This window comes from Vicia villosa, linkage group LG3 (genome assembly GCF_029867415.1).
Source record: "Vicia villosa cultivar HV-30 ecotype Madison, WI linkage group LG3, Vvil1.0, whole genome shotgun sequence".
Lineage (NCBI taxonomy): Eukaryota > Viridiplantae > Streptophyta > Magnoliopsida > Fabales > Fabaceae > Vicia > Vicia villosa.
In genome coordinates, this window is record NC_081182.1 from 36,479,818 (window position 1) to 36,551,906 (window position 72,089).

The following is a 72,089-nucleotide window of genomic DNA, read 5'->3' on the forward strand; positions in this document are numbered from 1 at the left end:
ATCTCATCCTGAACCAGGGTATCCCCAGATTGAACCTCTTTTGCCTTTTCTTGTTTATCTAGTAGGGCCTTCATGAGTCCTAGCATCTGAGTCATACCTCCTTTAACCTCTTCCACACTGACCTTGAGTTGATCCACCTCCTCACGAAGGGCGGCTTGATTCTGTTCTAGCTAATCCATTGATTTCTTTTGCTGAAATCTTGTCTGATAAGACGGTCGGGATGTTAGATTATCCTTCCCAATGGTCTCTTGCTCTGAAGGCAAAAGAGAAATCTTCCTTCAATGCCATGAAAATGATATGCATGCCATGAATGATATGTTTTATGCGTGTTTATGTCTTATCCACATCCATTGATGTAATAACTCCTCTTTTTTTTATCACCTTTTTTTGGATAAGACCTGATGCAAGAATGCACATGATGTATGATGAATGCCGCAATTATATGAGATATATAAAAAATAGTGAAAGCGTATAGTTAAACACATAAGCATATAAGCCCTAGGTTCATAGGTTCGACGTAACGGCTCAGGGGCCTACCCTTCCCACAGGAATGTTCTAGAAGGTCTCATGGGATTGTTCGTAGCCGCCGAGACTTTTTGTCTCTTTGGATTTTGGAACAACTCATTGGTCCATGAGGTTCGAGTTTTAGGGGTTGGTTCCCAGAGAGATCAGCTAAATACCCAGTCCAGCCCTCAACAAGGTCGAGCCTCGTATCAGACCTTTCCGAATATTTAACCCACTCTGAGTGGAATTATAATAAGACTTTTAGAGTCGCCACCTATTCTGAAGGGCGAATAGGAAACCCTACGCAGTTTAGAGATTCGGGGTAAGTTATTATAATCAGGTCGAGGGAAGGTGTTAGGCACCCTCAACCCTTTCCTATGGCTTTGAATCTAAGGTAACAGTTTATGGCTAAAATACTTAGGTTTTATAGCTAAGGAAATGAATATGGGGAAAAATTGAAATTTAGGGTGGGGGACTCGCCTTGGTTATCCAAGTGCCTACGTATCTCCTTAGGGAGAATCAGAGTCAACGTAGTTCGGGCACAAGGTTGTACGCCTTAGAATTTGATATGAATGTATTTGAAGTTGTTTTGAAGGTATTTTAAGTTACCTGGTCATAGATTTAAAAATCGCAGTATTTGCAGGGATGAAAATCCGTAGTGTCGTGGTTTAGTGTTTTAATGTTTTGGGCGTACAACCCTAATTTGATATGACAACGTTAGATGCGATGACCAATAGATTTGGTCAGTATAGCTAACGGATTAAGGGGCATTGCTGGTTACTCAGATCGATAGATTGATCGTCGCGGGCAGCAAATTAAATGTGTTTTGGATTTTATGTATTTTTTATCTCTCGTCTAAAGCGACTAATAGATTTAGTCGGGTCGAGGAAAGAATTAAATAAAGGGTTAATGTTTTATTGTTTTATCTCTCGTCTAATGCGACTAATAGATTTAGTCGGGTCGAGGAGAGAATTACTCGAGAGTTGTTTGAATTATCAATAAACAAGTTAATTAAATAAAAATTATTTCTCGTCTACTTGCGACTAATAGGTATAGTCGGTTCGAGGAGAAAATTAAATTAAATTATTATTAAACAAATTAATTTAATAAAAAAATATTTCTCGTCTACTTGCGACTAATAGGTATAGTCGGTTCGAGGAGAAAATTAAATGAACGAGACAATCAAACAATTTATTAAAATCGTGAGATTAAGTAATTAAATTTATTTATTTGTTTGAAGGGGGGTGTACATTGCTTTTTAAATAAAAATCAGAGGGGTGCTAACAGCATGGGCTTAGGCCCAGTCATGTTCTAGGTTCGTTTGGATCGGGTATGACGCAAGGGATAGCTACGATGTACCCTCCTGCGTGATGGACGGCCAAGATTTGTTTGAGTTTTTATCAATGGTTTGCACGTGTGGGTCTAGAGGATACATGATAAGTGATATATGGAGAATCATCACTTGGTGAACCAATCACGTGGCCGATAAGTGGCCACGTGTCACGCAACGATTGGGTGTAAAGAGATAGGATTATCTCCACTTTTATTTTTTTCCAAAAAAAAAACCTTCCCACCACCTCACTACTCGGTCCCTTCACTCTCTTCAATTCTACTTTCCATTTTTCCTTATCTTTTTCTTTCTCTTATCGCTTCACTCCTAAACAAACAATATATCAACAATGCAAACCCAGAAAATGAACAGCAAGATGAAGATCTTATGATCTTCATCCCCTTCCTCTCCCCCATTCGCGAAATTTCCAGAGAAGAAAAAAAACAAGAACATAAACACCAGTCCCTACCCCAAACATCATGAAACCCAAACCAATATTTTTCAGAAATCAACATTCAAAGATCCAAAATCAAGATATGCAAGCGCGTAGATCTAAAGCTAAGCACCAAAGACATTACCTTTTACCTTATCTTTTTGGTTCGTATGAACTCTTCTCCGTACTAATCTCCTTCTTTCTTTGACTGTAGATTCGAGGTTGACGAAGGTGTGCTCGTGTTCGCGGCGTTCGTTCAAGCGTCCCCGGCAGCCAAAAGAAAAGGAACCCCCTTCTTCTGATTTCTTTTAGGTGTTAGGGTTTCAATTTCAATTAGGAAATTAGGGATTGTTAGAATTAGTTTTAGGATTTTGATCCCGAATCTGTTGTAATTGATTTTATTTAAATGAAAAAATTATGTTTGATTTGTTAAGTTTTGATTAAGATTTGATTGTATTGTCTTTGCGATTTGTTCTGGATCTGGGCCTTGGTTCGTTTGCAGATTAGGGTTGGGGTGTTGGCTGCGGCGGTGTAGAGATGGCTAGGGTTTGCGTGAGGTTGATGGAGGGTGAACAGGGATCTGGGTTGGGTTTGACCCGATCCCAACCTGACCCATATTCGGTTCTGGCCCAATTCGTGGTTTATCTTGGCCCATCTTGCTGTTGATTCTTTTTTTTTTGCCCAATGCTTCCATTAGCTCGTTTTCTCTTTTTTTTCACAGCAAAAACAAAAGAAACAAATGAAACCAATGATTTCAAATAAATCATTTAATTAATTAATTAATCAATAATTTAATTAACTAATGATATACTCTTAATCATAAACTAATTAATACTACTCTAATAATAATGATTAACACCACTTAATTAGTACTAATAATAATGTTTGATTAATCTTAATAACCTCAATATTATTTTTAGAACTAATAATAGGAATTAATATTTGCATAATTAGTAGTAATATAAACATGGAATGGCTAATTGGAATAAATGGGTCAAAATAAATTGGACCTCAAATATTTGACATTCACACCCCCACTAATTTATACGGGCATTTCATAAGAGAGCGAGTTTAATAATAGGTATATTAAACCCTATGGCTCTTAATTTTTAACACTCTTAATAAATTAAAACGGGAATTGCACCGGGTAAATTTTAGGGTATGACACCAGGCTAACCAATAACCTATGAGATTTTAATATCGGGTTAATCTCAAACCTTATCCAAGCTTTTAATACAAGAATGAGCTTTAACCTGATCTTGGTTTTATACCAAGTTGACCAAGAACTAATGACATTTTAATACCGGGTTGATATCAATCCTAAAGAGAAACTCAATCACACAATCCCACACACGAAAACTTTGATAGGTTTAGCTTTTAACCCAAACAAAAATCTCTAAATGGATATAATGTTCAAACAAGGTGTATACAAAAGTTCCTTGGTGAAATTACTATTCTACTCTTCCTGAATTACAACGTCACTCATAAAAAGAACTTTCTCACAAAAGCACTTTGGATAAAATCTTAATAAGAGAAAGTAAACAAAAGTTTAGGGAGAGAGGGGGAGAAAGTGAGAGGGGGAGAGAGCGAGTTGTGTCAAAATACGATTTTGGATGAAATGAAATTACGGAAGAGACATTTATTTATAGGCCAGAGATTGCCCCAAAAATGTATTTCAAATAAATTTTTTTGTGACAATCTAATCAATTAGCACATGGTTCCAATCGATTAGATGCTAAAAATATATTTGGTTGTAAGATCAAAATAGGAAGGAAAAGATATCTGGTCACGGCACATTATTAAGGCGTTGTCCTAATCGTTTGGGACATGATTTTGAATTGAGCTAATCGATTAGATAAAAGTGTTAATCAATTAGATAATTTAAAAAATTTCCTAGAACTATTTTGGCAGCTCCCAATTTATCTGACACAATTTTAAGATATTTTCTTGCCAAAAATCAGTTTGAAAAATGCTTTTAGTGTGTGTGCGCTTTAGCCACGTACTTTCACGAGAATACCCTTTATGCGTTACATAGTATTCACTCATACTAATTTAGGTAGGGCTTTCTTGCGCTTCAAGACTCTATCAGATACTCTTATGTAGACATTTTCTTGAGATTACTTGAGATGAGATTTGAGTTATATTCACTTGATTGCCATAATTGGATAGTCAAGTCCATCAAACCCTAATACTTAAGTTTGCATCTTTATCCGCTTAACCGTTTGTACTTGACTTGTCAGTAGACATTAGTTGTTATCATCAAAAATTGATGTCCTTATTAAAAGCATGTCATCTGCAAAACAAGATTCCACAAAGTAAAGCCTTTTAATCTTGACTTGTTAAACCTATTTTATTTAGACATCTCTCTACACTCACTTCCCTTCCTTAAGACATTCAAGCCTTCACTGTTACCATCAATATTCAAAATTTTCACCTTTAAAAATTTCTTAGATCTCACAACTGCTTAGACTTCGTCCAAAATGATAGTACATTACTTACCGTAAATATGGGAATCCTTAAAGTACTCCAAGAATATGGGTAGTGAACTTAACAAGAATGAAACCTCGTTCTTATCAATATTGATCACCACGACATTCCCCAGACCATTAATGGTCATGTGAAATTTTGTCAATTACTCCATTATGGATTTGTTTTCTACCATTCTGAATGACTGGAGTTATTGTTATAGACACAACCTAAAATATAAAGACTTGGTTATATACACTGATTCGAGTTTTCCCATATTGAAGTTGCAGTCTTCTCCCTGGAGACTTCCTTTAGAATTTTATATTTGAAGCACGAGATAATGACACATATGATTTTATCCATCATCTGAGTTTGTTTGCATGTGTTAGGTGTACAAGCATCAATGTATCACCCTTCAATGCTCCAATACACTTTTCTTGAGTTAAGGTTGTATGCATCTTCACTTTCCATAACCCAAAATCATTCTCTTTGGAAAACTTCTTGATCTGCAATTCAGATCCCATTGTGCTCACTTGTAAAAGAATCCATTTGCCCTACGGTAGGCGCCACTCATTATAAAAAATGGTAGAATAATTCAAGGCACTTGGTAGAATTATTCAAAGTTCAAACACACCAACAAATTTGATGTGTATGAACATATAACAATGAAAACAAAAATAAATGACTTTAAACATTAAAGTAAATCATCAAGAGTGAAGACAAACACACAAAAAGATAGAAGATAAAAGATAAAAGACAAGAAACAAGATAATTTGGCTACCCAGTTCAATCAAAAGAACTACTCTAGGGGAGAAACCAACTATTTGATTCACTTTTCTTTCAAAATTTGTTACAAGAGATTACAAAAGAGTTATAAGAAAATAATCACTCAAATTTTCAAGAATAAACCATATTTATTTCCAAGTGTTTTTCAATCTCTCCAAAAATCTATATATGAATCACACAAAAATAAAATTTTTGGAAGTTTTTTTAAATTCCCTTAAATAGTTTTAAAAGTTTCCCAAATTTCAAAAACACAACTATAGGAATTACTACCATTGTCTCTTTAAATTTCCTTTAGGATTGCCACATCGTACCTTTGTCTTATAGACTACATTCTAAAGGTTTTTCATGACAAAAATAATAAATAATATTTATAGCTTCTAAAAGCCAACAAAACCTTAATATGCCCAAAACACATCTCGTTAACTATTTGAATAAAAAATTATAGATGTCTTATAATATTCATTATATTAATTTAAAGGATCTCGAAATTAATATAAAAGATATTTATAATATTCTAATATTAACAGACGGATTCTAAAATCAAAACGATCCAACCTGATACTTGTGAATTGCCTAGACCGGAACCGCCTCGGCCAAACTCCCCCGACACCGCTGGACCATCGTCTCTGCGGCTCCTAGTACCTTCGATAGCTGCGTAGGACTGCCTCGCAGCCCAATATCTTTTGTCGACTTTTCTAATGCTTTATAGCATTCTGATTTTTAACTATCTTAAAATATAGGGTTAAATATATTTTTAGTCCCTATAAAATTATTCAAAGTGGCTTTTAGTCCCTGTAAAAAATATATTGACTTTTAGTCCCTATAAAATTACTTTTGCACTCAGTTTTAGTCCCTGTAGAGGGACCAAAAGTGAGTGCAAAAGTAATTTTATAGGGATTAAAAGTCAATATATTTTTTATAGGGACTAAAAGCCAAAATTGAAATATTTATAAGGACAAAAAACATATTTAACCCTAAAATATATTATATTTCTCTTCCTTATTCGAAACTTTTCTAATGCATATGATATAATATTTTATTTTTATGTCATAAATTGTATCCAATTTATTAATGGATAACTCATCTAAAATTTGGGTCTTGGATCCAAAGTGAAAAATTTGATGTTAAAAATTAAAACTTTATCGTATGTCTCATAAAAACTTTGTATTAAAAGAAACAAACTAATTTCTATTTGTCATGGTAAAAAAGTTTAATCAATATTGTGGAAGGACCATTTTTTATAAAAAAAACTGTAAAGAAAATTTAACACTATAACGTACAAATACACCCCTGACTGTCACATTGTAGCAAAGATTCTCTTTGGTTGCCTATGTGGTATTTTTTATTTTTTAATCAACGTCGACTTTCTTTTATTTTTTTTAAATCTTCTTTTTTTTTACTTTTGTAATTATATATTATTAAATATATATAACAATTATTTTTCAGAATATATATTAATTAATATTTTTCTTTTTTCTTTAAGTTTAGAAATTATTTAAACAAAAAATTTATGGATTTCACATTGGGCCAACACCCATTTTTGCTCAGCTTGTTATCAAGTCATTAACCCATATTTAGTTTTGCTTTATATACACTTAAATGATTTGCTAAAAGAAAAAATGTCCGCAAGACCTTTCAAATTACATCTTTAGCAGCATACATAATGCTAACCATTACCCTTCTACATACCATGCAATACAATACTGCTATCCACACTTTAAATCTACTTTATTAGCATGTCAGGTTTGTCTACTTATGAAATGAAATCTTACAGCTGCACTTTGTGTGAGGAAAACATTCGTACTAGTTAGAACACTTTGAAACAATTTCCGGGAACGTGGAGTTCAAGCAATTTAATTGTGTCAAGGTGAAGCACGATGTGTAGAGTTCTACATAACAATTGAAATCCAAATCACCACTTACAGATCTTGAAAGCCAATTGAAAGCCAAACCACGACGTGCATACATTTCTAATCTATATTGAATGCAGTTTGCAGTATAGAGGGTTAGTTTTTGGAAGAAGTTGAAGGTGTGGATGTCTTTGCATGTATATTGGCGTCGTGTGCACGGTAAGAGAGATATTCATGGGGAGGTTGTATTAGGACCGGTACGTGGCTCATGTTAATATCACCACTTGCATGTTCAAATTAATGCTCCTAACCTCATGCTCATGTTCATAGTTGTGTAGTATATTTTTCCTGTATCCATCCTCTCCATAAACAAAGATGAGAGGGTATTGGTATGCTAAGTAAGCAGGATGAAATTCGGTAATTTGTTGCAAATGGCCATTGCGGGCGTGGATGATGATGTCTCGCGTTGTATCAGGATCAATATCTCCAACAATAAGAGCAGCAACTTCTGATGTCGTTGGTGTGTTGTAGACACGGCCATCCTGGGGACGATCACTGATTAATCGTATCTTCAAGTCTAAGTAAGGGTTGCCCCTCAAAAGATCCCTCGCCATTCGAAATACCTTTGCATGTGGATTGCAGTCGTCCAACATATCCTTCAACTTACCAACAACATCCCTATTCACCACATCACTGTCACTGTAAATTATTTCGAAGACGTTAGCATTGAGTTTGCATAAGAATTACTATGGTAATATATTAACTGTTGAATGAGTACAATTACCTGAAACACTTGATCCTGTTATCTATTTCATTGTCAGTGTCAAAAATATAAAGCTGAGCATACTGAGGTGTCTGACCATTTGCCGGTATCAACGTCCCTATTCGGTGACATGTTTGACCATGCAGGCGCAATGTAGGCGGCCCTCTCCCATCAGCAACGGTTTTGTCGAATTTCATTTCCGGAGACGTGAAGGAAAACATGGCGTTGTAAATACGTAGGTTGCTTTGGTAGTTTTTGCTCTCTGAACTGGTACCGCTATGTAGAAGGTGTTGCAGCAGGGGCGGGGGATTTGTTAGTAACGGTAGTACAACTTTTCCGCTCCTACAACACTTTGGGAATTTAGGAACAGTTGTATGTCGTGATTTTTCCTTCCGCTCCTGATACCACATAGAGGCATGACAAAATTGACATTCCCAGACTCGATCTCCTATGTCAGAGTATTCTGCATTAATTGATAAATGTAGATTACAAACTAATATACAACATTTATAATGGATTAAAACGTTTAGAAAGTAAGCATACGTTCCAGATGGGCATCCACGCACGGTTCATTATCGACTCCGTCGTAATCATCATCCGAATTTTCACCCAAGTTGTTATCATCTTCGGAGCTAGAGTTTGCCTCATCTGTTGCATGAGTTGCAGTGTTAGCATTTTGTGTAACAGCGTTTACACGTGCATTAGACATAGATGGCACGTCAGTGTTACGATCCTGAAGAACTGCTTCGTTAAAGTCTGCAAGTAGATTAGTGGTAGCATGAAGATTAAGCCTGGCCCTTTTTAGGGGTGCTCCACCTCGTAGATGCCTATTGGAAGGGGCTGTGTTAGTCAGTGTAGATCGGTTTTCGGGTAGAGGCCGTGGATTACATGAAGTTGGTGTCACAGTGGTGGAAGGATTATCCTTTCCGCCCAACAGAATATTTTCTTTGTTTGGATGATGTAGGCCATTCCTCCTGTTAGACAATATGATCCTCCTCCTCTTCCTTGCCATTGCATGAGCAGTGGAATACTGCAAGGATTGGCAATGAGTAGAAATAGGTGTTCCATTTGAGCGCAGGTTTCCACCCATGGAACAACTACCATGTGTAGAATAGGATTCGTGTTGGATGGAGGATGTATTTGGATTTTGCATGGCAGAAGGTGTACGCGGGAGATTATGACGACGTGAGGCTCTCCGCTGAGCCAAAATAAATCTTCTCAGACGTCTGGCAATAGCAGCCTTCGCAAGTGGATTTGAAGTAGTTTGTTGGTCCATGGGTTGATCAATACGTTTGTCAGTTTTGTATTTGAAACAGAGTTTAGTGTAGAATGAGTTTGTAATTCTAAACTGTATTTACTATGACACCACGCTGCACTATCCTACATGACACTGCAGTTTGGGTGCAAATGAATTACCAACAAAAAAGAGAGGGTAATTTGAATTTTTTCGTTTTCCCGCACAATGGGTAAGCAGATTTGAACTTCTCCTTGTTGGTTTGAAAGTAATATTATTATAATGCCTATATGTGGCTGTCCATCCAATGGGATCATATATGGCATGTAGAGTGATGGAAAAAGTTGGCAGCACGGATGATTGGACAGCTGAAAGAATGGAGGCTACTCACAGTACTACAAAAGGAAGGTTTGAAGAAAAAGTTTGCTGACACAAAGTTTTGCACGTGATGCTGGGCTGGCACATTATAAATTATTTACAATTCGGTACTTCACAAAGAAAACTGGAAATTGGGAAAACAGTAATCTAAAAAGGTTTAAAGTGAGATAAAAAGGTTTAGTTGTTAGACAGATTTTAGAAAAAAATGGTTTGGTTGTTGCACAGGTTTCAGGAAAAAGCTCTATTTGGAGGGTGAGTTGAGGTGGTGTGAGAGAGATATTCATACAACAGTCTAATTTAAATTGATTCTCAAATTTTTATAGGAAAAAACATGTTGAAGTAAAATATAATAACTCATATATTTAAAACAATATTTTTGGAAGCTCATCTTCATACACCATTTTAGACTTTCATTGACTTCTTTTTACCATAATCTACAATATAGAGGGTAAATGGCATAAGCAATAGTAATATTGCACGAAACTGAAATATATATATGTAATAAAATTCCAAAAATTCAACTGACATATTGTGTGAGCTTAACATACATAGAAATTAATATATATATTAAACTTAGATCAAAACATAAGTGCATAATCCTATCCAAGTAGGTCTCGCAAATAGCAGACAATACAAAACATATTTGTTCAAAACATATTAAATAGTACATGCCAATACATATTAAATAGTACATGCCAATACAAAAAGACTTTTTCGAAACATTGCTCTTCAACTATTTGTTCTTCTCCAACTTAATGATCTTTTTAAGTTTTGTCGATGAAAGTTCCCCATCGCACACGGTCGTCGATTCGCTTGAGCCATCATGGTTTTGCCTTTTTGCAGTGGGTGTTTGCGGATCGGGGTTATGCTTGGATGTTATTTCTAAATCCTGCAATCACTCAAAACAAAGAAACAATAAAAAACTATGCAAATCATTTTGCGAATCTTTTGAATTCATGAATTGCGTGTTAGATATCTGATACCGTAAGAATGTCACAATCATCGGCAGCAGCAGTGTTAGCTTCATCGACGCTCTCTTTTATCTGCAAAACATTAACAAACATGCTCTTATCATAATCATTTAAAACAATAATACAGTAACTCATTAAATCGATAGTGAAGCACAATATCTGTGGTCATCCGTTGACCTGAGGTGGAAGCTTTGTCGCAGAGGGTTCAGAACTGGTGTGGTTGGCATAATAGAGAAAAATTCAATAAGTATTACAGGAGGATTATGTAAAAACAACAGAAGTTGAAGTTATGATCAAGTGTTACCTGTGTAGGCTGCCATTGCGCACCGAATTGTTTAACAAACGGCTTGTCAGCTACAAACATGATAACAGAGCAGCTGTCCCAACTGGGCTGCCATCTAACCCGTAAAGCCAAATCCAAGCCCGTCATGGCATCAAGCTTGAGGGGAAATTCCAAAGGATCTGTGATACCAGCCTGCTTGAAGAAAACGTTTTCGTTAAGGAGAATACAGCAACATAGTCGGAAAGATGAAGAAACCTTGTAATGTCTAACATGAACAACCTGTATCATTGTGTCCCGCATTTGGGCAGCAGAGACACCTAAGATCTGAGTGCATTCTCTGTCCCAAAAAATAAGCTTGCAAGACGTTTCAAGGTGGACCCCTTCAACTTCAATCTTATACCTGTGGTTGGATAAGAAATACATGGTAAAAAACCATAAAATCAGCAACTGTTTGTATCGTTCAAATAAAAAGCATATGAAAACATTCATACTTATAGATTTCTGTTTCAGTCAAATGGCGATTATCACATTCGTACGGAGGTTTGTCACCGCGAGCCGATTTCGTGCATGCATGGCAACACCGGTAGTACCATCCATAGGAAGAAGCGATAATTTTTCGTGTCTTTGCAACCGTAGCACAGAAAGTGTCCTGCACCAAAACGCAAACATGGACCAATAAAAATCACATGGTTTGTCTTCCCGCTTAAAGTTACAACATATCACAATCAGTAAGCAAACCTCGCGCAGTTGTTTAATCCGACTCAATGGCAGAGCAACAGCCTTACTAAGCAACTTTTGAGTGTCACTCTGTCTAACGTTATCAGAACCCGAGCTGCGGGAGTATTGCTGAGAATGCGAGCTGAGCTGGCTTGAAACGGTACGCAATGATTCTTTTGAGAAACTGCATGTTCACCAACAGCTAATATAAGTAAAAAAACTTGACAAATAATGTTATGGGACACCGTGACCGACATGGAAGTTACCTATTTAGGAATTCTTTAACTGAACACAAATCAGGATTGATCAGGAGTTTGGTAACATGGAATGTATTGGTAACCGATAGGGGGTATTGGCCTACATACAAAACGATGTGTGTTAACAGTGTGGCAAAAGGTTGTTGATAAAAAATAAACAGCAATACATTATACCCTGTTCTTTAACTTTTGCATAGAGAAGCAAAACCACAGTTGGTCCAGATGTCGAAGCATTTTCCTCGCTAAACTTGAAAAACTGCTTGGCATAGTCCTCCCAAAGGGTGCAGTTCATTGTGTTGTTGCTGGAAAAATGACAACATATATAGTTAGAAAGCGTAAATTAGAAATGTCAAAATAGCAGGAAAAAGTGGTTTATACGCACGCTGCATCCCTCAGTACGAAATTCACTTGCAGTTTTTTCCCACCACTCCCGGTTTGTTGATATCCAATAGCATCAACAACGCCGATAACATCTAAGGAGACAATGAAAACAGTAATCAAACGACAATGAACAACATCATAAAAGGGAAATTATAAACAACAGTGGGAGTAGACTTACCGATCAACATGTCCTTTTTAAAGTTGCCGGTCATAATATCAGGGAAACTGGTGAAGGTGCGTTGTATGGGGGGTATGTCGTGTTTGTCGACATCAGTCACAGAAGCTTCATTTATAAGACCACTGCAAATATTATAAAAGCTTCATTTATAAGCTTCATTTATAAGGTGGAACATGGTTTGGTCTGGAATGAAGTGTTACAACCTGGTGCAAAAGAGTTGCTTCCTGCTACGCTAGAATGGACTGTAAAAGATGTGGATTATGATGCCACTGATGGATTATAAAAACATAAATGAAGTCCCAATTTGGATTATGGTGGATTATAAAAACAAAAATGACATTTGAGCTGCATCAGGCTTGGACCGTGTATTGCATGTTGATGTTTCCAACAGGGCCGGTCCCGACATTTTCGAAGCCCAGGGCAATTTATACTAATAGAAAAATACATATTTAAAATTTATATGTTATATATAGTCTTAAAGTTTTGAATCTTTCATTATTTTAAGAAAAAGCAATAAATGATTCAAAATTTTATTAGAGTTGATATAATAACGTAAAGAAAGTCAAACTAATTAGAATGATTATAAGACCTTAAAAATATTTTGGTAGATTATGCTAACTCTTGTTCAAAAATCTTTTAAATCTATTATTTTAATTTATATATATTTAATCATAATGATTTGATTAAAAATAATATTAATATAATTAAAAAACTTATATGATTATTAAATAACACAAAAAAATATATATTTCTATATAAAAAATAATAATAACAATGTATTATATTTTATCATAAAAGTTTAATAATAAATGAGATGGTGTAATAATATTTTTGAAATATTTAGAATTTGGACGTTTGTAACTTCTTTTTTTTTTCAGTTTTTGAAATAAAATTAAGAAAAATAAATGCCTGTGGCAAGGATTGAACCCACATGGCCAAGCTGGTATTATCTCAAGATCAGTTCCACTGTGTCAAGTTTAACTCGCCATGTATATAAAATAATTTATTTTATAATTTTTAAAGCCCAAACTCATAATTTATGAGGCCCCTAATTTTTGGAGGCCCTGGGCTGTGGGCCTGGTTGCCCTGACCCAGGGCCGGTCCTGATTTTCAATATAGAATGTAAAGGAAGTTTCACATCGAAATTTTAATAAAAAGTGTAAGTGTTTATAAAACTCTTTTAAACATTAATTTTCAAATCTTTAGGTATTGGGATGCTGTGTTGGGCAATTTCACGTGGATTTAAAAAATCAATAAAAATATAAAAAATGCTATATTTAACCCTTTATTTATTTATTTGTAATTAATATTGTGTAGGGGCATTTGATTATATGTTTCAATGCGACAATCCATTTTTTTTTTTTGTAAAGAGTGAAAGTGTAGTCCTTAATATACTAAATAAAAAAACTATTTAAAGTGTGATTGTAATTTTCTAAATCTAATTCTTATCATGATAGATCTTATTTGAACAAATAATAGAATTAAAAAAAATGAAAATTTACTATTTTAATGCATTTTACACTTTTATAGTTATATTTAAAAAGCTATAATCTAGTATAAAAAAAAGACCTGAAATAATAAAAAATAAAAATATCTCATTAAATGTATTGTAAAATTAGTATACTAAATATTTTTTTAAATTAATTTATCCTAAAAATGTATACAATTAAACTCATATGAAAATTCCTACACCTTATTTAGACAAAATAGATTGTTAACTTGTCCAAGACAGGTTGTGTTGGTTCCTTCTTGTCTAAAGTTGACACTTTCCAAATTCCAACAATACTAAGACAGAGTTACAATGTATATGTTGATCAATATTTCAGTTTTTTTCTTCTGTTTTTTTTTTTATTGTTGTGTGTATTCTATAATTGAATGTCAACATCTGTTAACACAGACTGTATCTAGTTAATCATCTTCATCTTCAACTGCCACATTCTCAAAACCCTTCATAATCCCCCCAACTTTCACATCTCCATAACCTTGTAATCCAATATAAAGAGAATTTAATTATTACTTTTCTTGTAATAATTTATTTTCTCTTTATAATGGGAGGTAACAATTCAAGGTTGATTAATCCAAATGGCGGCGATGTATTGCCGGCGAAGATTCGTCCTCTTCTTGGACAAAGATTTGAAGAGTTTAGAAAACGTAGGAATAACGTGCAAGCAGAAGACAATGAACTTTCGAAGAAACAACTTTTGAAGGACAATGATGGAGGCTCTGATGGGAAGTGTTCGGATCAAAATGAAGTTTCGGAAGAAACTCAACCGCAAAAAGAACAGCAGACAATAATACATGCAGTGGCTATTGACAAACTCTCTCAAGTTGTTCCGTTGCCAGTTTCTGAATGCGAAAATAAGGAAGAGAAGAAGGAGAAGAAGGAAGAAGGGCCGAAAGGACCGATAGATAAAGATGTTGAGAAGACAACAACTGAAGTAAATATTGGATTGTCCATGCAAGAAAAACATGACAAGGATGAAGGAGAAAGTAAAGAGGAAGAGGAAGAAGAAGAGGAAGACGAAGACGAGGATGATGGAAGACGTATAGGTCCTGGATCACCGAGTTTTAAAATATATTGCGTTGCGAGCAACAAGAAAAAAGAACAAGAATCACATGACACACATGCAAGCGCCGAGCAAATACCTGAGAAAGAGGATCAAAACATTGCCGTGTACAACAAGTCACACAGTACTGATGATAGCGATGAAAGTGAGATATCTGAATCGGAGAATGCAAGCAACTCGAACGATGTAAGTAAATGGTTTTCAATTCATTTGCTTTGAATTTCCCGTACGGTATTAAAAAAAATGTAACACTTCACTTTATAAATCGGTTTTGTTCAGGTTGTTAAGGAGACGACTCCGAAGAAAAAAGGACATAACAAGAGAAAGAAGCTAGAGGCAATGAAGAAAAATCTACTGAATGTTAAGAATATACAGAAGAATAGAATGAATCGAATGATGGGTTGCGCGGGAAATGACAGAAGAAGTCTTCTTGAGGATAACTGATTTAGAATGCACTAGAAGCTGCTAGAGAAAATGTTGAAGACACATCTTAATCATATAATAACTAACTAGAACTAAGAGTTCTTCTTTGTTTGGGCTTTTCTAGGCATCTTTTTTGTTCAATTTCTTTTGAATTAACATATACTGGTGTAGCTAGATATATGGAATATTTATTAGAATGAAACCAGAGATTGCCTTTGTAAAGTGCTATTGAAGTGTTATTCATATGATTTATTTCTCTCTTTTACATATGGTTGCATAATACATGTGAAAAGATAGTACATCAATGATCTCACTCACACGAAATTTTGATTGAGAAAGAAAGGGAGAAAATAAAAACATAACTACATGAATATAATATAAAAAATTGGAAACTAATGCATAGATGAAGAAGTAACATTATAGGGGTTGTATTGTATGTTAAGGAAAAACTAGAAACAACCATGTTAATGACACACTTTCAAAGAATATTCTCACCTTTAAACTTGTGAGTTGTGATTGCTCCTGCAATGTCAAATCATTAGTCACTAGTTAAAACGACATTTTACATTGATTGGCCCAACACCGTTGACAAATGCTTAAAATAAAGAAGATGGAACGAACGAGTGTCAATTTTAATTGGATGATTTTTCCAAGTCAATTCCATAATAAGTTGGAAAATGACAAATATTACACTAAATTATGATTAGAATCATCAAGACACAACGACACAAATCACATTAAGACACTACGTGAAGACTTCAAGATGTGAGGTTTTCATCCTGTGGGAACCTTATTGAGAATAAGCCTATAAAATGAGTAAAAATTTAGGGGAGTGTGAAGGTTTAAAAATTTTGTTTTAAAACAAAATCATTTGTAAAATCAAAATTTGAAAATATTATGTAAAACAAACTAATAAATTAGTAGAAAATTAAAAAAAGGAAAAAGATGGAACTAGTCTTGTCAAACCTATTCTCTCTAAAGAGCGTTGGATACTTCTAATCTCTTCTCAATGTCGTGCCGTCAAACCTATTCTCTCTAAAGAGCGTTGGATACTTCTAATCTCTTCTCAATGTCGTTCTTTAATTTACTGATATTACCAAAAGTTTCCTTATTAAAAAAATAGAACCGTGTACATTTTAAAGATAAGTTACAATGCCATACGAGATTTCTCCAAGCAATTTGGACTATATTAGAGTACTTCGAGTGTGAGATCTAAGCTACCTCAAACCTAAAACTACGCGGCCCGTGGTCTTGGAGGGAAAGACCACACCAAAAAGAGAATGAGGTTGGGATCAGAATGAAATTTACACCACACCTCAACCTATGCAATAGAAAAAGCCATGTGCCAAACAATGTCAAGGATGGGTGTAAAGACGATTTTAAGTCACTCCAAATATCTAGGTTTGCCGGTTGTCTTTGGGAGGTCAAAGAGGGAGGTTTTCAACTTAGTGATTGAAAGAGTTTGGAAGAAGATTAAGGGGTGGAAAGAAAGGTTCCTGTCTAAAGCGGGTAAAGAGGTCCTAATTAAAGTCGTGGCACAAGCAATCCCGAGCTACATTATGAGTTGCTATAAGCTACCGGAAACGGTGTGTCACGAGATCGAGGCTATGATCGCTAAATTCTGGTGGGGGTCTAGAGAAGGGGAAAGGAAAGTGCACTGGATGAGTTGGGAGAAGATGGCGAGAGCGAAAGAAGCGGGAGGAATGGGTTTCCGTGGTATAAGTGCTTTTAACACGAGTTTACTAGGGAAACAATACTGGCGCATCCTGACAAATGGGGATTCTCTGCTGGGAAGGATCTTCAAGAGCCGCTACTTCCCGAGAGGGACCTTGGAAAACTGCACCGGTGGTTCCGCCATAAGCTATGCGTGGAGGAGTGTGATGAGTGCTAGAAGCGTTATCCAAAAAGGAACCCGCTGGAGGATCGGTACAGGGGAGAAAGTGTCAGTAGCAAGGGACCGTTGGATACCAGGCAATACAGGCTTTAAAATTTGTGGCCCGGTTCGTGCTTCGGATGACAACCTTATGGTGAGTGATTTAGTGGATAGTGATCTTGGCAGTTGGCAGAAGGAAAAAATATTTGCCTTGTTCAATGAGGAGGATGCAAAACAAATCATTAGCATTCCCCTTTCCACTAGTGGACTGGAAGATAAAATCATCTGGCACTTCGAGAAAGACGGAGAGTACTCGGTAAGGTCAGCTTATCACTTGTGTATGCAGGAGAAGGCGGATAAACTTCCTGGACCGTCAAGCCCCCCCGATACGAAACTTTGGAAGGCAATTTGGAAAGCTCCGGTGGCTCCTAGAATCCGCAACTTCATATGGAGAGCAGCAAAAAATATTCTTCCATCCAAGGACAATCTTCTAAAGAAGGGAATTCAAATGGATGGCTATTGTTCCTTCTGTCACTCTCAAATAGAATCGGTGCAACACCTCCTTCTCCAATGTGTCTTCTCTGTACAATGTTACTTTGCCTCTATTCTCAGCTGTAGGGTGCCGAATAACACACATTTTCTAGACTGGCTGGAGAGTACTCTATCGTGTGGTGATGAGTTTAGTGTCCAATTGCTTTGCACTCTTATGCACAAAATTTGGATGGCAAGAAACTGTCTTCTGTACCAGAATAAGGCTTCTGATCCAATCAAGGTGGCGGCGGAAGCTCTTGATAGCGTGTTGGAATTCAATAAATGGAACCCGGTTTTGTGTGCTAAGAGGAAACTAACTTCCCAGGAGGAGCATATGCCTCAAGATGTTCATGTTTTACAGGTTGATGCCGGATCTTTTCCCACCGGTTTCGTGGCGTTTGGTTGTGTGATAAAAGATCCGAATGGCACTGGTATACTGGCAGCGTGTAAAAAGGATATGCTAAGCATTGATCCTTTGGTGGCTGAAATTCTGGGTATTCGTTGGAGCTTGCAGCTTGCTAAGTCGCTCAATCTGGAGCGTATTCTGATACAATCTGATTGCCTCAATGCTGTTGACTGTATTAATTCAGTAGTACATTTTGCTGTTTTGGAACCAATTGCCATAGACTGTAGGAGTTTGTTAGGTTCCTTTGCTGTAGCTTCTGTCATGTTTATCAAAAGGTCTTGTAATGTTGAGGCTCATAGCCTTGTAGGGATTGGTAACTCCTTAGGCTCTAGAACATGGCTTGGAGGAGTTCCCTCTCTTGATTGTATCGCTTCAAGGCCGCTGGCCTTTTCTTTCTAATGAAATTCATGCTTTCATATCAAAAAAAAATATAATTTTAAACAATTTAAATTATACAATTGAACTTTATTTAATTTAAATATAAATTATTTAGCATTATGAAGATTAATAATAATCATTTTAACAATCCTTCATTAATTCCAAAATTTTAATCATGTCATTTTAAATTTTTCTCGTTCAAATTCCATTCGTAAACAAAACTACCATGAAATGGTCTGGGCAATATTTTCCCTAAATCGACTAACCTCCGATCCGGTTAGAGTTACATCATCACATGATCTAACATAATTTATCCATGTTACTTAGACCAAACATCAAACAGAAAGTTTAGGACTAAAAACATAATTTGACCGAAAGCAAATACAATTTGCCAATAAGGTTTTTCATCAATTTTATACCTGCTACGAGAAAATTAGGACAATGTCTGAGTACAAAGTTTTAAAAGAGAAAAAAAGGCAGAATTAACCCGAAATACTATATGATATAGGATTATTATATCTTTATATTCAATGAACCTTTTTTTTATCTATGTGCTTCCAACATTTCATATAAGCTTCACAATGATCATCACCCTACAATAGCCTTTCAAGAGCCAAGTTTTCATCACCACCAACGGCTTCCAAAATACTCCTTACTTGAGCTTCAGGAAATCCCATTTCAACCAGTTTCTGTACCTGAAACAAAATTGAATAGAAATTGCACTATGAAACTTCTTCAAACAAATATCATCATAATTAATACATTACCAATGGAAAGAATATCATTCCTATAAAGTAGCTTAAATTTTATATTTTCATGCTTACCAAATAAAAAGCACAACATCAATGTTCTTAAACTGGTTATGCATATTATCAATAACAATTATGGTATAAAAATAGCAGTGTAATACAATAATAGTATTAACTAGAGCATTATCATATTTTCTTCACTAAAGTGTTGAACCAAATTTCACAAATATATTCTTTCTTTCTTTTTTCAAAATCACTTTTTTCATCAACTACATTTAAGGAGTAGTTCACATGGCACACTACCTACACAAGGGCTACATGTTACCTACATGACAAAAGAAAAGAAGTTGGCATATTCAAAGATTAATTCATTTAAACAGAGTTTCAATAACCAAAGTAATATACAATTTACTACTTTAAGGGAATAAAACATAAAATATGTCCACTTTTAAAAAGGCCACGGCAGGTAAGATCAATTAAAATATACTTAGTGTATGTTTAGATGCCCATCTACTTGAACAAAATCACGTTGAAAAACCACATCAACTCAAAAGCTCCAAATAGTAGCTTCGTGATTTTCTTGTTTTATTGCATTGGGATGTGGTTTTTTAACGTGATTTGGTTTTTTAACGTGAAACCACACACATACTTAATGATGTGCTTCCAAATTCCAAAAAATAAATGCACCAAGTTTGTTACCTTATCTTCAACTCCACGGGATGACGTCTTAGCAAAACTTTCAGTCCAGTAGCGAGCAGTATTGACAAATGTCTGATAGTCTTTGAGGTACTGCATTGCCCATAGATAAACAATGGTTTATATAGAATGACATAACTGACTCAAGAAAAATATGCAATACCAATAGAAGTTGATATAGTAGAAACTTAGACAAGCATAAAAGTATTCAATATATTGTGCTTTGTTAGTTCCACACGCAAAACCTACGAGAAGAAGCAAAGAGTAAAGATAGAACTACACAAGAATGAATCAGACCTGCTGTGCCACAACAGCATCTTGAGGATCATCAGGCTGAGGAGCAGAAAGAAGTGCTTGCACAGAAAGTAGTGCAGTCTTCAGAGTCAGTGCTGGGCTCCACTGATCTTTCAAGATGTCCAGGCAAATAGCCCCACTTTGGCTGCTGATGTTTGGGTGCCTTCAATGGTTATATGCATCGCAAAGTTAATAAACCAAACATATATTAATTCAACACTAATGCATTAAGTGTCATGTTTTCAGTGCATAAGTAAATTGCTCATATTATAAATCCTAAGATTGAAAATACATTCAACACGACGAGGCAATTGAAACAAGCACGACGAGGCAATTGAAACAAGCACGAGAAGCATAACTGCCAGATTGGTAATCAGGGAGAGATGGTGAAAGGCAAAGATTAACAAAAGATGACATACAAAACTCATCATATCAATATTTTGAGGCCAAATACCACACTACACAACTACATTATATTAAAAGGACCAGCATATTAAGCTTCTTTAATAGGTTTAGAGCTTACATTGGCATCAATATTCAATAATTAATACAAGACAGATTGAAACCTTAGCATAAAATATTAGAACAAATTCTATATCCTAGTGCGATTTGGGAAGCTAGGAATGGTGTAATCTTCAAAAATCATCTTATTCCTTTCAACTCAATTTGCTCCAAATTTTTGGCACAGGTTAAGCTTACTAGCGGTAAACCTACTCTAACTTCTAGAGCCTCTATTGAGGACTTTGTTCTTCTTAAGGCTTTCAACACATCAATCCATCCTCCCAAGGCCCCTTCAATCAAAGAAGTGATTTGGAGTCCTCCCTTGCTTAGGTTGGATCAAGTGCAATGTTGATGGAACTTACTCTTTTAATAATTCTTCTGCAGGGTGTGGAGGTATTTTCAGGGATCATAATGGTTCTTTCATTTTTGCTTTTGCTGAACATTTATTGTGGGATAACTCTCTTTTAACTGAATTTGGTGGTGTCATGAGATCTATCGAGATAGCTAGAGATAAAGTTTGGTTGAGGCTTTAGGTGGAATCAGCCTCTTCTTTAGTTGTCAAGGCTTTTGCTAATACCAACTTTGTTTTAGTGTCTTGGCTATTAAGGAATAGATGAAATTCTAGCATCATAATGATTGCTAACATGACTTTTATCATTTCACACATATTTAGAGAAGGAAATAGTTGTGCGGATTTTTTTTTTTGCCAACATAGGCTGCACATCCAATTCTTTAGTTTAGATTTCATTCCTTTGAATATAAGGGACGACTATGTAAAGAATAGGCTAGGTTTGCCTTTTTTTTAGATTCAAGTCTTATCGAGTGGGTTTTGGCCTAATCCACCACTCTTTTTTGTGTATCAATCTTTTTTATTGGAATATACAAGTCTTTATCAAAAAAAAAAAGATGGTCTTAGAAGAGCTTATCTTCAACCAAATCCAAAATTGTATCATGGGATTACACTATAGATTTCCAGGAAAATAACAGCATGTCAAGTAACAAAAAGCAATAGTTTTAAACACTAACAAATTAGAACAGTGTGTTTGGTTTGCTTGTATATTTCCATCTAGTTTCATGTTTTCAAGAATTTCTAAAGGAAATGTTGACATTCATATGTAAAATCTTGAAAATAGTAAACAAAGTAGCATTTTTATGGTTATGAGTAAAAACATTTCAACTAAAAAAGAAAATAAAGAATAAACCACAGTAGACATCAATGAAATACAAAGATCCCAATAGATCAGCATTATTAAGGAGAATCCATAGGGTGCAGCGGCAGATTTTAGCAGGCCGCCAATTCACTTAATTGAACAAATAACACTGCCTGTCACATACTCCACAGTCATACTCAACTACAAACGAAAAAGCAAGAATAAACCGCAGTAGACATCAATGAAATACAAAGATTTCAATAGATCAAAATCATTTAGGAGATTTAATAGGGTGCAGCAAGCGGCAGATTTTATCAGGCCGCCAATCCACTAAATTGAACATATAACACTGCACATCACATACTCCACAGTCACTCAACTAAAACAGAAAACGCAGAAACCATCAATGAAATACAAAGATTTCCCAACCAACAACCAAGTCTTAATTCCGGTAAGTGAGGTCGGTTACATGAATCAACTTTCTCCATAATGTTCTATCTAGGACCATTCATCTATCCAAATCGATAATCTCGAGGTCTTTCATAATAACTTCTTAGTTTTTTTAGGTCTTACTTTACCTCTAGTTTTTTGACTTCTCTCCATCTGATCTACTCTCCTTACCACAAAATCTACATGTCCAAACCACCTAAGTCTATTTTCCACCATCTTTCCCACTATAGGTGCTACCCCAACACTCTCTCTAATATTGTCATTTCTAATCTCACCACACACTCAACCCAACATCCTCATCTCTGCTACACTTACGTTATTCTCGTGTTGATACTTAACCACCAAACATTCATTCACGTACAACATCGCAGGCTTTACCGTAGTCCGATAAAAATATGCATCATTAAGGAGAGAGAACTGAATTGCACACAAAACACTGTCTGTCACTGTATCACATACTCCACAGTCATACTCATGTAAAACTTAACCACTATGTTCAGTAATCCAACAAAATTTATTTATCACAAAAGAGAGAGAGAGAACAGAAACAACATATCCCATACCAGACTTTGGTTGTAAACTTCATCTTAGGAGGTTCAAACGGGTATCCATCTGCAACAAAAGTAACAAATTAATGAATTGAAAACCCTAGCTAATTCTAATTGAAAAAGAATAATTAGGGACAAACAAAAAGAAACCGAATGCGAATAGTTAATTACCAGGTATTGTGATTTCAATCTGAAAAACACCCCCTTCGTAAGGCGTTCCGGTAGGGCCAGGAATGGTTCCGATCAAGTTAACGAGGTTATCGCTTTTCGGACTAACCTGAATTCCCGATCCCGCAGCGTCTTTACGGCATTCGACAAGCTCCTTCTGAACGCGAGAAAAGTCTATCATCTTGAATCTGAAAGAATGAAAGAAAAAAAACCCTAAAACTCAGAACGCGTGAGAGAGAGTTAACAAAAAATGTGAAGGATTGGGATTATAAAGAAATGAAGAGAAGGAGAAGAAGAAACGGTTTTGGGACCTTGGTTGGGTGCGGCACAGAAGAAGCTAAGAATAAAGCGCGTTTGTTGCTTTTCACTTTTTACTTGCTCGTGATAATATTACTAGAACTATAGTAGTAGTAGTGAGTGGTTACAGTTTTTTTTTATTATTTATTTATTTATTTATAGAAAACTACACTTCGTTAGTTATTTTTATTGGAAATTTAGTATTGATTTTTGAAGACACGTTGGAATCTAACTAATAGTGACGTCTATGGTAGAGTAGTAACTAGTCAGAGACCCGTGCTTCCGCACGGGTGATTTTTTTCCTGGTGTAGTATTTTTGTAATGATATGAATAATATAAATAAAAGGAATTATAAGCAATATGCATAATTAAAAGGAATTGTTTTATTTGAATAGAGTTAGAGTTTTATTAATTGCTCTGTTATACTCCCAATTCTTTGAAAACCTAATATCCATAGGAATCGTTTTGAAATTTGAAAATAAATACTTTAGTTTTCAAATAAAAGTCATTATTGTTTAAAATAAAATAGGCATTGTATTGAAATTGGCCCTTAAGATTAAACATTATTATCTTATTCATGTGCTAATTTTGTGTGTAATAAAGAACCATATAAAAAAGGACATGTGAGTTGGAGAAAAAAAATAAAATTTTAACAAATGCAAATGTAAAATTTTTAATATAAATGAAAAATATGAAATAATTTACTTAATTGTAAATTTAACAATAGTTATATAGAAAACAATGATCCACAAAAAAATGTTTAAGATAGGTTAAGAACACAATAGCAAAATTGGGTCAGGTAATTTAATAATTGACGGTCCAACAACAATTAAAAGAAAATGATATAGATCACTATGGTTTAATTATAAATGAAAAATGATCATATAAATTCAATTATATTAAATAATCATTTATATACTATAAGATTTAGATAATAAAAATGAAATATTAACATTTAAAAATAAAAATTATCTCTCAATTAATAGTAATTGTTGATTAAAATAAAATAGCTACTATGTTGATAATGACCCGTGAAATAAAAAAATAATTTGATGCGATATAAAATATATTTAAAAACAAATGTAAAATAAACAATAATCATGGAAATTTAATTGTATTAAATAATGATAAAAAATCGTGAGATGGAGAAAAAAATAAAAATAAAGATATTATCTCTCAAATAAAGACAATGATTGATTAAAATAAAATAGACATTATGTTGATAGTGACCCGTGGAATAATAAATAAATAAATAAATAAATAAATAAATAAATAGAGAAAAAAATTAAAATGAAAGTAAGAAAGTGTGAAAAAATGTGAGAGAAATTTGAAATTTTAATTAAGATAGAGAAAATGTGTAATGATCGATTAAAAAAAATTAAATATTGAGTTGATAATGACCCGTGAAATAATTAAATATTTTTGGGAATAATAATTAAATGATCGATTATTAATATTTTTTGCGATAATAGATAAATGTTGAAAAATTAAAATGAAAGTATGGAAAAATGAAATGGGAAAGAAAATTGAAATTTTTAGTAAGATTAAAATTTAAAAATAGATTATTAATATTTTTTGTGATAATAAATAAATTAAGAAAAATTAAAATGAAAGTAAGAAAGTGTGGGAAAATGAAATGTAAAAGAAATTTAAATATGACTTCCATCACCCATGGCTTACATGTGATGTCATCATTCATGCAATAAAGTTGTAGGAAAAATGTTATTTAATTCGGACCAATGAAAAGCTAATACTTGGGACATCCATTCAATAAAGTTGAAAGAGTGAATACTTAATTTGTTAGTTACAAAAATGACCTTTTATTAGTGCAAATAAATTTTGGTGAAAGGGTAATTTAGGCAATTTGGTCAATCTATTATTAATGAATAGATAGTAGATTAAATAATTGAGTCCGGACCATGATAAAGAGTGATTGGATTAACTAGTGTCGGATCTCAGAGCAGCAGGATGAAATAGGATAGAATGAAGTGGAACGGAACGAAATAAAATAGATATTTTATTTTATTGTTTGTGTTTTCTATAACTTGATGGGATGTAATAAAACAAATTAGTTCATTATATTACATATATCTATAAAGGGTTGAAATGAAAATTGACTCGAAGGTTATAATACTGAAGACATTGATGGAGATTGGAGTAAGATTTGGAAAGCATCGATTATGAAGAGATGCAAAACTTTTATGTGGTTGCTTAAGCATAACTGACTGCTTACTAATCTCAGCAAGAATAACAAAGGATTGGGAAGCGTGGGGTGCAATTTGTGTGGAGCTGCTTGTGAGTCCAGCCTGCATGCGCAGCGAGATTGCCATGCATGCGTGAAAGTTTGGCAAAGCTTAGTCCCTAGTGAGCTAATGTTGGAGTTTTTTTTGGCAGACTTGGCAAAGTGGATAAGTTTGAATCTTAACTACATGAACAATAGTAATAAAGACTGGAGAAATACTTGGATTGTTGCTTGCAATGCTTTATGGACGTGGCGAAATCAGGAAGAGCACGATGATAATTATGCGCGACCTATTGGTCCTATCAACCATATTCTTAGAAGGTGTGATGAATACCTTCGGGCCATGAATTTGTACAAAAACATTAAAGAAGAGGGAAGTGGAAACAAGTTTGTGGGGTGGAAGTCGCCAACAAGCGGAATGATCAAACTCAATATCGATGGTGCAAGTAGGAGCGATAGTATTGCAGGTTGTGGAGGTGTAATTAGAGATGAAATGGGGAAGTGGATAGGAGGTTTCTCAAAGAATGTTGGTAGTAGTAGTGCAATTCTGGCAGAAATGTGGGGAGTGTATGAAGGTGTTAAACTCATAAATCGGTTGGGTTATAAGAAAGTGGAGATCAATATTGACTCCACGGAAGTAGTGGAAGCGCTAGAGCAAGGCGTTGTGGGTCATGTGGAGTGCGTTGCTATTCTTAGGCAGATTCTGCAGCAGTTAAAAATTCTGGAGACGGTTATTATATCGCATATTTATAGGAGTGTTAATGCGTCGCGGATTACTTGACAAAGCATGGATGCATTGACAAGAGATATATTTATTTCGACAGGGCTCCTGATTTCCTTGTTGATTCATTAGATCTTAATGCTACTGGGATTGTCGTTCCTGTTGTAGCTAAGTAGTTGTTATTTTCTTTCGGGCTTTAAGCCCTTTTCATTATCAAAAAAAAAAATTGAAAGATTGTATGGCATATGATGAAATGAACTTCATCATGTTCCATTCCACTCCATCAATTATATACAAATTCAAACAATGGAATATTGCTCTAAAGTTTATTAGATACTATTAAAAATAATTATTTTTAATTTTGATGATTTGTCAATTTGCGTGTATATGCATTATTTGATTTATCGCATGTTTGTTTGCTTTGAAGTTTATTTGCATTGTATGAATTTATTTGCATTATTGTTGTAATTCATTTTGAATCATTTGTATTTGTTCGCTTTGGCTATAATTAGTATTCGTACCTTTAAGAACCTCTTCATTCATTGTTTTATTTCTTGTATCCATGAAATTGGTTTTGTATCAAAAATATATTAAGTATTACTTGAGTCACAAGTTATAATGTTTGAATCAAGGTTGTAAGGATGCGTGATTCGAATCATGCATAGTGTGACTCAAATCATGAAGCCTTGTGAAAATTGGGAATTGGCTTTGTCTAATTTGAGTCAAAACATAGAATAGTGTGATCCGAATCATAACTCTAATTTACGCTAATCATGAGATACACATGACTCGAATCATGTCTCCTTTCCTTTCTTTCCAACCTTTGATTCAAGTTGTTGTTTCATTGATTCAAATCCTTACTTTATGATTTAATAAAAACCTTTTGTCTGTGATGTTTTTAAAGTGCGAGTCTAACCTCTAGCAACTTAATTCATCTATCTCTTTTGTTTTTGTCTATAAGTGTGAGCATGTTACCAAGAGAGAGAGAGAGAGAGAGAATCTTATAATAAATGAGGAAACACAATCTCTTGAAACATATAGATCCACAAGATCAGAATCACTTGGAAACATGTCCAAAATCTTGAGAATGACAACCAACAGGAATTTTGAGTCGACGAGGATGTTAATCGACTGCCACAAAGAGTTTCAAGACTTAGCGAATTCTTCAAAAATTGAGTGTCAAGCAGAGATGATGTCGACGACACGTTTCACAGTTATCATCAAGATTTTATTGGGAAGTTTGAAACAATTATTATAATGTGGGTGGTAAACAAGCAGGAGATCGCGGGTGACACTTGTATGTGCTAGTGGAAGCTTGAAGGTTAAACGTGGCATAAAACTCAACAGTCTCCTAGTGTTTAGAACTGTCATCGACAGTTCTAAACATATAATAAATAGCAGACTCATACATTATAACAAGGATTGCAAAATTTCATACATTCTCTCCATACAACTGAAGTACATGTGTCTAAGGGTGTACACGGGTAGGGTAAACCCAATGAAACTCATCCAAACCGATCCAAAAAAAAGGGTTGAGTCGGGTTATTGGGTGAATACGGTTTTTAAAAATGAAAAATCATTCAAAATAATTCGGTTATGGGTAAATCTACACCAACCCACAAAACCCATGGGTTATTGAGTGACTATGTTTTGTAACTTGATAAGTGATAACTTTGATGTCTTTAATCTTGATTGCTTCAATTACAACCTTTTGAATATCTTTTATTTTGTAAGTAATGGTTTTAACTTATTTATGATGTTGCATTTTGATTATTTTGATGTTAATTCTTGTAAGTCGCAAGTATTTTATAAAATTCTAGGCATTACTGTAATGTGACTTTGGTTTTTGCAAATATATTTATGATGAATATTATCGTGCATTTAGACAATTGATGTAAAAAATTGCGGTAAAAAGTTAAATTATTTATTAAGAAAAAAATTTGACATGTCATTTATAATTATATAAGGAAGAAAAAAAGAAAAAATGGGTAACCCACAACCCAACCAAATCCAACTCACAAATTTGTAGTTTTACCCCAACTGATCCAATAATACCGTGGGTGGTTATTTTATCTCACTCAAACTGGTGTACCATATATGTGTTGGGTTATGGTTTTGACTAAATTTAACTCACCCGACCCATGAACACCCCTACCCGAGTCAAAGAGCGAAACAGTTTGCGAGAAATATGTATGTGTCTGCATCCACTATTTTCATTGTTATCTTGTTTCATTAAACGAAGCATTTACTTTTTATGTTTTAGACTTCACCTTAATTTAATGTAATTTAGTGCATTTTATCTCCTTATTATTTATCAAAATGTGTCTTCATTTAAACTCTATTTTTGCGTCGTCTTCGTACAAACTCTCACAACCAAATCACACGCACTTGTTTTCATAAAAATTATTTGCACAAATTGCTTTGGAGGCTTTTCAAGTTAATCTCACTAGCTTCATCAAACTCGTGATTGTTTACCAAAAACTCCGGTAAACAAATTGGCACACGTGGTGGGACCATTTTATGCGAATATTTCTAAATATTTTTGTAGAAAAACGTGTCTTACATTTCTTTTGAATGATTTTTCCCTACACATAAAAAATTATGAGTTTCGAGGGTTTATGGTTTTTAGGAGTGGTAAGAAAATTCCTGAGATGTCTCGTAGAAATCAACTCCTTCCCAAGGTAATGCTCCAAACCCTGGAGATCAACCGATAACGACGAGTGTTGGTAATTCTGGGGTCCCAATTTCTGTTGAGGAAAAACGTATTTTCATTAGTTAAATAGTATACCGCCATATTGGTAGATGCATCGCCACACAACCTAGAAGACAAAAGACATCCTTACATAAGAGCATCCTTGCATAAGGCATCCTTATGATAATGTCAACTATAATGATGGCATGCATACACCCTACCATGGACAACTTTGGTCAGGTGGGACAACCACCAGGAGGTATGGCATATTTCTCCCAAGTATGTCGCCTCTGACCAATAACCTCGTCCAAGTTATGAAACAACAAATGGACGAGAGTAACCACAATATGGTCAACATGCTCACGCAGTAGATACACACTGTGCTTAACTCGCTAATAGAAAATATGACTCAATGTTATCACCAATTGGCCCAACAAATGGCTAGAATGGTTATTTTTTTGGTGCCCCACCAGCACTAGTAACACCAACACCAAACAATCTCCACGGGTTAACCCTCTGGAAGTGAGGGTTGTCGAGAACAACCAGGAGCCTAGGATTGTCGACAACGGCCAAGAGCCAAATGGCTAGGATGTGATAGTAGTTCAACGAAACCAAGATGTCGATCGAGTTCTTAGGCAAGCCCAATAAGATAATATTGGGGGTAAAATAATATTACCAATACAGTCGAACAAATTTTGGCCCATAATGGTCTTAACATTAACCTCCCGAGAACAAAATAATAAATCAAAGTAAATAGCAAACTCATACATTGTAATAAGAGTTGCAAAATTTCATACATTCTCTCCATACAACTGGAGTACCCGAGTCAAAGAGCAAAACAATTCGCAAGAAATATGTATGTGTTTGCATCCAGTCTTTTTCATTGTTTTCTTGTTTCATTAAACAAAACATTTTTTTTTGTCTCAGGTTTCACCTTTATTTAATGTCATTTATTGCACTTTATCTCCTTGTCATTTTTAAAATTTGTCTTTATTTAAACTTTATTTTTGCGTCGTCTTCGTACAAACGGCCACATTTTAATCACACGCACATGTTTTCATACAAATTAGTTGCACAAATTGCTTTAGAGGGTTTTCAAATTAATCTCACTACTTTCATCAAATTCGTGATTGTTTACCAAAAATACCGGTAAACACACATTTCAACATAAAGAAAGGGATGAGCTTCGATGTGACATTAGCAACATTGAAAACATGTGTATTAATTGTATTTCTCCTTATAAGCAACTTTTAACCTGGAACAAACGCATTAAAAATATAATTAATTTTATATTAATAAACTAAAAAAAATCTAAAATCTAGAGACATAAACTAAACCCAAATGATATGTTTGGATTGATGGAACACGACGGAGCGGAGCGAAATGAAATGGAATAACATAATGTTCCAATGTTTGGATTGATAAAAAGAGGATGGAATGGAACGGAATATGATGGAATGCATTTCATCTCATTCCATCAAATTCTTCAATTTTTGCTCCATCCAATTTGGGGTGTATGTAATGGAATGTGACATTTTAAATAAAATAACCAAACAATAGACTAGAATTTATATTCCATTCTGTACCGCTCCGTTGTGTTCCATCAATTCAATCATAGCCACACAAAAAATACTAAAAAAGAATAATTACATAAGACAAATATTATTTGGTGAATATCTTATTTCATAATTTGGGACAAAACACATTTATTTCGGTTAGATGAATATATATTTTTTTTGGACCTAGCAATAAATGATGTTTTTCTCATAAATACACAATCTAATATAAATATTTAATTTGAGATCATTATATTTTTTATTTCAAATGTTTTACGTTGAAATTTCACAAACTAAAATTGACTTCTTTGATGAGAACAATATTTGGCCAGTGTTATGACCTCTCGACATGAACTCTGAATTACTATGACCCATTTTCCCTAGAAATCAGAGTGCATAAAGCAACAAAAAAAAACTGACTTCTTTGATTTTTTATGTGTTTATATATAAATATATATATATATATATATATATATATATATATATATATATATATATAACTTAGTAACAGACATCTTTGATAACTCTTCACCACATGTCTGTATAATAAAATCTATTGTTAGATTGAAAAATATTATTATATAGATCACGCCTATAAAATTTTGCATCAATCAAAAATCATTAGATATGTTAAAGAAAATGATAAAATTTAACGGTTTTCATAAAGTTTTGTAAGACGTTAGTTTTTATGCATCTCGTTGACATGTCAAATGTTTTTTATTGATGTTAAATTTTATAGACATGATCTATATGATAATATCTTTCAATCCAATGGTGGATTTTGTTACAAAAATAACCACAATACATTAAGATATGCAAAATTTTATCGTTAAAAAAGAATGACACATAATCTCCACCATTTTATTTTAAAATTTAATAGTTCAGATTCATTCTCATGTTCTCACATAAAAAGTCATTTTCATTACGTTAGATTCATTCTCATGTTCTCACATAAAAATGACATTCTCATATCATTTTTATGTGAGATCATGATAATGAATCTGAACCATTAAATTTAAAAATAAATGGTGGAGATTATGTGTCATTCTTTTTTTCTCCCTCGCCCATTATTAAAGTAAATGAATGAGGAGAGAGAAAATGATAATGACATATAATCTCCACCATTTATTTTAAAATCTAATGGTTCAGAATTCATTCTCATGTTCTCAAGTAAAAATGACATTCTCATATGATACGTTATATATATATATATATATATATATATATATATATATATATATATATATATATATATATATATATATATATATATATATATATATATATTGGTTATTTTTGTAAATAAATAATCTAAAATAATTATATTAGAGTTTGAATCCAATACATTTTTGTGTCAACTGTTTTTTGTCTAAAGAATGGACCTAAATAAATATGGCTTATTTGATTATTTTTTAAAACAATTTAATTTTTTTTCACTTATACTTTGTTTATCAAATGTTTTGGGATGAAATATATTACATGTTAAAATTGGAAGTAAAAAAATGTATATATTACATCAAAGTTTGAATCAAAGACATTATTCTGTATAAAAAGTTTTTTATTTATAATATAAGAAAAGTTGTTGTTCTGGAAATCACAAAAATACTCATTTATTATCTTAGTCTAAATTAATAATTTATGAGCAAAAGATGTCTTTTATTGATTTTTTCAATTCGTACTTTCCAACTCACTTTCACTTTTCACTTTTTTCACTTTTTATTATTTTATTATTATTATTTTTAATAAATTATTAATCAAAATATTTTAATAAATTATTCTATTAACAATATATAAAATTTAAAGTACTTGGAATTTCCACGTATACCCTAACTATGTCTAACTTAAACTAATCTAATAATTAAGGGCAGCTTAGTCTTTTTGTTAAATACTGCATTATGGTTGATTCTAAGTTTGAATGTGCTGACATGGCATCACTACAACAATACTGCTCGATTATTTTTTCACACATTTAAATTTGCTTTTTTTTATTTTTTCCACATTTCATGCATTGAGAATTACAAAATATCATGATTACAGATTCTAGCGTGATTTGTTTTGTATTTATGGATGTGTGTTGGAATGATAAACCCTAGCAGCCATATGCAACAACATCCAAGCAACAACACGGCACAACTTCCTACCACACTAACCTTTCAACTTCTCACGTCTCTCTTTTTCTTCTCCCTCTTTCTGTTTTTCCTCATTCACTCTCTTCATCCCTCCAGATTTCGTTTTCCTCCATCATTTTCCTTTTTCCACAGATTTTGTTTATTCAGACTGTTTCCTCCATAGAAGAAATGATATGCTTGAAAAGAAGGGTCTCAAATCCCCTCCAGATTTCGTTTTCTCTATCATACTGCTTCTCATCATTATTCAGGTAATGTTATTTTTGTTGGTACAAAATGTATTGTTCGGTTTTGTGTTTGTATATTTTTTTCTTTCAAAAACATGCAAATGTATCTTCAACCAACCAATGATTTATTGCTTCATGACCATGTTTTTATGGATATCAGTTTAATGGTTTTGTGGGTTGTGGATTTTTCAGTTCACGAAGAATAAGACGTAGATCTGTTTATGGGTTGTGGTTTTGATTTCAAGTGAAGAAGAAATTAGAAATCTGCTTGTGGGTTTCAAGTGAAGAAGAAGATGGAGATCTGCTTGTGGGTTGTGGATTCGATTTCAAGCCAAGAAAAAGTAAAATAATATACAAGTTATTGTTGATTGTGTTTCTCTTTTCAATGTTTTATTGTTTTTTAATTAAAAAAATTTCTTTGAAACAGGATCTACTGAAGTAAAAGGTTGATTTAAACTGGATGCGATCGTGAACTTCGGTTTTTATCGATTTCATTTGTGCTTATTTTCTTATTAGCTTAAAAGAATAAAAATTGATTTGCAATTATTTGATTTATGAAAAGGTTCATACTCAAAGTGTGGGTACGATAAAGAGACAGAGGAATGGGGACTAAGCCTTCCAAATGTAGAAGAAACATGAAGAAATAATACACACTGGTAGTTGGTTAAAAGTTTTCTATTTACATTTCTTTGATTTCTTTGATTTGCTTATACATATGAAGCAGCTAAAGATATGCAAAAGGAATTGGAAGATTTTAAACAAAGATGTAAAAAAATTGAAATTGAAGGTTTCTGCTTGGATTTGATTCCCTCCTCTATTAGTGTTTTTGCCTATCTTTTTATTTGGTGGTAATTCATCATACCATGATGTATAGTTTTTTTATGTGAAACTGATTTACTTTTTCAAAATTGCAGGAGGAGGAGGATAATTGCAGGAGGATATCCATTAAATGTTTTAAATGCATGGAATGGCACAAAGTGGAATGGCTCAAAGTTGGTTAATGATGTTGGGATTGAGGAAATTAAAAGAGAAATGTATAGTTTGCTTCTATATCCTTAGAACTGCATTATATGTTCTGAAATTTAATCAATCTGTGTATCAATCCATCTTAAGTTGATGGAACAAATAATTCTCGATTTTCTGAATTGTTGAGAAATACGAGGGATTTAAATCGATTTTGAGAGCGATGAAGATTTTGATGTTCAGTTTTTTTCTTTCATTTAATGAGAGATTTTGCAAATATTTTGTTTCCTTTTACATTTAATTGAAAATGAAAATATAATCTATTTTTCTGATTTTATGGATATATTTGATTTTTTTGTTTTCATTGCTATTAAAATATCTTTTTAATTTTTCAATTGAAATTTAATTTTTCGTTGTTCAATGCAATTAATTTGAAGGGAGGTCATGTATAAATTCACTGTTGAATGCAATTAATTTGAAAGATTGAAAGGTCACAAGGGAGATAAAAAGTTTTTTTAATTAATTTTTGCAATTAATTTGAAAATTAAGTTAAAAGGTTGAGAAGATAAAAAGTTTTTTTTAATAAAGATACGGGACACCAATTGTTTAGTTTGAAATTCAATTTTGTTTTTAGGTGTTTAATACTACTAACTTGTTTTTTATTATTGATTTTTTTTGGATAAAATTTAGATTTTTTACTTGAAATAAAAAATATTTTTTAATTATTTAGTTTTTCAGGAAAAAGTTAATAAAAAAAAATCAATAGAGATATTTGTAATTTTTTTTTAAACTTATAAATTACTAAAATAAATAATTTTATAAATTCAAATATTAATACAATTTTTTTAGCATGAATTAGTTAAAATATTTTTAACACGAAAAGTTGTTCTAAATGCATACACGGGAATGTAATTTTTTAAGCTTTAAATTCAATTTTTTGATTTCCTTAAATATTTTAGGTAATTAAATGATAATTACAATAATGTCAAATTATCATTTAACCTATATTTTATGAAATTTAATTATTTAGTGAAATCATTATTATTGAATTACAAATTATCATTCTAAAAATATAAGAATAAAAATTATTTTATAATTAGTTAGTTCCTTATTTAAAATAAAATATATTTTAAAATTATTTAAATTTTTATAGAAATGGTAATCAAATAAAATAAAATCAATTGAAATTTAGTAATTATTTTAGACTTATGAAATAACTAAAATATGTAAGAATTTTTACAAATTAACATTATAATTGTTATCATGATAAAAAATGTTAAATAGTATTCATAAAAATTTAATGATAAATGTTAATCATACAACTTTAATGATAATAGGTAGAAACTTATGAGACACATATTTACCACTATTGAATAAATAAATTTAAGATGATACGATAAATATTTATTTTCACAATTATTTTTAGAAACATAAATAACTTACAAATATGTTTATAAACGGTAAAAATTCAACTATTTATTCAATTATTTTTAACAAGAATAAGTTAAAACTATATTTATAAATAGTCACACGAGTTCAAATCACTTACGAGAAAAATTGCATGTGTTGATATAATTATTCGTAGAAACAAAAATAAGTTAGAATAACTTTTATAAATAAGAATAAGTTACAAATATTTGTATAAACGAAAAAAAAATTCAACTATTGATGCATTTGTTTTTAACATGAATAAGTTAAAATATTTTTTATAAATTGTCATAGTTTCAAGACACTTATAAACGAGAACAAATCTAAATATTGATATAATTACTCTTACAAACGAAAGTAAGTTACAATAATTTTTATAAACTCATGATTATATATTATAAGTATACGTATGTTAACCAAATGAATGAATGAAATGAATTAACGGGTATATGTGACCGCATCTATGAGATAGCAGTTGCAGACTGTTCATTTTAATGTCCATATGTTAAATCTTTCTTTTGCTACTGTTTTATATAATTGAAGTTAGAGAATCAATTGTACGGTTTATTATATACTGATCAATGCTTAAAAGTTGGTGCATGTTATTAACCTATATTTCGTAATTAATGAAACTCATCTCGACTTTTTTTGGTTAATATACTATTTACCTCAGATTTTAATACATTTTAATTGTTTGTTATTATCTTAATATTGACATAAGATAGAACTATACGAAACATTATTAGATCATGCGGTATGAAAACCATACGAGACCCGTGCGACAGCAAGGGTTTGTTACTAGCTTATAACTTCATACTCTTCCTTGGTCCAGTTGATTCACAAATTAAAATAATGTTGATACAGTTGATTTTATAAACCGGAATAAATTACAAATATTTGCATAAACGGGAATAGTCAACTATTGATACAATTGATGTAATAAACGGGAATAACTTACAAATATTTTTATAAACAAAAATAGCCTATTGTTGATACAATTTATTGACATTGAGCCACCATTTAATTTATTTTTTCAAATTTAAATTATTCTTAGCCACCATTTAATTGAGCCATTCTAAATTCGTTTTCTCTTTCGATATTCTTAGATCTACTTTGTGATTTTTCTACTAATATCTACAATAATAAATGTTAAATTATTATTTAATATTATAATTTATTTCTTGACATTCTTATATATAAATTTTTATTTTTTTCGTACTGATATCTACAATAATAAATATTATACTATTATTTAATAATGTAATTTTTTATTATCTATAATAAATTTATATTAAAGCAAAACTGAATGTATTATTAAAATTATTATTAAATATTATAATTTATTTTTTGACATTCTTATATCTAATTTTTTATTTTTTTCGTACTGGTATCTACAATAATAAATATTATATTATTATTTAATAATGTAATTTTTTATTATCTATAATAAATTTATATTAAAGCAAAACTAAATGTATTATTAAAATTATTATTCTCCAATATTAAATAATAATTTCTCAATAGATAAATGTATTCACAAATTAAAATAATGTTGATACAGTTGATTTTATAAACCGGAATAAATTACAAATATTTGCATAAACGAGAATAATCAACTATAGATACAATTGATGTAATAAACGAGAATAAGTTACAAATATTTTTATAAACAAAAATAGTCTATTGTTGATACAATTTTTTTTATAAACGAAAAAAGACTATTGTTGATACAATTATTTTTATAAACGAAAATAAATATCAAATAACTTTATAAACTGGGAAAGTCTACTATTAATACAATATATTTATAAACGTGAATAAGTTAAAAATATTTTTATAAATGCGAAAAAGTATATTGGTGATACAATTATTTTTATAAACGAAAACAAGTTACAAATATTTTAATAAACAAGTAAAATCTAGTAATTATTTTTATAAAATTATTTTACCCAGCGTTGGATCAAATAAGTGTTTTATGAACGGGTTCTAAGTATTTTTATATTGGATCAAATAAGTATAGTGTTGTTATATTACTTTAATCAATGCATAAAGGTTGCTACATATTTTTTGTTTATATTTGTGATTATGTGAATGTTTATAACCCGTAAAACAAATTTAAAAACTGACAAATGACATATTGCGACGTGTAATTATTGTTTTAGTTAAAGAGCTAAAATTTGGATGTATTATTAACTCTTAGATCGTTAACTATAATTTAACATATTATATGTTTAATTTTTATTCCGACAGTCATCCAATTAATATGAGTATTGTTTACATATATACGGAATAACTTTATAAGATAGATCTTATCCACGTAATATTAAACCCAAACGGCCTCGTGCGATAGCACGGGTATCCCGCTAGTTTTTAATAAAAAGATTATTGTGATCATTTTAACTGATTATTATTTTACATTTAAAATAGTATATAATTTTTAAAAATTAACTTTAGTAATTGAATATTAATAACAAAAAAATATAATTTGAAATAATTTTAATTTTAAGATACAATATTTTGTAAGAAAATAATAATAATTTTAGTTTTAAAAAATTATTTCTATTAAAATGAATTTAAAAATATACTTGCAAAGGTGCGTTATTGTATAAAATACAAAAATGTGTGTCACTTATCATTAACTTTAATTTATATGATTCAAAATATTATTATATTAATATATGTAATGAAGTTTATACAATTAAAATACTGTTTGCACAATTAAATATTAGAAAAATGATTTGTTATTGATGTCATTTCACAAATATATATTATCAAAAATGTAAATAGGAGACATATATATATATATATATATATATATATATATATATATATATATATATATATATATATATATATATATATATATATATATATATATATATTCAAAAAAATTGTTGATCTAAATATTTTTATATACGAAAATGATATTTATAATCCAAAAAATTTATATTCAAAAAATGTATATTGGGGAAAACACTATTGTTGATCTAAATATTTTTATGTAAACGATACCTAAACATAAATAATATTTGTATATGGGAAAAATCTATTAATGATCTAAATATTTTTATATATGAAAAATGGTATTTATGATCCAAAAAAAATTTATTCAGAAAAGGTATACGAAAAAAAACTATTATTAATTTAAATATTTTTATATACGAAAATTTACATTTTTTTCTAAAACCATATGGAAAATTTACTATTATTGATCTAAGTATCGTTTAAATAGTAAACGGCACTATTATGATCCAAATTTTTATATATGAAAATGGTATTTATGATCAAAAAAAAATTTATTCAAAAAAGATATACGAAAAAAAAACTATTATTGATCTAAATATTTTTATATACGAAAATTTATACTTTTTTTCTAAAACCATACATAAAATTTACTATTATTGATCTAAGTATCATTTAAATAGTAAACGACACTATTATCAATAGTGTCGTTTACTAAACAATAATGTCAAACAATTATATTTTTAAATTGACACGTGACTATTATCGTTTAGTTCAATTGACAAATGTCAAAAAATTTCAGGCTAGACATATTTTTCTGGATTTGAACATGTGGCTTTAAATTTTTAGGTTAGACACCATTTCATCAGCTAGTTTGATATAAAAACAAAAACAATTATTTAACAAGATTTAAAAAAAAAAGTGTTTTAGAAAAAACAAATTCTTTCCTAAAAATCTCATATAAATATATGTTTTTCTTCATTTGTATATCAAATCTTTCTCACTTCTAAATAAAACATTACCCAAAGGTGCAATGTCTCCATTTATTCGAAAAGTTTTTTTGTTCTGTGTTTTATCGTTTTTATCAATACATAATATTTTTGGAGTTCATGCACATGATGTTAACTCTGTTGATCATCTTTTCAGACATTATATAAATGTTTTTAACACTTTAGAAGGCAATTTAGATTTAACTCTTCATTGCAAATCCAAAGACGATGATCTCGGAGTTCATCTTTTACATCATGGTGAAGTATTTAGTTGGAATTTTAAACCTACTTTAATTGGTACAACACAATACTATTGTTCATTTGTATGGAATAATGAGTTGTATTGGTTTGATATATACATTCATGGTGATGATGGTAGAGATGCTTGTGATTATTGCAATTGGAATATATATAAATCAGGATCATGTAAAATTCAAGAACGAGAATCACCTGTACAAAAGCCTGCTTGCTATCCATGGAATAAAAATTAATATAGTATATATTTTTAATTTTAATAAATGTTCTTCTTGAATATAGAGAACATAATGTGTTACCATAAATGAATATTGTATTAATTAAATTAATGTTGTTTGAAATATATATGATGAATTTCTCTATTTTGCAAGTTTTAACTATGTTATATGGGAGTATGTTAAAAAGAGTCCATTTTAATATAATAAATTTTTTTTTTTATGTTTTAAAACATTGACAATGATTTAAAATAAGTGTGTAACTTGAGAGTGATTTTTGTTAAATTATAATTTCTTGTGTCGAGAAGATTTGATTTGATTTAGAAGTGTGAAAACAGTTTGTTACACACATATTTGATTTAAATTTAAATTAGATAGATTTGATTTAGATCTAAAATATATTAGATTTGATTTAGTTCTAAAATAGGTATTTTAGGCTTTTATAATTTTGGGTATTGGCTTAGAGAGCAAGCTAACCTAAATCTATAATAGAGAGAGTAGCCCCTATTTTTGTAATCAAGTCAAAAGGTTGTATTCACAGAATTTGCAGTTGCAAGTGAAAAACAACAGTTTGTGGGCAGAGAGTTACTCAACAGAAACCCTAATCTTTTCTTTTTTTTTTAATTTTTTTCTCTTTTCATTAGTATTGTGTGGTGAAAACAATTTTGTTCATCAAGATTGATTGAAATTCATCATAAATTTTGGTGGATTTCCAACAATTTTTTAAGAACTTGATAGTTCATTTGATAGACCCTCTTACATATATGACCGAGGCAAATTGAGTATTAATCCTTAAATAATTTACATGTTAGGTGATTGCTTGGTCTTTTTTTATTTGTAATTTGTTCCCATGAATTTGACACCCCCGTGCTAGTTAATTAATTCCCTTTACTTATAATTTTTTTTATATACTTTATCAAATTTTATTGCAAAAATAAAAGTAGAGAGCAAATATATTTAAATTTAAGGGTTAAATATGTTTGTAGTCCCTATAAATATTCCAACTTTTGCTTTTAGTCCTTCTAAAATTTTCCTTCAAACATTGGTCCTCTTAAAATTTTCCGTCCCCAATTTTAGTCCTTGTCGTCTATTTGATCTAACGGAAGTTGACGTGGCAATGCCACGTGGCACGCCACGTCACTTAAAGTCAACACTACAAAAAACGAGACAAATTACAGGGGTTTGAAACCTCCTTTATATAACTGAAAAATAATTAAAAAAGAAAAGAAAAAAAGTCTTCTTCCTCCTCTTCCCCTCTCTTCCACCACCCAAATCATCTTCTTCCGCTTCTCTCTTCAACTTTCTCACCATAAATTTAGATTTTAGAATTCTTTGAATGTGAATGGAAAGGTTGTTTGCATTCTCTCCGTGAATTTCTCTTTTTGCTTGTCTTGGTTTACAAGTGAACATGAACTGTTTGACAAAATGCCTCAAAGAAATAGAAAGTAAACTCAAATATAAGAAATAGAAAGTAAACTCAAATTTGTTGTATTGTAATAGTTGAGCACAATATCATTCTCTGATTGAAACTGAGAGATGCTTATATTTTCACTTTTTAATTTACTCATTTTCTTTATCAATGGAAACTTTAAAATCAAACACTTCCCATTAGAACATGGGTAGGTTTCATTAATGTCATACTGAGATTCTAAAAACAACTTGTATATGTAGTAGTTGATGGAAATGTACTAAGCAAAGTGTATAAGAAGTTGATCACATTAAGTTTTAACCCTGTCATAAATCATAAAATATATTATGATAAGGTATATGATTGGGAGGATTAGTTCCACTAGAAGGGTCAACTATGATCCTTGATATGAAGTATATGAAAGCCTATACATTCCAGAACATCTTTCTTTCTCCAACATAGTTGCCTCTTGAGGAAAGTGAATATTACTTTGTACAATGGCAACACAACCCATAAGCTATTAATGAAAAATAAAAAACCAATCTGCATCCACATAAAAATTGAATCATGCTTTGTAAGTCAGACACAGCGAGACCGAGGAAGCGCTGCGATTACACTCGTCAGAGAGAAAAGAGACAAAAGAGACACCCATTACCATTTTTGTCGTGGTATAAATGTGATAAAAGTGACAAAAGATCTTTTTTTATGTTGTAGACGGACATGCTTTGCAAATGGAATTTAATGTGATAAAAGTATGACCTTCAGTTTGGGAATATTAATGTTAGCTTGCTACTAAAATGTTTATAAACATCGAAGGAGTACAACATATTTTTTGTTATGCTTGTGTGTGCTTGCATAGGATCTTTCATAACTAAGCTATTGAAAATAACAAATTAAGGCTTAGAAGGTTTGCTAGATGATGGGCAATCATGATGTGAGCAATATTATATGATGTGAGCAATATTATGTTGTATCTTTTTTGGTTGGAATTTCTAAGTAGACCTTTTCCCTTTATTGACTTTAATATTGCATGCATCTCAGTGATACATTTCAGTAATATTGCTGAAAGAATACATTTCAGCAATACATTTCAGTGATATTGCATGCATATAAATAGCATCCTCTAAAATAATATTTCCATTCACATTCAAAGAATTCTAAAATTTATATTTATAGTGAGAAAGTTGAAGAGAGAAGAGGAAGAAGATGATTTTGATGGAGGAAGAGAGGGGAATAGGAGGAAGAAGACTATTTTTTAAAATTATTTTTCAGTTATTTAAAGGGGATTTCAAACCACCACAATCTGTCTCGTTTTTTGTAGTGTTGACTTTCAGTGACATGACGTGTCACGTGGCGTGCCACATCAGCTTCCGTTAGACCAAATAGATGGTAGGGATGGAAAATTTTAGGAGGACCAGTGTTTGAAGGAAAATTTTTGAAAGACTAAAAGCAAAAGTTTGAATATTTAAAGGGACCGCAAACATATTTAACCCAAAATTTAAATAGGGTGACTAGTTTAATGGGTGACCAAAGTTATAATTAAAAATATAATTAACTTTTTATTAATAAACTCAAATTTTATTCATACAAACAAATAAAAATAAATAAACTAAACCAAATAAAAAATACTAAAAAAATAATTTTAGACTTTTGATAAGACAAATATTGTGTAATTAATATCGTATTTCATAATATTAAATAAAATACATTTATTTTTGTTAAAAGAATATTTTTTTTATCTTGCAATAAATGCTGGTTTTTATTTTCATAAATATACAATTTAATATAATTATTTAATTTTAGATAAAAATATTTTTAATTTCAATTGTTTGTTAGTTGAAAGTTCATGAATTTTTTACTTGTCAAAAAATGCAGATGTGCATAGTATCTCTATGCAGGTAGAGAATACTATGAAATCTTAGTAGTTATATAACGGTTAAGGCTTGTTTGCGGATGCGAGATGCCTTGTATGGTGGAATTATGGTGTTTTTGGTGATAAAAAAAGGTCAACTTGTGTGAGATGACAGGCTATGAATTATGCGTAATACTGGTATGATATGTCTATCTCCTGTAAGAAGAGAAGTATTTATAGAGGCCCTTGGGCTTAGGGTTTAAGAAACCCTAAGAAGCAGTAACCGCTCTCCCCTTGATTAGGGGGAGATTGTTAGCAACCTATTTTCTAGGAATTCATGGTATGACTCAGCCTACGTGACTTATGGAGAGATAGTGGTATTGTGCAAGTGTATATTATGATGGCGAGCCCCTATACTACGCAAAGGGAGCGCCCAAGCGACACCTTACGAGGTGACGACCCTTATGCACGAGGGCTTGTAAAGGGCTAAATGTTTTTAGGCTTCTTGCAGATTTTGCCTCGTGATCAGTGGTGGACCCTTTAAACAAAGGCAGTCTTCTTAATGAGAGGTGAGTCCCTCGGCATAAGGGCGAGTACCTTTGCTAAATGTGAGTCCCTCAGCATGAGGGTGAGTTCCTTATCACGAGGCGGTTTTCTTGAATATCTATAATAAACAATGACATTTTTTTTATATTTTGTATGTTGGACTTCACGGAAAAGATCCTTGCCGCATATAAAGGCAATATATTGTCTGTTAGACTTCATCACGAAGATCCTTGCCACCTATAAAGACAATATTTTGTATGTTAGACTTCATGGCAAAGATTCTTGCCTCCTATAAAGGCAATATTATTTATGATGGACTTTATGGCGAAGATCTTTGACGCCCTATAAAGGCAATGTTTTGTATTCTGGACTTCATGGAGAAGATCCTTGCTGCCTATAAAGGCAATATTTTGTATGTTGGACTTTATGACAAAGATTCTTGTAGCCTAAAAAGACAATATTTTGTATGCTGGACTTCATGGTGAAGATTATTGCCGCCTATAAAGGCAATATTTTGTATGATGGACTTCATGGTGAAGATTCCTTCTGCCTATAAAAAGGAAATATTTTGTATGTTGGAATTCATGGCAAAGATCCTTGTCGCCTATAAAGGTAAAATTTTGTATACTGAAATTCATGGCAAAGATCCTTACCGTATATAAAGGCAATATTTTGTATGTTGGACTTCATGGAGAAGATCCTTGCCGCCTATGAAGGCAATATTTTGTATGCTGGACTCTTCGCCAGAGGGAATAAGAGTTTCCTCGGGCAAGTCAAAAAATTGAATATCACACAAGAGGTGCGACTGAGGTCTAGCCTAAGAGACTTGGTTTTAAGTCTTGCCGGAGGGATTGTTAGCAATCCTTCCCGAGAGGTCCAACTCCTCGCCTGAGGGACTTATACTCTCATCAGCCATGCTCCATATTGATTATAGGTGATTTTCATAAATATGTGAAAGTTATTTCTATACTGGCCTAATGTTTTTACTTACATTCATTTCTCTTAATATGTTGGCAGGACTTTTAAATGGACAACTCTCATCAAGGAACTTAGGACGTGATAAAAGATAACTCAATCGCGTGGGAGGATAGAAGTTGGATATTGTCACTGCCTTTGTCGGCAAGGGTGGTTTGGATAATGACTTCACCGATGTGGGTTCTTCCTCAAACTAGGGGGTGCTTCCTCTCGAAGGGAATAAGAGGATGTGAACCAAGTATGACAGGTGCATCATCCCTCTTCATGAAATCCTGTTTTATATGATAGTTTTTGTGTTCCTTTCAATGACTTCAAGGTGGATTTTCTAGATGGTCTGACGATAGTTCCTTCACAACTACACCCGGTGAGTTGGGTATACGTCAAAGTAATCTAGTATTAGTGCAAGTGTAAGAAGATTATCCCGACCTTGGTGTAAGTAATCGATGAGTGCTAAATTGTTGTGAATCTGAGTGTGAATAATTAGCACTCATCGACTTAATTCATTTGCTTTTCGTCAATAAACCTCAACTTTAGTGTATACTCGATATAGTTTACGTTATATTGTATATGTTGTGTATCGTGTAAATATCATTGAGTTTAATTATTTTTTCTCATTTTTGTAGGTATCCAAGCATTGATATTTATTCATTGGTAGATAGAGAATTGAATAAGCTTTCCAAGCTTCGAACCGAGCGCAATTTAGAGTTATGATTCTCATGTTATGACCGAAACAAGATTTCAAGTTTCTGTAGAGCGGGCTAAGCGGGGTCTGCACGTTTTGTAAAGTGTATAAATAGAATTGTAAATAGATTTTTAGGGTTATGTTTTAGGGTATATGTTACCAAAGTCATCATCTTCATTTTTCTTAGGTTAGAGCTTAGAAAACAACATTTGGAGGTTGTAATCGGATGATCCGGAGTCAAAGCTTCTTTGCTCGTGATTGACACCGTGAAAGATTGGGGTTTCTCCTATTTTCTTCTCTTTGCAATTCTCCTGGGTTGGGGTTTTGCATGTAAGTATACTTTGTTTTGTATGTATATTTATTGCTCATGGTATTGTATGAAATCTCTTTTGCAAATCAATGTTGATGTTTATCCTTATTTTTGCTTTGTGCTAGGATTTGAGTTGCTTTAGACATAAATTTCTCAAATCTTGTTATTGGATGAATATTTGTTAGGTTCTATACTCTAGTTATAGATTTAGGCTTAATAATCACTTTGGGTATCGAATCTTAATGCCTCTGTGTTGGTTGAGTTGCGCGAGACATCGTCGACGGGATCTAAATGATTGATATCTCACTTTGCGTTAGACATAATCTTGGTGTGAGTGGTACATGATGATATTGGCGAGTGAATTAGTTTGAGTACAACTGAGTGACGAGTTTAAGTATTTAACGGGTATGTGAAATTCATTCCCAATAAATCTCTCCTTTCCGAAGAATGAAATTCTTTTTATGTTCATATGTTTAATTCCCGCATTTACCATTTTAAACTCATTCAAAACCAAACTCAAGAACACGAGACTCGTCAAATGGAAATTTGATAATCACTAACCCCTATGGATATGATAAGATAAAATTAAATAAATACTTACTTTTGCTTTTCGCTTTACCGCTTCAGCAGTAATCCATTATTATTGTAAGTGTAAGAAGAGTGTAAACAAAGTTATGCTGATTTAGTGTGTGGTAAAGGTTTGATTTCCCTTTAGAAGAACAATAATATGTTTGAGGTTTACTCTGAGAGAGTGAAGAACTTCAAGAACCGATATTACATAGTTGCGCCCCTTATAGAGGTGGCTCACATTAGCCTATGAAAAATAGAGTTTGAGTCGCTTTCCCAATGTTTGGGTCATTTATCAAAGTTCTGGCGTCAGAATCATTTTTTGAAGGACGTTGGGCCTTATGTTTACAACATGATCAAATTGTCCTAGGAAGAATCTCGAAGAGGAAAATGTTATCTTTCTTTTATGAGTTGGGTTTTGTTGACATAATTGCTCCTTTTGGGGCGTCATCAAAGAAACAAAATAAACGATTTATAGAAACGCGCCTACTGGTGAAAATTTCTACCAAAGAAGAGACAAGTCATACTTGGGGACTAACATATGAAAATTTTCTTTTCCTTACTGCTTTTTTGGGGACAACTCCCTTGTCTTACTTATTTTTTGTTTGTATATATAAGATGTCATATCATCAGACAATGCTACAAATGAATAGTACCCATAGGGTCTTCCTTTCACCTACAAAGGTCATAAATATACAAGCTACTAGATGTGTACTAGGCACGGGGTCCTCTTCCGGTTTATCTTCCCTCCACATTCCTGTCTTGGTTCCAACAAAACAAGTAGGATTCTCTTGACTAGCTTATGGCAAAGGGTGCTTTGTGCACCTTGTCGAGGTTGGTTGGGAGAGTTCTTCCCATGGGTCCGACTATTGAAATGCTCTCAGGGAAAGTCTAGTCCTAAGGAAGGTTCAGCGTGACTCGAATTTTTGGGGAATTTTGGTACCTTATTTATGAAGAAGATTATACCTATTTTTTAGCAAGGTTAAAGTCGTTCATCAAGAGGAGTTTGTGAAAATGGCATATCAAGTGCGTCCGACATATGCCATCTTGGAATTTGGTGCTATGGGAAATGGATAAATATTTTTCTTAACCATATTAGAAAAGAGAAGGAAATGATTTAGGAACACATCATAGCTTTCATTATTGAGGATCTTACTAATGAGGACAATTTGGTGAGAGAGATAGGAATCAATGTGAAGACTTTCAGGTACCCTCACCGGCTGGCCGAGAGGGTGCAAATACTTGTGCAAGAGATAAAGCAGAAATATGAATTTATATCATTTTCTTGGTCGACACTTTCCACAACGGAGGCCACTTTTGCTGAGGAGAACCAATAATTTGAATCTTAGCGCAAGATAGTGCAGAAGTTAGAGGCATCTATGAGCGAGCCTCAAGAAGTTTGTAAGAAATCTGAAGACGTTTCTCGGAATATGTCTCTAAAAAACCTCAAGCTATCTAAAGAGTATACAAAGTCGGTGGAAGACATTTTCTCCATTATGTAGGTTTCTTTTAAAAATGTATTGCATCATGTGGAATTTTCCATTCCACTGTGCTCATTTCAAGAGAGCAAATCTGTCTCGATTAGGATATGGTTGATGGGAGACCAAATTTTTTTGGAGATGAGTCGGGCTTATAGTATGTTGTTTTTTGTCCGAGATGAACCTACCTGATGTAACATTTACTGTAAATAAGTTGCATAAATAGTGCTTCATGGAATTCCCTTATTTTGTTTACTTACCATTGTTTTTTATACGTTATGGTGTTGCTTTAATTCGTCGAGTTTGTTTATATGAGAATTCACTGTTTTGCGAGGTTGTACCCATAAGTTTTGTTGGACATCTCTGAGGACTGTACCAGACCAAGGGTCGGTACCCCTTTCCCTGCCCCCAAGTTTCAAATTATTCTATGCCTATATGTGGATGAACTCTCGACAACAAGTTCAGATGAAATTGAAGAGACAAAATTCAATACCAACATGAAGAATGAATTTAAGATGTCAGATCTAGGAATGTTGGCTTATTTTCTAGTATGGAATTTTTAAACACAAAACATGGAGTTTTCTTGCACCAAAAGAAATATGTAGAAGATATATTGAAGACATTTAAAATGAGAAATTACAACACTATAATTACTCTCATGGAAATAAGCATCAAATTGAAGGACACATATGATAGTTTGGTAGATGGATCCTTGTACAAGCAAATCAGTGCTTCACTAAAGTACCTATGCAACCATATATATATATATATATATATATATATATATATATATATATATATATATATATATATATATATATATATATATATATATATATATATATATATATATATATATATATATATATGATATCTTCCTTTACGTGGGTCTGGTAAGTAGATTCATGGAGGAACCAAGATCATACTATTTATTTGTAGTTACAAGAATTCTCATATACATTAAAGGCACTGCAAATCATGGTATACTAAAAAATGAGGCAAATGCTTATGGCTATTCTGACTTAGATTAGGAAGGAGATCAAGATAACTAGAAAAATACAACACGATACTTGTTCATGATTAAAGCAATTTCAATTTTGTGGAGATAAAAGACGCAAGGATAATGGCCACATCATCATATGAGCATAGTGTGATACAACCTCATATGTAGCTTGCTAAACATTATGGATTGAAATGATATTTGAAGAGTTGAATGTTAGTGAAGTTGTGAAAAACAAGTTGTTAATTGTCAACAACTCAGCAATTGATCTATAAAATCATCAAATGAGCAATGGAAAGAGAAAATATATAGAAAGAAAATACCATTTCATAAGAGACCAAGTTAGCAAGAAGAAATTAAATATTGAAATAATGAACTACAACTCAGATATTCTAACCAAGCCATTGAAAAAGCAAGGTTTAAAGCCCTCAGAGGATTAATGGAAATGAGAAGAATAATTGATTTGAATTAAAAACAGGGCCGGCCCTGGGCCAGGGCAAGCAGGCCCACAGCCCAGGGCCTCTAAAAAACTAGGGGGCTGTGCGCCTTTCTATAAATTCAAGTGACGTGTGTTCGAAACTTGGAGCTAGCAGCAATATTCTTCTTTTTTAACTATATATATTATTGTTATCTAAAGCTGCTACATATTATTATCTTTATATTTTTTTAATTTGTTATCTAAAACAGCTATATAATATCTTTATATTTTTTTTAATTTGTTATCTAAAACTGTTATATATATTATTTATCATTATACAATATTAAAATTAAACTATGGGTTATGTGTTAAATCATGGACAATCTTATTTTAAAATTTTATTAATATTAGTATTACTTTTAATTAAATCATTATGATTAAGTATATATAATTGAATTAATATTTTTAAAGATTTTTGAACAAGAATTCAGTCTAATCTACCGAAATATTTTTAAAATCTTAAAATTTTAGCGTAATTAATTCGACTTTCTTCAAAATTTTATAATTTAAAAAATATTTATAAAATTCTAAAGTAATACTAATATTAACTTAATAACTTTAGAATATTTTTAGTTCTTCTTTCTTCACGGTATTATATAAATTATAAAAAAGATATTTATAAAATATTTACTTTAATTTTGAAGGATTGGTCCATACAAAAATAAAAAATTATTACAAATTTATAAAATATTTACTCTACGATCTAATATTAATAAGAATAAGATATTTTTTTATATTAGTTATATGGGACTGATTTTGATGTTGTTGTTATTATTTATAATTTAAAAGATGATGTTCTTTTCTGAAAAAAATAATATATTTTATTATAGATTTATTTTTATTATTTGCCCAAGGCCTCTAAAATGTCAGGACCGGCTCTAATTAAAAATAATATTGATATTATAATTTAGCTATCATGGCAAATTTGAGTATGTTATAAATAAGTGACTTCAACACAAGCGAGCTGCCATTTTTGAAAAATAATTAATTAAATAATTTTATTCATAAACAAACTCTTGCTTATCATTTATAATAGACTAGACCATTAATCAATATTTTTTTAATTTCACTTTTGCATACCTTTAATTCACCATTTCTTTTCTTTAAGTTCATTAATTTGTAAATTAAAAAAACTCAACAATTTGTCATTTCGTATATTAAAAAAACTATTTAAGTTCATTATATATTATATATGTACTCTCCATAACAAATTATAAATAAATTTTATTTTTTAAATTTATCGAATAATTAATGTATCTGATCTATATATAAACTGGATATATTAATTGTTCAATAAATTAAAAAACAAAATTTGCTTATAATTTATTACATAAAAATAAAATATTAAAATCAATTTTAAATTTAATAAAAATCAAATATTAGTAATCCTAAAATTACTAGTGTGTTTGAGACCAAACTTTGTGTGGAACTGAAAATATAATTGGTAACTTTATCCTCCCCATTTTCATGTCCTCTCTCACTCCTTGTTTAAAGCAATAAATGCAAATTTACTCCATATGGTGTAAGTAATATTTATTACACAAGACATGGTAGTTGGAAGTAACCTCATGTGTCAGATTTGATGAAAAATCTCGAATCTGAAATTTGAGAATTGAATTCAAAACCATTAACTTCATTCACCATTGGTACTAGTCCATTAATTCCAATATTAAATAATCACACCTAAATTCATGAAAAGGATTTACGTAGTAGATCAATTCAATTCAAACCATAAAGTCAAATAACAAGAAAAATTAAACTAGTGGAAGAAATTTATTTTTCCACGAAAAAAAAGAAATTCAACCTTTCTAGTTCTTAAAATCAAATGACGTCATGTCGTTTTGAAGTTTCTTCTCTCTCATAGCCACAGCCACCATTTAACTGACAACACCAGCTCAGACTTTCAGACGCAGTGGCATTTTCGTTATTTCATCCTCTTGCCGTGTCGTTTCTTCAACGCTTCTCTACTCATTACTTTCCCATTCACTCTAACTTTTTAACCAAAAGTTCGTAGCCTTTTTCTTCGCTTTTCACTCTTTTTTAGAAACCACCGTTATCGCCGCCGCACACGACGGCGATTTTGCAACTCTTTGATTTCATGTGTTTTTTAAACTCTATTGCCGTTATTGTGCGTTGCCTCATCTAACGGATGGGTTGCGTGCTTGGGACGGCGGCCGGTGACGGAGATCAACGTCGTCGACGGAGAGAGCAGCGTAAGGATTCTTCTGAAGGGAGAAATAATGTCGTTAGGGTTCGAGAGAAGCAAACGAGTCGTCATACTGGAGATTTTCCGGGGAATCTTCCGGCGTTGGAGCACCGGAAACCTATGCTTGATCCGTGCGCGGTGAATCAGCAGGGTTGGCCGTCGTGGTTGATGGCTGTTGCCGGTGAAGCAATCGGCGATTGGACTCCTCGTCGTGCAAACACGTTTGAGAAGCTTGCTAAGGTACTTCCAATTCCATTTCCGTTTCAGAAACCGATGCATTTTTTTGGTTGAATCACTGATTTTTTTCTGTGTTGATGTGTTTGTGTTTTTTTAGATTGGGCAAGGGACGTATAGTAATGTGTATAAAGCTAGAGACCTTATTACAGGGAAGATTGTGGCTTTGAAGAAAGTGAGATTTGATAATCTAGAACCAGAGAGTGTCAAGTTTATGGCAAGAGAGATACTTGTTTTGAGGAAACTCGATCACCCGAATGTCGTAAAGCTTGAAGGATTGGTTACTTCTAGAATGTCATGTAGTCTTTATTTGGTGTTTGAGTATATGGAACATGATCTTGCAGGTCTTTCAGCTGGTCAAGGTGTTAAGTTCACTGAATCTCAGGTACTATAATTTTAACCTCATGTTTGCTTGCTATACTTAAGTAATGATCAAGTTTGGGTATAATAGAGGTTGTAGTTTATTGATTTTGTTTCCTTTTAATGTGGTTAATAACATAAAGTTTTTTCATTTGGTTAGCATTAATTTTATTTGTAGAGTGTAGGCTTTTGATTTTGCTCCTAGGCTTTTTGAAGGGATATTGGGTCCCTTCACTATTCTTACCATATTTAGTTTTCCATTTATTTCATGATTCATGAATCTATATTCTCCAAGCTTATATACTTTTAAATGACATTTTCTATCTGATGCAACTGCTTTGAATTTCCTTTATATATATATATATATATATATATATATATATATATATATATATATATATATATATATATATATATATATATATATATATATATATATATATATATATATATATATATATATATATATATATATATATATATATATATATTTTATCTGTAGAAAGTGAAGCTATTAACTTATTGCCTAAAATTGTGAATGATTTTGCTTTTTGCTCTTATATGGAAAGAATTTTACTTAAGCAAGCTGTTATATTTTAAACAATTTTTTTTTTTGTGTTTGTTGATTAGTCTCCTAGATTATTTGGTTGTTATGAAAATATTTTTTCAATTTTAGTCTACTCCTACTTCAAATAGAAAACAGAGACTTCACATCATCTAGGGAGGGTGACTTACTTGACTTTACATGTATACAACTTCAATATAAATATTAAATCATACCAGGCTTATTATCTGTCTCGAACATTAAATGCTTGGTGAAGTCATGTAAGCAGAGCTTCTTTTTTAATCATCATCAAGAGTGAGACTAGATGGAAGAAAGAATCATTCATATTATGATAAAATGTTAAAAGAAAACCCATACTGAAAGGCTAAATTGTCTATCAGTGTCTTCTCTATGACAGGTCAAATGCTTTATGAAGCAATTACTTTCTGGTCTTGAGCATTGCCACAGTCGAGGCGTATTGCACCGTGATATCAAGGGTTCCAATCTGCTTATTGACAACGAAGGAATCCTTAAAATTGCAGATTTTGGATTGGCAACTTTCTATAATCCTAAGCAAAAGCAGTGCATGACAAGCAGAGTTGTGACACTTTGGTATCGACCCCCTGAGCTTCTTCTTGGAGCTACCTTTTATGGTGTGGGTATTGACCTTTGGAGTGCTGGTTGCATTTTGGCAGAGCTGCTTGCTGGGAAGCCAATCATGCCTGGCCGAACAGAGGTATTGCTTTTCACCTTGTTTATGAATCCTAATTGTGATGCTTTCATCTCTTTTCAAATATTTCAAGTAATCGGTTTAGTCGTTTGCTTGCGGTTCATCTTGTTCCTTAAAAGAGTATCACTTTTGAGGTCTTGTGTGCAGGTAACATCTATTTTTCTGACCATTTAATTGGAATATTTTCTAGACACCAACCAAATTGGGGTAAGTTAGAGGCTTATGTTGGGCTATGTCATGAACTTTGAATAAAAAAAAATGCTGAAGAGAGATGGTTTAAAAAGAAATTACAGAAAATGAGAACCATTCCATTTATGACAGTTGTTATGATATTCAGTTTATGCTACAAATATTTTTGGGTTGCAGTATAACCTCACAAATTTCCTTTTTCTGCATCGGGATGTCTTTTATTTTTGCTCTAGAAATGTGTATTTTTTCAGTATGATGTATTACTGACTTTTAGGTTGCTTGGGACTAGGTTGAACAACTACACAAAATCTTTAAGTTGTGTGGCTCTCCAGCTGAGGAATATTGGAGGAAGCATAAATTGCCAAATGCTACTATCTTTAAGCCACAGCAGCCATATAAACGTTGTATCTCAGAAACATTCAAGGATTTTCCTCAATCTTCACTACCTCTAATTGAAACTCTTCTTGCAATCGATCCTGATGGCCGTAAGACTGCCTCAGATGCTCTAAATCATGACGTAAGTGATCCCTGTGGATTAACCTTACATCTGAGGATTTTGATGCAACACATTTCACATCTGTTTTCTATCTGCAGTTTTTTACCACTGAGCCCTATGCTTGTGAACCGTCAAGTTTACCAAAGTATCCTCCTAGCAAAGAATTGGATGTAAAAATGAGAGATGAAGAAGCTAGAAGGTTTATCTTATTCTTTTTCGTATTTAACTTCTTTACTCACTCTGGTCAGTTGCTCACATGTTTTACATTTCAATCTCAGGCAAAAAGCACTAAATGGAAAAGCTAATGCAGATGGTGGCAAAAGAGTCAGAGCACGGGAGCGTGGTCGTGCCATGCCGGCCCCAGAAGCCAATGCAGAGATCCAAACAAACTTAGATGTAAGTCAAACATAGTACTTATTTTGTCTGTTATACTCATACTTGACACTAGTAATTTTTATTGTGTAGCATATGTTACACGATTTGTCTGTAGTTATTATACTTTCTTGCTCCTTCAACCCAAGCTCTAGCTTGTCACACACTTTCATGAATAATGAATCTCTTTAAGTACCTTAAAGTTAAAGTCATGTACTGACTGACACACTCAGGACTAATTTAAGTGCCTTTTCATGAAATCTTATCACTGGTATTTATAAATCATAATGTCACCTGGAACTTGTGACTTAGATTCTTAAGCATTTTTTTACATGAGATTCTCTGATCATGTCTACCCTGATATTTAAAATATTATTTGTGATTTTTTTTTGTTTTCTTTTGATTGAAAGACATTGAACTTTGTGAGAAATTTGGTTGACTTGATGATGCTCTCATAGTGAATCGAGCTTTTCATTAAAATAATGTCTTGGGCAAACATGACATGTGTGTCTAACTGAATTTCAGAGGTGGAGAGTTGTGACCCACGCAAATGGAAAAAGCAAGAGTGAGAAGTTTCCACCTCCTCATCAAGATGGAGCTGTTGGATATCCACAAGATTCATCAAGTAAAGGACCTGTTTCATTTGGTGCCCCAGACACATCCTTTAGTTCAGGGATATTCAATATGAAACCATCCGGTTCTTCTAGAAATCATGAAGGTACAGGACTTCACAAAGGAACAAAAACTAAAAAAGAAGAGTCTCAGATGGGTTCATCATGGAAATTTATGCGGCCGTTCAAACCATCAACAATTGGACTTTCAATGGATTTATTATTTAGGAGCAAATGATAATCAGTTTCATTTGATTTTAGCATCCTATAATGAGATAAAGAATGATTTAGGCCTTGATAATCTTTTTTGGCATGGCTTTCAATTTTCTCTCTCCTGTATTTCTCCTATTTTTTGGTATTTAATTTGCATAAAGTTGTTGTTGTATAATCATCATCTACAATGGGGATATAGTATCTGTATATCTTAGGATCAAATCCACTGCTGTACAGTTTTGGGAAGCACTAATTCTTCATGACCTTGGAAATGTTGTTCCATCAAGCAAGAAAATGGTTTTCTTTTTCTTTTTAAGTGCTGTCACGTCTAGTGAGGTAAAGGACAACAAAAATCATAGAGTCTTGGTTGTTGAACCAGATATAAAATTTGGATTATGTTAAATGAGCCAACCAACGTGTAATCGCCTCCTCAATCTTGCTTTCTACTCCATATGTTTGGATTGAGTCTGTGCACTCGTCATCCATGACATGATATCCTCCCTTCCACTTTCCAACTATAAGACTAGCGTAAGATAAATAATCAATCACCCTAACCAAACCATCTCCACTTTCACATGTAATGTGGAATAAATAATTACTAGTCTTATATGTTATAGTTATTGAGAACAAAGCCATGAGGAATTAATTATGATTTTCATAAACAATAAAAAATATATAGACAAATTTAAAAAACTGCAAATACATTTTTTATTCGGTTTGAATAAACAATTTATTTGATTCTTATAAATAATTAGATATTATTATTTATATCGGGGAGGTTATTTGTTCTTTTGATAAAGAGTTAATTTATAGATGAATAAGATAGCTTAACTGATAGGTGCTAGTTGAGTTAAATAAGTATAATCGGTTGATTTAAGATTTAATTTTTAACATGCTTTCTTAAGTTAGTTGAGTTAAATAAGTATAATTGGTTGATTTAAAATTTAATTTATAACATGCTTTCTTAAGTTTGGCTGCTAAAGCCTCATTGGCTTTCTTAAAGTCTTATCTATTGCTTGACCTAAGTGTTCGACCTTTTTCTTGACCAGATGTTCATTCCTTTTAGTCAAATAAAATTTTAACATTTTATCTACAAAAAAGAGGAAGGAAAAATATGTGCTACTAAGTCCCAAATAAGGGCCATTACGATATCAAGCTTATTCATATGTTTGCCATGTCATATCACCCCCTAGTCCAAGGCGATCATGGTATAATAACTCATGACCTCAAATTGATCCAAGAGTTGGAACGCCTCCATCTCATCAGGTGTGAGGTAGTCAAATTCATACCTAGTGATTGTCACTAGATTATTTGTCCAAGCTATATATATATATATATATATATATATATATATATACACACACACACACACATATACATACTAGAATTCATGATCTTTTTCAAGAAAAATTGAAATTATTTATTCAATAGTGTTAATGATTTTTTTTTAATTATAATTTTTTTACCAATTTATAAATTTTAAAATATTTTACAAAATAATTTTTAAAAAGTATAATTGTTTTATAAGGGTTTATATATATATATATATATATATATATATATATATATATATATATATATATATATATATATATATATATATATATATATATATATATATATAGTATCCTGTGTGAATCAAACACATGATAGGATAAGTCTTATCATGTTTGTATCATATCATATCATTATCCTGCTTGATATCCTATCATGTCTTTATCATATCATGCACACCAAACGGGCCCTAAAAGAATATGATAGGATAATACTATATATACGGATAAAAATTCTTCGTTACATAATGCACCGATAAGAAACACTTTAAGTGTATTTAACTTCTCATTTCTTCTTCTTATACTTTAGTGTTAGAATGTTGTGAAGGATGTATTAAATATTTACTTTGGATAGTGTGAGTATAGTGAAACTGTGGGTGATTGATGGTAATCTATGAGTTGTAAAAATTACATATAATATTATTCTCTAGTTGTCATTAGATAACAATGATAGTTTTTTCCTTTGGATTTGGAATTTCTACTTTATATTTTCGTGTTCTTCATTTTTATCTACATTTATTCTTCCAACAAATGATATCAGATATATAGTTTGCCTTGCTGAGGAAGTAAGAATTAGATCCTTTAATGAATTACGTAATGGAATAATTGAGGAAGACCTTGGGTTCGGGGGCGAGGGTGAGAGGCGTATGCACTGTCCTTCACGACTCACCACAACCCTAGTTTTAGCCGAAGTTCATCAAGGGGCTTATGAAAGTTATATTGGTGGGCGAGCCTTGGCCCATTAATTGTTAAGAGAGGGTTATTATTGTCCTTATTTAATGAAGGACTACATAGCTTTCGTAACAAAGGTGTTACAAATGCAAGAGGCATGCCAATCTACATCACGCGTCCGCCGAGCTTCTCCATTTTATATAAACACATTGACATTTTTATTTGTGGGGTGTGGATAATTTGGGACCCTTTCCTCTTGCTCCCGACCAACTTGAGTTCTTGATATTCAGAGTTGGATACTTCACAAAATGGATAGAAGGAGAGATTGTGTCCAAGATAACGACAAAAGGTTCTGCTGTTTTTATTGGCAAAAGATCACGTGCATGTTCGGTCTACCAGGAGTCATTGTCATAGACAATGGAACACAATTCGCTAGTGCCACTGTGATTTATTTCTATAAAAGATTAATGTACAAAAAAAAATCCGTATCTGTCGTTCACCATAAGAGAATGAATAAGCATAATTAGCCAACAAAGTATTATTGAAAGGGATCAAGAAGAAACTGGATGAGGTTAAAGGCGTGTGGGATGAGAAATTACATGAAGTATTATGGTCATACTACACAATCCCTCATCCCACCATTGGAGAAACTCCTTTCACATTAGTATACGAGGCGAACACCATGCTACTAGTCCATATTGACACGCCAACATAGCAACACTCACAATTTTAATAGGGAGAAAAAAATAGAGGCTCATATGTTACGCAGACCTAGTGGATAAAACCAAGTTTGTCACTCACATCCGAGAACTCGCCACTAAATGGATAGCAGCTAAGAGATGCAATTCCAAGGTAATTCAAAGAGACATGTAAAAAGTCAATTTAGTACTACGACGGGTCGTGGTGTCTGCCCAATACGAATAATTACAACTTAACTAGGAGAGGTTATATCTGTATGTAAGAAATTGCCTAATGGGGATTATAAGCTTGATGAATTGGATGGACGACTAGTTCCTAGAACATGGAATTCAACCAACCTAAGATATTATTATAGTTAAGTGGTATAGGGAGAATCACACATGTAATTTTTTTTGTAATGAGTTACAATATTTGCAACAAGTTTTTATGTTTGCACTACTAAATCATATTGTTGAATTTCCACAAGAATATCCTTGCCACTCTATGGAGTGATCATATTACTGGACTTCTACAGGGAGATCGTTATCTCCCTATTGGATAATCATATTGTTGGACTTCCAAAGGGAGACCTTGTCGTCCTACAGGTTAATTATATTGTTGGACTTCCACGAAAAGATTCTTGCCGCCCTACAGGTTAATCATATTGTTGGACTTTTAGAGGGAGATCCTTGTGGCCATACGGGGTAATTATATTGCTGAACTTCCACTAGGAGGTCCTTGCCGCATTACATGATAATCATATTGATGGACTTCTGCAGGGAGATCTTTGCCGCCCTATGGGGTAATCATATTACTGGAATTCCACAAGAAGATCCTTGTCGCCATACATAGTAATTATATTATGGACTTCTGAATGAAGATCCTTGCTACCTCACAAGGTGATTAAATATGTCGGACCTTCACTAAAGGATGACTGTGTCCTATAAGGAGAGTACACCGCGAAACCCTAATGGAAGAATCCTCGATGCATTAATATGTTGCTCATTCACCGATGTTGTGAATAGTAGAAAGGAAACCACGTTGCCAATTTCATAAATGAACTACCAAAGGCATGAACATGGTCATTAAAGAATAGCCTCTAAAAGGTGGGGTTACAAAATGTCCTACAAAGGGGGAGAATAGGAAGGACGTACTAAAAGCAAAGAATTGAACTCGCTTCAAGAAATGCTTAAAGGAATCGTCCCCAAGGGACTAAACATAGTCTCACATGATGGTCTTAACATAGTATTGCTCGAGGAACTCAATAAAGTCTCATCTGAGGGACTCAACATAGTCTCACCAGAGGGACTCAACATAGTCTCGCCTAAGGGACTCAATAAAGTTTTGTAAGAGGGATTCAACAAATTCTCGTCAAAGGAACTCAACATAGTCTCGTTAGATGGACTCAACATAGTCTTGCCTAAGGGACTCAATAATGTCTCAATAGAGGGAATCAACATAGTCTCGCCTGAAGGACTCAACATAGTCTCGCCTGAGGGACTCAACAAAGTCTCGTTAGAGAGGCTCAACATATTCTCGTTTGAGGTACTTAACTTATTCTCACCTGAGGGACTCCACAAAGTCTCGTTAGAGGGACTCAACAAATCCTCGTCAAAGGGACTCAACATAATATTGCTTGAGAGACTCAACATAGTCTTTCCTGAGGGACTCAATAAAGTCTCGTAAGAGGGACTCAACAAAGCCTCAGTTAGAGTAACTCAACATAGTCTCACCATAGGGACTCAATAAATTCTCGCATGAGAGACTCAACATCGTCTTGCCCGAGGGACTCAACAAAGTCTTGCGAAGGGGACTCAACCTAGTCTCACTTGAGGGACTTAACAAAGTCTTGTTAGAGGGACTCAATAAGTCTCGACTAAAGGACCCGAGAAGACCTTGTTAGGAGAGTTGCGACCACTCCTCATTTAACGGTAGGGGTTAACACCTTGTCTGGGATCCTCGAAAGGTTCGAAGGTGAAAGGTTAAAACACTTCATTCTTTGCGAGTACTCGTGCTTGAGAAACTGTGTAGTGGAATAATTTAGGAAGACCTTGGGGGCGAGGGCAAGAGGCGTATGCGCTGTTCTTCCCGAGTCACCACTGTATTAGTTTGAGCGTCCTTCATCTGGTTCAATCGCCCATTGCCAGGATCAATCGCCCAACTTCCCATTCCTCCGTCTATAGCGTGTGCAGCATGTATTCGGACAATAATGAGTACCTAAGAGGTCATAGGGTCTAACCATCTCTCATGAATTCCTGGGTATCAACCACCCACTCTCACGAGAGTCGCTATATTATAGGGAGACTTTGTTGGTTCGATCTAAGGCCCCCGGAAAGCTATAAATATATTTGCACCTTGATGTTGAGGGAGATCCAATCTTTAACACACTGAGAAACCTCCTATACAGAGCTTCTCACTTTATCGTGTGAGTTAACTCTAATCTGACAACCCTTATTTATTCGAGTTGTCACACTCATTATAATTTTATCCAATATAAATTCTCTTATAGGATAAAAACTCACACGTGTAATAAAATTGTTAAATTCAAGTGTAAGTGGTTAAGTCTCATATCCTTTATAAATTAAATGTTAAATATATAAGGATAAATGAGTCTTATATCTAATTTTTATAGTTATAGGCAACAATCTAAGTCAATTTTACTAAATAACTCCACTCCAAATTAATTTCGTCACCATATAATCAAACAAATAAATCATTTTTGAGTTATCAAATGCACATTGTTATAAGATTAGTGATATAAAGTAAAATCTACTTAATTTAAATGCAAGGTTGTCATGATGACAACTTTTGCAACAACCCTAGACCTAAGAATGATGTGTCATTCTAATATAACACTAAAGCTGACGTGTCAATCTCTTAAAATTTCTAATATCAATTAACTATTTGTATTATGATATTTTGAAATAAATAGTTAAATTATTTTTTACTTTTATAGTATTATAATTCAATAATTCAATAATAATAATAATAATAATAATAATAATAATAATGATAAGATTAAATTATACAAAATCATTTTAACAATCAAATTAATTGATGAGTTTAAAGATAGTGCACTGACAATGTAAACAAACTTTACACATACATTCAATCAAAATACTTACACTTGCCATGTCATATTAGTTTTTTTAAATTAAAATTATGTTTTAATTGGATACATGGTTGTGATTGGTTGACAGTGTAAAAATATTTTACACTGTCAGTGCATATCCCTTTTTCTCTTAATTGATGATAGAGAAGAAATAAAAAAAAATATTTTATAATAAATAATATATTATTTATTAAATAGACACAATATTAATAATTAAAATAAAAATAATAATAACAATAATAATAATAATAATGAGATATCAATAAAAAATATAAATAAATAAATAAATAATAATCAGGATTAAATTATACAAAATTATTTTTACAATCAAATTAATTTATAAAAGTTAAGAAATAAAAAAAGTAAATAAGATTCTAATATATATTTTTGGATTCAAAATACATTATCTTTGATTTTATTGAAATTTGACTTTATAAATAATTTAACTCAAATTTGTACTTATAAATAATAGTGTTTAATTTTTAAAATCTTGATTTCATAATTATAATACTTTTATCATAATGTATATCGTGATTAAATATTATTTTCATGCTATCATTTAATTATAATTAAATATTAAATATTATTTTTATGTTATATCATAAAAATAATAATTATTAGTATATTTCAATTAGATTTATAACAGTAATTTTTTTTATTGCAGTTGTTTAAAATAAAAAGTAAAAAAAGACATGTTATTCTTTTCACAGATAATTTTTTTTTGTTAATTTTCATCTTTTGTTTCTATAATAAAAATTTTTTAAAATAAGTGTTCAAATTAGAAATATTGAACAATAACCATATTTTAATTATAATGATGACAAAATTAAAGTTCTTCTTAAAATATTATTTGTAACTCTTCTAATAAATTATATTGATAATAAAACGGTAACCCATTAAATGTTTTTTATAATAAAACGGTAACCCATCAATTTTTTTTCAATTTCTTTAATTATTAAAAAAATCAATATAAATAGGTCTTATTTACCCTCACAATCCATATAGAAATGAGATCTTCTTTTTCTCTTGTGTTGCTATTTTTATTATTTTTTTCTTAGTTCTCACTTATTTTAACTGTATTTTGATTTATGTTGCAGACTAACGATTCTTATTTATGTTGTAGGTCCTTGACTCAACTTAATCTATGTATCAATTATTTAAATACTTTATCAGTAGTGTTATGTAATAATTTGTTTTAAGAATTAATATAATATATTGTTATTTATTTTTTTAATTTCTTCTTCTTTTTTATTGTTTATTTAAATATAACTATTTTTGTTATGTGAATGAAAAAAGAGGATAAAAAATTTATTATTGTTTCGACTTTTGTTTCCTTCCAACTTAAAAATATTGAGAAAAATCGTAGCTCATGTAAATATAATTTTAACATAATCTTTGAGAGAAATGTGTAATTGATTTAAATTTATTTATTTAATTAATATAAATTTTCAATAAACAAAAAAGATAGTGTGAGAAGAATTTAGGAATAAAAATGTATGATTTATCAATATTTAAGAATTTAGGAATAAAAATGGTTTCTTTTATGCAATTGATACATCTATCTGTATATACATGTATAGGAAGCTACATTACCTTACAAAATTTCTCCAATTTTTTGTTTTACATCATAATTTTACAAAATTTCTTCTCACATAATATTGATGTTAATTTCACATCATAGTTCTTTTTTATCTTAGTATTCACATAATATTTTTCTCATAAAATATTTAGCTTTGTGTCTCATAACTTTAATTTTTACTTTTTAAATTCTATTTTATTTAATTTTTATTTTAATGAATATTATAATTGTAACTAATACATGATATGAATAATAAATACGTTTATAATTACTACTCAACAAAAATTTTAAATAAATAATTCAATAAAAAAAGATAATTTTAAATGAGTTACACATTTTTTCGTTTATAGTAAAAAAAAAATTAATTAATTTTTTAAAGTAAATTTTTTAAACTTTAATTATAATAATTTAAATATACTTTCATTTATTCTTTCACTCTAGTTCTGTATATTTAATTAAAAATATTACTCTCAAATAACTTTTTTATTAGTTATTATTTATTATTGTTATCTACGTAATATAAATCTAAGGTTGTCATGATGATAACACTTATGCTTTCTTTTGGAAATAAATTCTAATTTTTTTATATAGCATAAATTCTAATTATTATTTTAATCATATTTTATACTCATATTTATTTTGATATGTGTTATTTATTGGTGTAGTAACAACCTTAAAATAAATATAGAAATATATGATTTTTGCAATAATTTAGAGAACAATAATACACATTTTACCATACCAATTAGATTATTATTTTTGTTTAATTTCCTTCTTTCACTTATGATTTCTAAATCTAAGGTTGTCATGATGACAACCTTATAAAAATCGTAACTCTTAATATTGATAGGTCGTTGTATTCTTATTTCTAAATCTAAGGTTGTCATGATGACGACCTTATAAAAATCGTAACTCTTAATATTGATAGGTCGTTGTATTCTTAATTTTAACTTTTTCTCTTTTTTATCTAATAAATTAATATTTTAATTTTATAGATTAAAAGTCATTTTAATAAAAATAATATTAAATTGAAAACTCTGCATTGAACCATCATTAAAAAACTGTTTAATTAAACCATCAATGTTTCAAATTTAATGATAATTAAAATTTTAAAAAAATAGAATATTTTACTTAATTTACGTTTCTTAATGTTTAGTTGTCTTTTTTTTCTTATTTATTGATTATGTTTCACATTTTTCGCATAATATAATTCTACAACACTATTATTTTATAAATTTAAATATTTGAATTTTTAGTTTGATTATTGACCTTTGCAATTATTTAAATATGAAAATAATAATTATAGAGTATTATTTTTCTATGAATTTAAGAGTATTATATAAGATATTTCATTTTAAGAAAAGAGTCTTACAATATATTTTAACCATGAACTTGATATTTTAACAAAACAACAAAAAAAAAAATTACTTATTAAAGGTCTCATTTTCTCAATTATTAATTAATTATTTTATAAACAAAAATATTATAATTTTTAAGTTGATTATAATATATTTAATGACATATAATCATTACATTACATAATTATAAAACTGTTGAATTAAACAATCATTACTTCAGAATTAACAATAATAATAAATATCTTTTTAAAACATTTATAGTAATAATAATGAAATTAATATAAAAAATTAATAGTTAGGATGACCGTGAAAGGTTACAAAATTAAAGTAAATATAATATTAAAAGTTAATAATTTAAAATTTTCGTTAATTGAATAAATATTTAATATAACTAATACATTTTTTTAATTTCTTTTTTCTATTATGTAACTTCTATCATATATTTATATTAATTCAATTTACTTATTATCTTGAATTTTTTTTAATTATCATCATTGAATGTTTCATCATTTGATATATAATTTTTTTAGATTTTATAGTCATAATAATAAATATAATAACAATATTTTGAAGTTTAAAATACTATAAACAGTGACAATAATATATTGTAGGACAACCGCGCAACGCGCGGGTTATATACTAGTATAATAAAAAGGAAAGAATATTTTAAAAGTGGATGTTATGCAACCACACTTAATGGCTAATAATGAGAAACAATGTTGTGTATCAAATATCTCAAAGCCATGAGTGTAGTTGACGCACATAAATGATCCTATAAATAAATATAAAAATGTCCTAAAATGTCAACATAAAGAAAAAAATGTCAACATGGTTTGGCACATGTCATGTAAAGAAAAATAGAACCGCAACTTGGACTCAAAACAAACACACAACACAATTTGTGGTTTTCAATTCAAAACAAACAACCAAAGAATTCTGGCTAAATCTTGCCCCACAAAAATTCTTTGCTTTTAGCATCTTTTTCCTACCAATCATTATCATCATCATCCATTTGGAAACCAAGACATGGCAACAACACTTGCCATAGAGAATGTAGAACATGAAAATTCCTCAATGGTGATGTATTTTGATGTGGGTTTTACAAAGTTTGTTCCTTTTTATTGGTGAGTTCTTGAAACAGGATTGAAATTTTGAGCATTCATATGGATTGGCGTTTGAAATAACAGCTCTGGTGTGTCTTTCTCATCATATATTCAATGACCCTTTAAAATGATTTTTCATCTTTTGTTATAAGGGTTTATAGGAGTTTAATTATTGGGGGTTTTCTTCAAGGGTGTTTGTTTCTTGTTCCGGGTGAATGGGGTAGCTTAACTGGGTGAATGGGGTAGCTTAACTGATATGTGTTAGTTGAGATAAACTGGTGCGAGCTGTTGGTCCAGGTTCAATCCTTGGTAGCGACATTTCTTTGTATTTGTGAAAATTTGGAAGAAATCTACACCTGAAATTGATATGGGGTTGCCACAGGTATCTTCAGCCTACATTGCTGAGGAGGTGGCAACTTCATTAGGCACATTTGTGCAAACTGCGCCTAAGATTGCTGGCGCAAGCAACTATGACATGAATTCGATTGCTGGAGGAGAAGAACTCGGCAATACAAATGTTTTTGAGCTTTCAAAAGAATCATCTATTTCAAATATGAGTAATAAGGATGGTCAATTCAATGCTGAGCAAAGTATGCAGACACCGATTTCTAGGACTTTAGGTTTTCAAGTACGAGCATTAGCTTCTAGTGTTAATGGTTTTGGTGCAAATGGATATTCGCCAAATGAAGCTTCCAAGTCTAATGTAAGAAAGCGATTATTGTCACCTTTGGATGTGACGTTGCTTGCAGATCAATTTAAGGGTGATCATTGCATGGATATTGGAGGTGAGTTTTATCAAAGAAAGGCGTCATCGCCCCGCATCCCTTTATCTCCTTTGGGTAAAAGAACTTGTCCGGATAAAAAATTGGGAGAATGTAGAGATTTCGGTACTGTCTTGAGCGATGTCAAACTGTTTACTCCTGATGATATCGTTGATATGAATGAGTATTGGACTTATCCTGCTAGCTTTCCTCCTCGCCATGCTAGTTTATGTCAATCCGCGAGTAGGCTGCCAACTAGAAGGTCTCTAGTCGGTTCGTTCGAGGAATCACTATTATCCGGTCGTTTACTGTCTGAGAAAGTTAGTCAGGTTGGCCTTATATGAAATTGGAGTGATGTTTCTGTTGTTTTACTCTTGTTATTTATACTACCTACAATGTTGCAGAAAATTGAAGGCTTTCTTGCTATGCTGAATGTAACCGGAGGAAATTTCTCACCTCAATCACGAAAGGTTCCGTTTGCAGTAACGAGTGTAGACGGAGACAAATACCTACTTTATTATTCTTCAATTAATCTGTCAGGAAAGTCATTATCAAGCAAGTCTCGAGTAACTAAATGCCAGAGAACCTTAAGCATGGATGAACCGCGATATGAAAAGAGACGCATACGAATACCAATAAAAGGGCGTATTCAACTGGTACTATATACTAGAAGACCTTTAAAATTGTTGAGTTGAGAATATTTTTTCCTGTTTTGTCTATAAGATGTCATGTATATGTAGCAAGAGAACGCTTGAGCGTATGGCTGCAAACTTGATTCATAACTTATGTTCACAATTAACACGTTGAATTCATTTGAAGTTGCATAAAAATACCGATTTGTGTTGGACACTGACTGACCTAACTGCAGGTTCTCAGCAATCCAGAGAGAACACCGATTCACACCTTCTTCTGCAATTATGATTTAAGTGACATGCCAGCCGATACAAAGGTAGGATTGAATGAATATAATCACATTCAATATTTTGTCACGTTTGATTATTTCTATCATCAATCGGTTAATAAAGAAGCAAAGTTTCTACATGTTTTCGAGCTCAAGTAGCTCTTGTGTAGGGAGTATATTAGAGATATAATTTAGTAATTTGTATGTATGCACATAAACTAAAGCTTGTGTTTAATGTGCTTTGCTTGTATATATCTAAGTAGACATTTTTGCGGCAAAAGATCACTTTAGCCTCGTCTAGATCGATGTCTAAGACTGGAAAAGAAATTCAAACAGATTCTGATACCAATGCTAAGTCCTCAAGCAGATGCCTTGTTGAGCAAGACACATTTCTTAATGGTTCTACAAAGATCAACAACAATTCTATTAACAATTGTGTCCTACTTTATGCCCTTCACCTTCGCTTTATGTGCACCTTGCCTAAGAAACGTACGAGATCTGTTCCTGCATGCAAATCGGACCCTCTTTCTTCAGAAGCAAGAAAACTTATGGACAACGAAGACGAAAGAAGTTTCTACTTGTATGATGATATGAGAGTAGTATTTCCTCAGCGCCACTCTGATTCTGATGAGGGCAAGGTATGTAAATGCATACATGATGAAGTGGTTTTAATGCATTCATAGATTAGTTAAGTTTTGTAGTTCTTGTGCTTCTTTTTTTATGTCACCTAATGAGTATTTCATGTTGCAGTTGCATGTGGAATATCATTTCCCATCTAATCCAAAATACTTTGACATCAGCAGCTAAAATGTCAACGAATCTCTCTATCAATGGTTTTTGTACATATAATTGTAAATATTGTATGTATATAATTCATTTTTCTTTGAAATTTTGGGGCCAAGTGCCTCTGTTTTAATTTATAATTTGTACATTACATAGTTGTAGCGTATGTTTGGAATTGCGCTTGCAGCCAAAATACCACGTCCCAATGTTGTTTTAACGTCGAAATTCAAAAGCTAGCAATTGTGGTTTCTGCCAGACGTACGTTTTTTGGTTTTCAAAAGTTTAAGCAAACATACGCGTAGTCCGAATTCGAATTCTAGTTAAATCAAGTTTTGGTCAAATTTTTCTTACTTGCTATCTGAATTTCTGGTTAAGAAGGTCCTCTTCCCTGTTGATGTTAAGAAAAAAAAGAGGCTATAAGATAATGTTATTAAATTCTTTGTAAACTATTTGAAAAGAGTTCCACCCACCCAAGTCCCATAGGTAAATTATTTGATGACCTAACTTCTTTAGCACATACTAATAAAGCAACTAATAAAATATTAATGATAAATAAATGAAACGTAATCCTACATATGTTGTTGCTTCCTTTGCTGCAAAATGAGAATAGGACATCACACAGGACACGGCTTGAAAAACAATGCAAGTAAAATCACACACACAAAAAAAAAGCATACACACAATTTATTTATTCAATTTGACCAAATTAATGGGTAGAAAATAGTCTTTTGATCCACTATACTTTAAGAGTTGTTACGATAGATTACAAAACAAGTTAAAAGAAAATAGTTTTCCAAATTTATAAGAACATATCATATTTTCTACCTGAATATATCCCAATCTATCATTCACTCAATAAACGAATCACACAAACACATCATATTTAGCAATATTTTTCAACTCCATTAGATATTTTCAAAGGTCTTTCAATTCTTAGAACATAATCTTTCTACCTCTTTAAACTTGTCTATCTAAAAAAATTCTCAATGACACTTATATGTCTCACGCAAAACACACTATGTTTTGGTTGGAAAAAAATGTAGGACACACTGAGTTCGCAAAACCACAATTTTTTTTCTGTTGCTAAACACAATGTGCTCTCGCGAACGTTTTCTAAGATTTAAAAGTCAACACCCCAATTCTCCACCTTGACTTTAAAGTTGAAGGAGATGCCAATTTTTCCATCAACCACATTGTTGCCCTCTCTAAAGTCTGAATAATTCTTCAACAAACTTGATCAAGTTCTAACAATGCTTGAATCTCAATTTGACAATGATTTGATAAACACACATGCCAAATTCTTTTCCTTCTTCTTGAAGATCCACTTGCATCTAACCACTTTTTGTTCTTAGGTAGTCTCACAAATTCTTAAGTATGGTTCTTCATTAGTGAGTGCATCTCATCATTCGCCGTCTTCAACCATTTTTTATTTTTTTTCCTTTCGAATGCCTCCGTGAAAACATATATATTTGGTTCTTAGCAAGGTCGGCCATCTGGAGGTGCTGCATGTGCAACATCACTAAGCCCAAAATTCGGGGGGGGGGGGGGGGCTCCAAACCAATCGGATGGCTGGGGTGCCTCTTGGAGATGCTGCATGTGTAACATCACTAAGCCCAACATTCTGGGGGGGCCTCCAAACCAATCAGATGGTTGGGGTGCCTCTTGTGCCTAGGGTGTCTGTGGTGCCTCCGGTGCCTCAGGCGCCTCAATAGGTAAAACCTGTCTCCTACGGGAAGACGAAGGTAGAGATGAATGAGTAGGTGACACCTGTCTCCTACTGGAATACGAAGGCGGAGAGGCATGATTCCGAGAAGCTAACACTTATGCGTCAATTAGGCCACAACTTGCGGTGGTTGAGTATTTTCCCTCTGAACCGATGCATGTTGTGCCATTCTTCCGCGCCTCAATCTGTCTTTACTATCAGCCATATCGTCTATAAGTAAACCACACAAGCATTATACATATGAAACACAATGAGGTCAAGCAAAAAAACTAAAATATGCAAACAGATAAATTTTAAAAATGCATCTCTGAATTATGGAACATTCTGCAACTCGGAGTGATGTTAATGGCTGGAATGCAGTCCCTCTAAACATCCAAAATAAAGCAGTGATAATTAAAACTAGGGGTGGCAAAACGGGTCCAGCCCGCGGGAAAAGTCCGTTTTGTCCGCACTTTTTAGCGGGGCGGAGCAAGGTTTTAGGCCCGCTCTCTTTAATGTGCCCGCCCCGCCCTGCCCTATTTTTTTTGCAGGCTTTTGTGGGCATGAGCTTTTTCATACAAATTTACAATTTTAGGCCTAAAAAATTCAATGCCGGCGGGCCTTTTCCGCCCTCATTTTTTTGCGGGACGAAACAATGTTTTAGACCCGCACTTTCAAATATGTCCTCCCTCCTCCGTTTTTTTGCGGGCTTTTGCAAGACGGACCTAAACGGGGCGGGCATGCCAGTTTGCAACCCTTATTGAAAATTATATGTCAAACATGTTTCTCATTTAAGTAACATGTATAAATCACCTGTTACATAATTAAATCCTCAATTTGTACGAATGTATATAAAAAATAAAATAAAAAACTTACAAAATGTAAGTTTAGTTCGGTGTTGAGTGAGCTCTTTAATCAACTTGATGTTGATGGAAGAAACTTTAAAATTCGTTGAATGATTTTAAGAGAATGTGAGTTAACCACTTGGCTCTCTTCAACAATACAGAGTTGTAGGTGTAGGATGCGGAGATGAACATCTCTTACATTATATTCATCCTCTTAAAAATAAAACAGAGAAAGAACATAACTTCCTAGGTGAAAGCATGCTAAAGGAAAAACAGTTGAGGCACCATGGACAACCGCTAAAGCTAAAATATAAAAAAAAATTCAAATTTGCAGAAACATTTCTCGTTTTCATTTCATTCCAAAGGTCTAAACCATATGGTTCAAATGTCCACCTCGGCAATATAGATCAACTAACTAAGTGAAAGTAACAACATCAGGAGGACAAGCATGAAAGAGCGCAGCCTCTTATAAATTTAGTGCAGAGACCATGTCACATGCCTTCACAAATCCATAAAACTTTCATATCATTTAGAAACCTAGCTAAAAGCTTCTTCAATTTCTCCTACAAAACTTCTCATAGGTGAGTTTTGACCTTCCATTAAATTTATGATTTTGAGCTTCCTTGTTATCCTTTTCATCTCTCTTTTGCTTCAGTATTAAATTTGGTTTGTGTTGATATTCATTCTCCATCAGATTATTTGGTATGTTGTTAACCATTGAAGATGAACATCTGAACTTCAGCATTTCAAAAATTTATGTTGCACTGTCACCAGTAAAGATGATAATATAGAGGAAATTTCATGCTGCAGAATTGATAGGAATGGCATATGGAGTTCCACATCTTTTTCCTTAATTACATGGGCGTTAAGTCCAAAAGGGATTTTTCAAATTTGTAATTTGTAATAATTCATTTTCAAATATTTTTTTATAAGATTTATTAAATTAATTTATTTTATAAAAAATATTAAATATTAAATAAACTTAGTCATCACTTGTGAAGTCAAGACTCTCCATCTATTTTGTTTTGATGAAGACAAAGTAATAATCAAATGATCATGACAAAAGTATGGAAAAAGCCTCAAGTGCATTTAATCAAATCAAGTACTCAAGATTCATTATGTGTAAAAGCTAGCATCAAAGAATTCAAGAATTATATTTGGAAATTTCTTTACACACCTCCTAACCTTCTTGGTCACCTCTGGTGAATTTACAAAAATACCCCTTGTTTCGGATGTTCATTTCCGAAAACGTACTTTTATTGAAAAAAAAATGTGTTTTCGGAAATGCATATCCGAAAAGGTGAATATTTTAATGAAAAATATTGATTTCGGAGATGCATCTCCGAAATAAAGTTGTTTTTCAGAAAATTGGTGTATTCGGAAGTGCATCTCCGAATTCACCCCCCTTGGAGGAATTCGGAAATGCACTTCCGAAATAAGATCTGGACAGAAGAAAAATGACAAACAAGAACGATTCGCTTTATTTAATCGGATGAAGATTACATCGATCACATTACATAAGATTAAAGTTACGTATTGTTAAACACGGGTAGGTGAGGATGAGTCAACATTTTGATAACGTCGGCCCCCGATCTTTGAAGTATCGCGTCCAACTCGATCGGACCCTTCGAAGAAAATCGGTCGAACGTTGTCCACAAAACCGCTAAATCTTCGTCGTTCTTGATCTCAAAAGGTGTGAACTCAATGTCTCCCTCGTCGTTAAGCGATGGCGAGCGGTACTCGAGCTTGACAACCTTTCGATTTTCGGGATATTGCAATAGCGTGTTGAGCGACGTTATCAACTCCGCAAACGGCGTGTCGCGCGAGAAGAAAAATTGGAACGGCATCGGGTAGCCGGTGGTGAAGTAGACGAATGCTAGGTGGGGGTAGGTCTGTGTCATTTGTGTTTTCTGGTGTGAAGAGGATGAATAAGAGTGTGTTGTATTTATAGACTTATTGGAGCAATGATGGCCCAACAAACCTTATCCTGCTCAGTGGACTTTTCGGAAATGAACTTCCGAAAATTGGAGGCAGACTAGTATATTTCGGAAGTTCATTTCTGAATTATGCAG

General features: G+C 32.2%; 6 protein-coding genes and 1 long non-coding RNA gene across 9 annotated transcripts; 4 read left to right on the top strand and 3 right to left on the bottom strand.

Moving 5' to 3' along the window:
* Positions 1-7,635: 7,635 nt before the first annotated feature.
* Positions 7,636-9,408, bottom strand: LOC131657875 (uncharacterized). Its single transcript, XM_058927226.1, has 3 exons — positions 8,676-9,408; positions 8,154-8,595; positions 7,636-8,068 (listed from the first exon to the last, which is right to left on the bottom strand). Exons 1-3 carry the CDS (start codon positions 9,406-9,408, stop codon positions 7,636-7,638), a joined length of 1,608 nt encoding a protein of 535 aa, XP_058783209.1.
* Positions 9,409-10,477: 1,069 nt separating this feature from the next.
* On the bottom strand, positions 10,478-12,565 carry LOC131657876 (uncharacterized). The gene is made up of 10 exons (XM_058927227.1): positions 12,532-12,565; positions 12,355-12,445; positions 12,147-12,274; positions 11,982-12,072; positions 11,737-11,899; positions 11,490-11,647; positions 11,278-11,398; positions 11,020-11,190; positions 10,728-10,787; positions 10,478-10,633 (listed from the first exon to the last, which is right to left on the bottom strand). The coding sequence occupies exons 1-10, from the start codon at positions 12,563-12,565 to the stop codon at positions 10,478-10,480; spliced, it is 1,173 nt and encodes a 390-aa protein (XP_058783210.1).
* Positions 12,566-14,579: 2,014 nt separating this feature from the next.
* On the top strand, positions 14,580-15,542 carry LOC131657877 (uncharacterized). Its single transcript, XM_058927228.1, has 2 exons — positions 14,580-15,284; positions 15,378-15,542. The coding sequence occupies exons 1-2, from the start codon at positions 14,580-14,582 to the stop codon at positions 15,540-15,542; spliced, it is 870 nt and encodes a 289-aa protein (XP_058783211.1).
* A 3,514-nt stretch (positions 15,543-19,056) lies between these two features.
* Positions 19,057-23,678, bottom strand: LOC131661006 (ubiquitin-conjugating enzyme E2 27-like). 2 transcript variants are annotated; one of them, XM_058930399.1, is made up of 6 exons: positions 23,578-23,678; positions 23,270-23,454; positions 23,114-23,162; positions 20,452-20,611; positions 20,158-20,247; positions 19,057-19,404 (listed from the first exon to the last, which is right to left on the bottom strand). In XM_058930399.1, exons 2-6 carry the CDS (start codon positions 23,445-23,447, stop codon positions 19,303-19,305), a joined length of 579 nt encoding a protein of 192 aa, XP_058786382.1. In that variant the 5' UTR covers positions 23,448-23,454; positions 23,578-23,678; the 3' UTR covers positions 19,057-19,302. The 2 variants fall into 2 exon arrangements, with proteins under 2 accessions (XP_058786382.1, XP_058786381.1); XM_058930398.1 differs by lacking the exon at positions 23,578-23,678 and having other exon boundaries at positions 23,270-23,571.
* Positions 23,679-32,831: 9,153 nt separating this feature from the next.
* On the top strand, positions 32,832-33,773 carry LOC131655413 (uncharacterized). The gene is made up of 3 exons (XR_009299752.1): positions 32,832-33,151; positions 33,320-33,468; positions 33,555-33,773. It is a non-coding gene; the product is annotated as an uncharacterized LOC131655413 (long non-coding RNA).
* A 17,051-nt stretch (positions 33,774-50,824) lies between these two features.
* LOC131661011 (probable serine/threonine-protein kinase At1g54610) lies at positions 50,825-55,256 on the top strand. The gene is made up of 7 exons (XM_058930402.1): positions 50,825-51,461; positions 51,556-51,840; positions 52,778-53,095; positions 53,568-53,795; positions 53,873-53,973; positions 54,053-54,170; positions 54,672-55,256. The coding sequence occupies exons 1-7, from the start codon at positions 51,165-51,167 to the stop codon at positions 54,993-54,995; spliced, it is 1,671 nt and encodes a 556-aa protein (XP_058786385.1). The 5' UTR covers positions 50,825-51,164; the 3' UTR covers positions 54,996-55,256.
* A 9,558-nt stretch (positions 55,257-64,814) lies between these two features.
* On the top strand, positions 64,815-67,861 carry LOC131655414 (uncharacterized). 2 transcript variants are annotated; one of them, XM_058925300.1, is made up of 5 exons: positions 64,815-66,106; positions 66,191-66,442; positions 66,655-66,735; positions 66,951-67,325; positions 67,438-67,861. In XM_058925300.1, the coding sequence occupies exons 1-5, from the start codon at positions 65,393-65,395 to the stop codon at positions 67,492-67,494; spliced, it is 1,479 nt and encodes a 492-aa protein (XP_058781283.1). In that variant the 5' UTR covers positions 64,815-65,392; the 3' UTR covers positions 67,495-67,861. The 2 variants fall into 2 exon arrangements, with proteins under 2 accessions (XP_058781283.1, XP_058781282.1); XM_058925299.1 differs by having other exon boundaries at positions 64,815-66,115; positions 67,438-67,860.
* Positions 67,862-72,089: the final 4,228 nt, after the last annotated feature.

What these genes read in the sequence shown, in the direction of transcription:
- LOC131657875 (XM_058927226.1), bottom strand. Translation starts at nt 9,408, where the DNA reads ATGGACCAACAAACTACTTCAAATCCACTTGCGAAGGCTGCTATTGCC. An exon ending in CGTGGATGCCCATCTGGAAC is followed by an intron (nt 8,596 to 8,675) that starts GTATGCTTACTT and finishes CAATTAATGCAG; the next exon opens with AATACTCTGACATAGGAGAT. An exon ending in AACAGGATCAAGTGTTTCAG is followed by an intron (nt 8,069 to 8,153) that starts GTAATTGTACTC and finishes AATAATTTACAG; the next exon opens with TGACAGTGATGTGGTGAATA.
- LOC131657876 (XM_058927227.1), bottom strand. Translation starts at nt 12,565, where the DNA reads ATGACCGGCAACTTTAAAAAGGACATGTTGATCG. An exon ending in TGCGGGACACAATGATACAG is followed by an intron (nt 11,191 to 11,277) that starts GTTGTTCATGTT and finishes TTCTTCAAGCAG; the next exon opens with GCTGGTATCACAGATCCTTT. An exon ending in ATGATTGTGACATTCTTACG is followed by an intron (nt 10,634 to 10,727) that starts GTATCAGATATC and finishes GAGTGATTGCAG; the next exon opens with GATTTAGAAATAACATCCAA.
- LOC131657877 (XM_058927228.1), top strand. Translation starts at nt 14,580, where the DNA reads ATGGGAGGTAACAATTCAAGGTTGATTAATCCAAATGGCGGCGATGTA. An exon ending in ATGCAAGCAACTCGAACGAT is followed by an intron (nt 15,285 to 15,377) that starts GTAAGTAAATGG and finishes GGTTTTGTTCAG; the next exon opens with GTTGTTAAGGAGACGACTCC.
- LOC131661006 (XM_058930399.1), bottom strand. Translation starts at nt 23,447, where the DNA reads ATGATAGACTTTTCTCGCGTTCAGAAGGAGCTTGTCGAATGCCGTAAA. An exon ending in GATTGAAATCACAATACCTG is followed by an intron (nt 23,163 to 23,269) that starts GTAATTAACTAT and finishes CTTTTGTTGCAG; the next exon opens with ATGGATACCCGTTTGAACCT. An exon ending in ATGCTGTTGTGGCACAGCAG is followed by an intron (nt 20,248 to 20,451) that starts GTCTGATTCATT and finishes TGGGCAATGCAG; the next exon opens with TACCTCAAAGACTATCAGAC.
- LOC131661011 (XM_058930402.1), top strand. Translation starts at nt 51,165, where the DNA reads ATGGGTTGCGTGCTTGGGACGGCGGCCGGTGACGGAGATCAACGTCGT. An exon ending in CAGATGCTCTAAATCATGAC is followed by an intron (nt 53,796 to 53,872) that starts GTAAGTGATCCC and finishes TTCTATCTGCAG; the next exon opens with TTTTTTACCACTGAGCCCTA. An exon ending in AGATCCAAACAAACTTAGAT is followed by an intron (nt 54,171 to 54,671) that starts GTAAGTCAAACA and finishes ACTGAATTTCAG; the next exon opens with AGGTGGAGAGTTGTGACCCA.
- LOC131655414 (XM_058925299.1), top strand. Translation starts at nt 65,393, where the DNA reads ATGGGGTTGCCACAGGTATCTTCAGCCTACATTGCTGAGGAGGTGGCA. An exon ending in TGTCTGAGAAAGTTAGTCAG is followed by an intron (nt 66,116 to 66,190) that starts GTTGGCCTTATA and finishes ACAATGTTGCAG; the next exon opens with AAAATTGAAGGCTTTCTTGC. An exon ending in TAAAAGGGCGTATTCAACTG is followed by an intron (nt 66,443 to 66,654) that starts GTACTATATACT and finishes ACCTAACTGCAG; the next exon opens with GTTCTCAGCAATCCAGAGAG.